Source organism: Microtus oregoni, unplaced genomic scaffold (genome assembly GCF_018167655.1).
Source record: "Microtus oregoni isolate MIOR12 unplaced genomic scaffold, Mior012 000022F_ref0000154, whole genome shotgun sequence".
NCBI classification, from domain to species: Eukaryota; Metazoa; Chordata; class Mammalia; order Rodentia; family Cricetidae; genus Microtus; species Microtus oregoni.
This window is the reverse complement of record NW_024543081.1, coordinates 12956891-13026083: the sequence shown is the minus strand read 5'-3', so window position 1 is coordinate 13026083 and position 69193 is coordinate 12956891. Positions and strand designations below refer to the sequence as shown.

Here is a 69193-nt window from a genome sequence, read left to right as displayed (position 1 = left end):
AGTCATTACTAAACCACCGAAAGTCAGGAGGGACAAGAGCCTTGACCATCCCTGCCTCAGTCGCTCTTGAAACATGTCCAGCTGCCTTAAGATAGCAGAGCTCATCCTCCCCTAAGGATGCTGTCTTTGCCTCCGTTTGGCAGCCATGCAGACCCAGGCTCTTCAAGCAGATGTGCACACCAGTTGGCTGTGTGGTGGAGGCCGGGTCAAAGGACAGACCTCAGGCCTAGGAGCCATAGCCTTTCTGCTGCACACATGGCCTTGTCTGGAAACTCCCTCAGGCCTTCGCTCCTGCCTTCAGTGTGGCCACTGAAGGACCAACCAGCCTCCACACACATTTGTCTGCCATCCCTGCGACAGTCTGGCTGGCATCTGCTAGTGAGACTACTTGAGCGGATGTGGTCAGGGTAGCCAGTAGGCAGGGTGGGGTGGAGGCTGTTGGCTTCATCCTACCAGCTGAGGCACTTTGCCACATGGCTAGATTGTGGCAATACTAGAAAGCCTCCAAGTATTGGCTTCTGCCCACAGCAGCCAGCACAGGTGCATTTCCTGGGGCTCTGCCCACTCCCACAGGTCCAAAAGCCTTTCCAGAAACCCTGGGGTGGGGCTGAGGCAGGACTCCACCTGCCACTGCTAACCCTGGAGCAATGTGTGCTCTTGGCTGCAGCTGGGAGCAAAGTAGAGCAGGTGACAAAGCTGGAGAGCAGGCCCAGGTGGCTAGAAAATCTGCAGTCTTGATGACCACCTCCTCCTCTGCTGGTCCAGTCTCAGGCTCACAGGACAGTTCTGAGGACTCAAGGCAGGGGGGAGGGGAGGCTGCAGGCAGCAGACCCAGCAGTGTGCCAGGGTAGATGGCTTCTCCACCTGCCCTGGGAGTAGAGGCCATAGAGGGTGCCTTAGGGCAGCAGAAGCCTCTCCATCACTCTTGGCTTCTGCTAAAAGATAAGCAGCCTGCATTGTGGTTACTAAAGAATTAACTGCTGGCTCTGGCTAGTGTCCCATAAGTGGAAGTGTGGCTTTGAGGTCTGGGAAGTCCCGCTGGCTTGGTGTGGTGATGGAGTTCATCTTTTAAGAGACAGAGGAGATGCTTCCCAGGGTCACCATGCTAAGACAAATGCAGACCTCCAGGGGTGCCCCTTGTCCCCCACTCGCTGAGAGTGCCATGCTGGGCTCCAGTCTCTCTAGTTCCTACCAGATTTTGATAGGCCATTATCAGGCATGGGACTGCTCAAGAGCTGTGCACTAGATAACTAGGCCAAGGTCAGAGGTAGCGTGGGGCCAGGAAATGAAGGGATACCCCTACGACAGCCTGGGCTCTCGGGCCTATAGATCCCTCGAAGGGGCCTCTACCTTGTGACCCTTTTGCACAAGGAACCTAGAAGGGAGAACAAGCCAGTGAGTGACTTTGGAACCAGCACGCCAATTTCCAGTCCTATGACCTCATGCTAACCCTCACCCATCCAGGGTCATCTAACAAGATTATAATGGACACGACTCTGAGGCCCTTTGCAGAAAGGACAGGTACTAGGACAGGCCATCAGCTGAGTCACGCACTGGAGTCTGGTCGGAAGAGGCTCAGAGGGGCTGGTGCCTCCTGTCATTTTGCTGTACGGTCTGCCCCAGACGCCTTCACTGGGTATGTGCAACGTGGGCCTGCCAGGAGTTCCTCCCGTGGGACTCGGGGAGCTGTGTCACATGCAGAAGGTCTTCATAGGATCTATGGGAAGGGTTTTAGTAGCCAACTTCAGATTAGGAACTGGCAGATGAGACAAAGCGAAAGTGTTTTCTCACATGTGGGACTTCCTGGAGTCTGCAACAATCAGCTGCTCACAGGAGAGTGGGCTGCCTGCACCATGCAGGGGCTCTCTTCCTGCAGTTTCTGGGGCTCTACGTCAGCTCCTCACCGCACCCCACTGGCAGATTCTCCTAGCTGTGTGGCTTTAGCACCCTGCTTGGGTACAGCCCTTTATCACGCCAGCCAGGAGAGGTGAGGATAGCAGGGAGTGGGTGTAGTGCGGGGCTCCTGGATTAGGCCGAACGCATCTGTTGTTGGGGTCCTGCTTCCCAGAGCAGCACCTGGGGCTGCAAGAGTCTAGCAAGAGAATCTGCAGCGGGAGGAAGTGAGCAGCCAGGGCTTCCCTGCAGCTTCTGCAGCAGCTGAACCTCCTAGTGGCCTCCTCATTTCCAGCTGGGACAGCTCTGGGTCACCACAGACCAAAGCTTCCTGAGCGACTAGGCAACCACAGGCCCCCGGCAGGACCTCTTCTGGGGCAGAGCTAAGGGGCTAGGACGGGTGGGAGATGGGGATAAGACTTTAGGGCAGTCCTTAGGCCCCCAACTCCTGGACTTTCCCTGCCTCCCTCAATCTCACAGGGGTGACAAGAACGGCTACTCCAGGAAAAGTTCATTTTATTCATAAATACTCCCACTGTCACCCATACTGACCCTACTTTTGACCACAGATGGTTGGGCAGAGGTGAGGTGCTCACAGGAGACCCCAGCACTGATAAATGAAGCATGGAACTCTGGGAGCTCCATGGCTCTCCGGGGGGACATGTCCTCTGGCTTTGCTTTTCATTGCCATTGCCCCATAGGAGGCCCGAGAGCAAAAGGAGACCTCCAGAGGGACTGGGAGCTGAGTGGAGCTCCTTCAGCTCTGTGACCACAGGGCCATTCCAAAAGAAAAGCAAAGAGCCAAACCACACACCGAGTGCAAACAGCTAGGGCATGGGCAACACCCCCAGTCACTGGGTTCCCACAGAGGCGGCCTGGGCTGGTCCCAGCTCCAGCATGGCCTCCAAGTTATGGCTGGGCCTTTCCATAAGGCATAAAAGACAGGTGGGAAAGACCCCACCTCAGGCTGGGGTCAGGGCTGGGCCTAATGGCCATGCTTCTTCCCTCACTCCCGAGAGTCCTTCTAGGGCACAGAGGCCCTCCCTGTCCCAGGCTCCCACTGGTGATGGGGGTCCCTGCAGCTATGGCAAGCCCAGGCCCAGCCTCCTGTCGGGCTGGGCTCAGCAGGAGAAGAGGCCTAGGGAGAAGGAAGAGTCACTGGGGGCCACAGGAAGGAGAGAAGCACCAGGCTGAACAGGAATAGGTCCTGCTGCCTCTCCTCTCTCCAGGCCCCCTGTCCTAGAGGCTCCCCCAGGTTTCTGGTGGGGGGAACTGATCCACATCGCCCATCTCATTGTAGGTCTGGTCGCCCATGGTGAAGATGAGCTTGTAGCGAAGGCGAACCTTCTCCTGGGCATAAATGGCAGAAGTACAAGGGTTAGAACAGGAAAAAGAGGTCAGTACCACCCTGGGGCACTGCCCTGTCAAGGCTGGGCCCTCACCTTCTGGGGGTTAGCAAGGAGCAGGACCTGGGTGATGGCTGAGGGGTGGACGATGGGGTTAAATGCTGGCAGCTCTGTGCCGGAAGGTGGCTGCAGCCTCACCTTCATGATCTGGGGGCAGGAAGTGTACAGCTGGTCAGGCTGCCGCTGCTGAGCAACCAGCTCCCCTGCCAGGGATCTCCCCTATGGCTTCCCACCACCCTTCCCCCAGCTCCCCAGTGAGGGAGATCCTGTCCCCCACCATGCTCAGCCATCTGGCTGCCCACCAAGTCTCAGGTCACCCTGCCTGCCTGGTCTGCCTTGTCACCTTAGGGACAGCTGACTGGAAAACAATGTTGCGGATGGGTTGGGGAGCGGTGCTCAGCATGGAGACCACCACCACCAGCACGTCAGAGCGCCCTGGCAGGGGGTCCCGAGCAAAGTGGAAGAGGACGCGGAAGCCATGCTGGTCATAAACGGTCACTGGCAAGATGCTGCCTGTTGGGAGAAAGGTTGGAGGGTGATGAATGGGTGGAGCCTATCTGCCCCCACCCAGGGTTTGGCCTCCACTGGAGGTGAAGGCGCACTGGGATCAGACAATGGAGGCAGGATGCCCCACCCCGGAGCCAAGTCAAGTCACAGCAGGTTCCCTCCCAGGCTGGGGTCAAGAGCTCCTGTCACAGTCTGGGTCATACACTCTTTGGGCCCCAGGCCAGTTCTACAGGTAAGGAGGATAGAGAAGGTGTGATGCCCTTGGTCACAGCTTCTGAGAATGTCAAGGCAGCCTGGCTAGTTGTCAACTCAGGCCAAGTGTCAGCCAGTGCTACCACCTGTTCCTGGGTGAGAAATGCCTGGGGCTTAGGCCTGGATGTTCCTTTGAGGTTCTGTTTCATAATCTTAAAGGAACCTTCTAGTTCTGGCCCCTGCCTTCTCTAGGAAGGAAGGGTCAGGGTTCAACTCTAAGGAGTCCCCTCCTCTGTGACCCAGAGATTAGAAAGTAGCCTTGCATCACTCTAGGAAGGGGAGGCCTAGTACAGGGCTGCACGGAGTCAGCAGTGGCAAGCCCTGGGCACAAGAGCTGACCTAGCCCAGCCCTCCCGCCCCACCTATCCCCACTCACTGGGTTTGATGGACTCCAGGGGCACAGTGATGTTGGCTAAAGAGAGCTCGGTGGGTGCTGGCTGTGGTGGAGGCCCAGGGGGCTCCGGGGATGTGTTGTGGAGAAGGCTGGTGGTTCCTAGACTGGGAGAGCTGCAGTTGCTCTTACTCTGCAGGTCACGGAGGGTGAGCCGGGGGGCTGGCTGCTGCTTCTCCCTTGATGGGAACAATGCATTAGCGAGTGACGTTCTGGTGCTCTTGGTAGGGGCCCTGGGGACCGAGCTGCAGCTCTGTGGCTGCAGGTCAGTGTCTCTCGCCTTGGGCGTCCTCACCTGTAGTGAGAGCACCTTTGCCTCCCCATCCTCTCATGCTGACTGACCCCCCTTTTATCTTTCTCTAGGGGGCATGTTGGCGGGCACAGTGCCCCATTCTCATCAACTCTTTGGCATGAAACCCTTGTCACAGTGGGTGATCCAACATGCTGGGATCCCAGGAACTAGGGTGATGGAGGATTTCCTGCTGGCTTGTGGAGAAAGGGAGAGCACTGGCAATAGCAACCCTCACCACCGCACTTGCTGGGCCTCTGGGGGCAGTGCCTGTTGTAGGAGGGTTTTCCCCAAGAGGTCCAGGTCGTCCAAGCCGCTGCTTGTTGGTGGGGGTGCCTGAGCCGGAGGTCGGCAGTCCATGCTGGGGGCCTGGGCTGGAGGAGGGACTGAGGGCTCCACGCCATCTGATGACTGGGGGAGGAGACAGGGTAAGACCCTCTCAAGTGTCTCATTTACCACCTGGGCCCTGATGCCCTCCCCTCCCTGCAGGTGACAGTTGAGAAAGCTGTAGCAGACCACTGAACCTGGCTGGAGCTCCACCCTGTGACCCAGAGTCACCTTTAAGGGAAGAAGAGCCCCCAGTTTAATCTTGAAGGCTGGGCTGTGGTCTTGTCAGGGACCAGAGACTGAGGCCTAGGCACCTCTACTGGAGGTTAGAAGAGACTGCTAGGCTCTTCCCTAGGGTGGAACTTCCCTGCCCCAGGGAGCCTTGCCTGGTACCCACCTGGCTGTTTGTCACCCCTCAGGCTACTGGCTCCAGCCCTCTACCCCTGGGTGTCTCATAGGCTGAGCCAGCTTCAGCATTCTTACCTGGAAGCTGTTCCATCCCACACTATCTGAGCTGGGGCCTGAAGGTGGAGTGGGGTCACTTAGGCCTGCGGAGAAAACAAGACAGGGGGTTGGACTGGCGAGCTAAAGACTAACAATGTCTGATCCCTCCCTTTCTTAGAGGCTCAGAAGTAAAACCCACGCTTTCAGAGGGAACTAGTGGCAGAGCAAAAATAGAAACCATTGTCCCAACAGCCATCTTGCAGCCCACACTTGCTTCCTCTCTTCCTGGCAAGGCCTCACAGAAGCCAGCTTATGGGAAGAAGTTGGAACTTTAACCTCTGTCCCTCAGCAGCTAGGAGCGGGAGCTGAAGTAGTGAGGAGGGCAAGAGTCTCTGAGCTCACAGGTCCAGGAGACCATCTATGGGCAAGTGCTATCCTGGGAGAGCCCATGTCCACGTGGGCAATGGCACGGCAGATCAGGTAGACTCTGAAGTCTCTGGCATAGGTCAACAAGGCCAATTAACTGGTGCTGGAGGCCCTGGGGACTATCCCTCGACTGGCAGGAAAGCCAGCATGAGCCCTGTCTATCCTGAACACCTCAGCCATGCTTGCCCTGTATTTGACTTAGAAGCTCTGTTTTTAGCAAACCGTCTCCAGCAACTGGCAGGTCTTCCCTGTGGCATTCCTTTAAGACCACAGAGAAGGGTTTGTGGTGGCAGAGGCAGACAGATCTTTGAGTTGGAGGCCAGCCTGGTCTACAGAATGAGTTCTAGGACAGCCAGGGCTACACAGAAACTGTGTCTCAAAAGTGGAGCTTACTGTTCTTCCTGTCTGGAGAACCTGCTCACTTCCCCAGGACAGCTCCACTCAGAAATCACCCTCCTCTGCCAGGCAGCCAGAGCTGGCCAGCCTTGCCTTCTGCCAGGCTGACCTTGTTCTTAGTCTCCGTGAGCCTCGGCTTTACCCCGTACAGGGAAGGCACGTTGATTGCCCCATGGCCTCCACCAGCCTCCCAGTGGAGAGCAGAGCTGGCGCCCACAGGCTGCTCCTGTACTGCCCTCTTCCTTACCCAGAGACATGAGTTCATCATCAAGCAGAGACACTGAGGCACTGGGCTGCTCTGGACTGCTCTGGTTGCCAGGGTGGGTGGGCGTGGCTGGGTATGTGGTGCCCGAGGGAGGGAGGTCCAGGCCTGAGAGGTCCAGCAGGGCCGAGGTACTCCCTGAGTGGAAAGGAGAGCCGGGCAAGTCCTGGGCGCCACTCAGCACAGCAGGAGTGGGGACAGCTGTCTTCATTCTCTACTCCTTACACAGGCCTCCTGGGCCCTTGTGGCCACTCCAGCTCCATTCAAATGGCCTGCCAAGCCCTTTCTTTATCAGATGGCACTTGTGTTTAGAATGCAATCAGCTAGGCTGAAGGTCATGGATGTGCCCCAAATGTGGCATCAGCATGAATGCAGTGATACCAACTGAGGCACACACAGCCTTAGATCGCTGCTGCTCTCATACCCGAAGGCTCCACTCATGCTTGACTGCCTCTGGAAGGTCCTCCCACCCTCCAAGGGCCACTCACCACTAGCATCTCCTGTGCCCCACCCTCATATACCACGCTGCCATTTCCCGAGTGGTCCGCATGTCTATGTCTAAAGCTCTTTCCTTTTCTACAATCAGGCCTAGGGTATGATTCAGCCCCACACAGCTGGCAGCGGATATATCAAAGAAAACCTTCCTTCTGCTCCATGACAGCTTTGGGCTTCCTTCCCCAACAGCTTTAGGCTTGCCACAGAATGCCTCAGCTCCCTTCCTGGCACCTTCACGGTCTTAAGGGGCCAGAGTCACACTGAAGGTCATGCCACCCTGCACTCTGGGCCCCCGCAGCACTCCTCCTCTCTTCTCACCAGGAATGGAGCTGGCTGTGGCATCGCCATTGACCTCCTCTCCCCTGACCAGCTGCTTGTACAGGTTGATCACCTGGGTGAGATTGTCGTTAGCCTGCAGGATCTCAGCTGGAATAGGAATGGAGGGGAGAGGTCAGGCTGGGGAAGTGGTGGGGCCTCTGGAGAAGCAAGAGGAGCCTCCCACACCCACCCCAAAGGGTATGTGAGGGGGAAGAGCCATGCAATCCACTGCATCTATGGGGTCCAGAGAGCGGAGCTGGTGTTGAGACTTGCATGTGGAAATGTACCCAGAATGTGCAGGGGACAGTCAGGCAGGGAGGAGAGTGAAACAGCAAGGTAACAGAGGGCCTGAGAGGCTGGGGGGGGGGGGGGATGAGCTGACACACTGGTGCTCTGAGACCTGAGCTAGCCATTTTGTTTGTTGAACCCCAGCTGGGAAATGGGGAGAGCTCCCCCTCCTGGGCAGGAGATGAAATGCCTGCTCAGGACCTTGTTCATGGAGTCCGCTAGAGCAGTCTCTGCTGTTTGCGGCCTTTTCAAGTCAGTCCTGGAGAAAGGGGGCCCCCTCGTGGTGGCTCTTTCCAACTGCGGGTGTCTAGCAGGGCCTGAAGTGGGAGGAGGTAAAGGGACAGGGCTGGATCTGCTCTCAGTGACCTGGGGACTCACCTAAGGCCTCATCATTGTCTTCTGTGTCACTGGCCAATCGGAAGAGTGTGGGCCGCATGCGCTCACAGCGCTGATACAGTTCCTGGGGGAACAGGGTGAGTGGATGAGGGCACTCAGGGGGCTCGGGAGCAGGTTGGGAGGGGGCTGGAGCAGGCCCACCTTCATGAGGTCCTCACTGCTGCTGGATGCGGCACCCTGGCTGTGGCTCATCACCATCTCGGTCAGCAGCTTCACGTTGTTGTTGACCTCCTCGATGGCATTCACCCGCTTTGAGATTTTCTCCATCCGCTTCTGGTCCTGTGGAGCAGCAAATGGTCAGAGGCTGTTTCAGGCCTGCCACTGGCCCCAGAGATGGGATGTGAGTGCGGGAGGAGAGCTGCATGGGCAGGATTTCAGCTCTGTGTGGCCAAGTCCTGCTAAGACCTGTCCAAGAAGCTGTCTACCACTATTGTGCCACTTTCTACTCTTCTGCCAGAGTCTCCAATCCAGGGGTGGCCCTAGATCACCTCAACAGTTTCCAGACTCATGCCTGTGGTCCTGGGCTGTTCTTGCCCTCCCTATGTCTGTCTCTTGAAGACCACATTCCCATACTTGACAGTGAAAGCAAAGGGTCCTGGTCAGCACTCACAACCTAGAAACAAGTACGGTGTCCTTCCTTGTGTCTGTAGGTGCCTGGCAAGTGTAGAGGACACACAGCCTTTAAAGGCAGCTATAGGAGGCCACCTCACTCTCTCCAGCCCAATCTAGGTCTCTCCGCTTCAGGGGTGAGTACATTCAGGGTGGTCTCACATGGCCTGCCCCTTTATCACAACCTGAACATAAGCCATCCAGGACTATGACACCCTCTCCTGCTGCAGGGGACCAAAGAGTAGCCCCTGACAGTCAATCTGGGGCCCAGGCTTAGCCTGATTAACTTGCACGACTAGATCTTGCCTCTGAGGAAGAGTGAACTAGCAATTTCTGTGAAATTTTCTATGCTGCTATCATTAGTGATCTGGGAGACCTGAGGTAGAAGTCTGCATTTTCTTTTTTGTTTTTGTTTTTTAAGACAGGGTTTTTCTGTGTAACAGCCCTAGAACTCACTCTGTAGACCAGGCTGGGCCCAAACTCACAGAGATCTGCCTGCCTCTGCCTCCTGAGTGCTGGGATTAAAGGCCTGTGCTACTATGCCTGGCTTGAAGTCTACATTTTCATAGAAAAAAATCACCCCATGATCTAGATGCACAGGGCTGCAGGTGAGTAGTCATCTTAGGTACATGATGGGCTGTCTCTGCCTCAGAGGTATCTGCCTTGAGGCCTTCAGCCTTTATTTCCCAGCTGCCAATCCTTAGCCTAGAGAATTGTGTTACATTTGGCCTCTTCTGTTTGTGCTACTAAGTGCTAATCTGAAATCTTTAGTTTGGTTTGTGACAAAGTTTCATTCTGTAGATCAGGCTGGCCTGGAATTCAAGTCAAGGCTATCTTCTTGTCTTGACCTTCCCAGTCAAGAGGTCACACTAGAGGTGTGAGTCACTTTGACCATCCTAAATACTTTTTAAATTTTTTTTTCTGTTTTGAGAGTCTCGTCTCTCTCTATATAGCCCTGTCTTGGAACTATATAGACCTTGAACTCACATAAATCCACCTGCCTCTGCCCGCCAAGTGCTAGGATTAAAGGTGTGCACCAGCACACCCAGTCTTGAACATCTTTTTGGATGATCTGGCCTTATTAAGTTTCAGTGTACACTTCCAAAATATATAATTTACACATTAATCATATTAACATCTGTGTTTTGCTCTGTGTATGCACATCTATATACATACATACATACATATTTACATATATATTTAATAAATACTTTATGATTCAATTTGTTTGGGGGTATATGCTGAGGATGGACACCAGGACCTCATCCAAGTTAGAAAGGAGTTCTACTACTAAGCTATAGGCCCAATATGTCCCCAAAGTACTTCTTCAAATGTGTGTATTTACTTACTTATGTGTGTATGTGGGAGTACATGTGCCCTAGTGCACGTGGAAGTAAGGACAACTTGTGGGAGTTGCTTCTTTCTTTGTACCGTGTGTATCCTCAGGTATCCAGCTCAGGTTGACGGCAGATACCTATATCTACTGTGCCATCTTGCTGGCTCTCAAATTTCTTTTTCTTTTCTTTTTTTTTTTCTGAGACAGGGTCTTGCTACATGGCCCAGATTAGCCTCAACCTCATGATCCTCCTGCCTCAGCCTCTGGAGTTCCAGGACTATATACAGGTGCATGCTACCAATTCTTGGCCTCATTACTAACAAATACTAGCCCCCAGGAGCTCATGCATAGCAGGTTCACTTAGACTACTGGGCAGTTCTTCCCACTAAACATCAGCCTCTTAGCACCTGATGGTTCTTTGCTGTGGCAACTGTCCTGCTGGGCCACTGTGGGGCCTCATATGTACACATACACAGCTCCTCCTGCTTGGTGGCCGAGCTCCACACCCATCCCTTCTTCCCTGGTACCCCAGGCCAGCCATCACCTCCTGCACCATCTCCTTAATAAGCTTATTGGCAGCCCGGAGATCCTCAGGGTGTGAGCTCTTCAGCAGGCGAGCCAGCATCTGCAGAGACAAACAAGTGACTGAGGGCGGTACCGGGCCAGAATCTACAACCCCCACCAGACCCTTCAGTGACTGTATGTGGGACCTGGGCAAGATACTAAAGCTCTGGGTAAAATAGTGACATCTGATGGGTGTCCATGCAGATAAGTGAGATACTGCACACACTCCCCACAGAGCACTGAAGAATGTCCTCAGCACACGGCCCTCCCTAGAGCACTGTGGCTTTGGAAACCTCCAGGCGGACACACCAGAAACCACAGTGGTAGCTTTGGGGGCTGGGTAGGGAAGGGCTGAAATCCTTATTTCAACAGCTCCCCTCCAAACAAATGCTTCTTTAGCTAAAAGCTAGTCAACTGGTATAGAAAGACAGAAAGCATTGCAGCTCCTCAACCAACCCTGGATCATAAACTGTGCTTACTGAATGCAGATGCTTGCATGGGTCAATGTATTCAGCAGGCACTAAGTGCTGCTTCCTCCCACAGTCACCTCCACGGGGATCACATTTGGCATGAGCCTCTACTCTAGAGGGCAGAAGCCTTGACACGCAGGCTGCCACTCTGCCTTACCTTGGACTTCTCCTCATCTTCAAAGATCACATTCTTGGGCCGTGGAGGGGGAACAGGAAAGATGGCATCCTCTGGAAGCTTGGGGTCAGACTTCACAATGCCTGGGGAAGACAGGGTTAGGAAGGCTGTCAGTAGGTGTCAGGACCAGGGATAGTAGGAGGGGGATATGAGAATAGAGTGGCTAGGTAAAAGGTGTAACAAAGGGAGTCTGAGTCACGGCACCAAATGTAAGCATTACAGCTTGCATGGAAAGGTATCCTGGCAGCCAGGAGCCAAGGAATATCACAAAGTCACATGGAACAACAAACCTCACACAAGAGATTTACTGGGAGGGAAAGAACCAGGTGGGTGGCTGCCTCTGCTCAGGTGAGAAACAGCAGCAAACTGAACAGGAATCAGGACTTATATAGAGTTTCTTGGGAAGCAGGTGGAACTTTGCAGGGTGGAGCTTTCCAGGGTGGAGATTGGTGGGGTTTAGTGTTCAGAGATTAGGCTTTTTACTCTGTAGGGTGGGGACAGGGTCCAGTAGTGAGGGCAGTTAGAGGTCCTTGTGGGAGGGACCTGGCCATTCGTGACTCCAGGGGCTTACAGAAGGGAGGTTAATCTTTCATTGGCTTACCAGCTCTGGACTTTTATAGACAGGACTACCTTTTTTTAATTTTTTTTATTTTTGTTTTTTTTTTAATAAAGTTTGTTTTTAGATTTATTTATTTATTTATTTATTTATTTATTTATTTATTATGTATACAACATTCCTTCCATGTATGCTTGCATGCCAGAAGAGGGCACCAGATCTCATTCTAGATGGCTGTGAGCCACCATGTGGTTGCTGGGAATTGAACTCAGGACCTCTGGAAGAGCAGTCAGTGCTCTTAACCTCTGACTCTCCAGTCCCCCTTATTTTTGGTTTTCTTTTTCAAGACAAGGTTTCTCTGTGTGGCCCTGTAGCCCTCCATGTAACTTGCTCTGTAAACTAAGCTGGCCTTGAACTCAAAGAGGTCCACCTTCCTCTGCCATCTGAGTGCTGGATTAAAGGTGTACACCACCACCACTTGGCAATGGGACTACCTCTGACCTGCACAGTGAACTCCATCAGAGATGGTTTGGGTCCAATATATATTAATATATATGTAATTTATACAAATATAATTTAAATAATAGTTCCTTTTTAGTTTTCAAAGATTTATTTTTAATTATGTATGATGTGATCGATGTCTGTGTCTCCATGTGGGTATGGGCATGTGGAGTACAAAAGCGTCAACTCCCTTAGGGCTGGAGTTACAAGTGCTTGTGAGCCACTTTAGGAGTACAGGAAACTGAACTTGGGTCCTCTGGAAGAGCAGCAAGTGCTCTGAACTGCTGAACCATCTCCCAGCCCTATACATACTTTTTGTGAAAGGCTATCATGTAATCCTTCAGAACTCACTATGCAGCCAGGGTGGTCTTTGGACCTCGGGTCCCCCTGCCCTCTTCCTAAGTGCTGGGATAACAGCTGTGCACCACTGCACCTGGAGTATTTGGTGCTGCAGATGGAACCCAGAGCTTCATATATGCTAGGCAAGCATTCTACCAGTTGAACTACATCCCTGGCTCCTGGGCACCCATGTTTTGAGGACACCCTCTGAAGGTAAGCTTGACCCCATACCACTTTTTCATTCAAGTTGGCTTTGGACATAGCCACAGAGAAGCCCCACTGGTTGCTGGTTGTGTGTTGGAGACATTAAGGGAAGCCCCGTGACCTTGCTGACAGAGCCCGAGACTACAGGTATGGCATGTTTCTGGTTCCTGATAGCTTGGGGTGGGGGTACGCTCACCCTGCTTCTTCAGCATCTGGTAGGCTTCTGCAATCTTCACCTCCTCAGGCAGGCTGACTGTCCAGCTGTACAGCAGCTCCAAGATCTTATTTTTCACCTTCTCTGATGTTCGGGAGCCCAAGTACTTCAGAGACATACAAAAGGGGAACTGTCTGAGACCGCTCAGCCCCACTCACTCGAGCCCCAAGCCTCCCACCAACGCCTTCAAATGCCCTGCAACCAGCCTGGTGTAAACTGAGATCAGTTCTTAGCCGAACCACCACTGGCTGTGTCAGCTGTCTGTGACTCAGGTTCCTCATTGTGGGCATGTGGATCTTGAAGGCCCAGAGCAGGAAATCCTGCTCAGAGCACAAAGACCTGAACCTTGTGACCCCAGCAAGGGGCCTGGGGCTCCAGGTGTGGAGGGAAAGCTCATGTGTAGCCATGAGCCCCCACACAGCATTTCCAGCAGCAAACTAGGCCAAGAGACTTTCACTGCACAGTTCTCTACTGGGAGACATGGGGCTGCCCGGCCCACTTGGAGCTCTGTTGAGAAGATGGGCAAAGGGGGTGGGTATCAAATATGCACTCAACCTATGAGAGGATTTCTCAGGCCAAAGGCCAGTAGCCAGGGTGTGGCCCATTTGCTAACATAACTGACTCAGGTTTGTGGCTTCAGATGCTGAGGCTCAAGGAAACCACATCTAGGTGATGGGGACAAAGAGAAATGTCAAACACCTAAGAAACCTGGGCTGGGCACACCCAATGACAGCATGTGTAAGCCCTGGAATTGGCTCTCCTTCTGTACTGAGTTGTTCCTCAGCAGCCAGGCTGTCCTGACTCAGCCAGGTCCCTAACAGGGAAGGCCCCAGGGGCCCTTTCTCTGCAGCCTCCATCAGACCCAGCACTTCAAGCATTGGCTAGGACGCACCTTGGGAGACACGACCTTGATGAGTTCATTCAAGAAGCGGAACTTGCCCACCTCGTCATGAAACCGCTTGCCGCAGCTCTTCATGCATGTTTCCAGAACCTGGGAATGGAGGAGTGAGGGAGTTCCTGACCTGGTCAGTGCCCAGAGTAAGGGAAGGACCCTTGAGGGCTCAGGTGCAGAGGCTCAGAGGTCTCTGCGCTTGCTCATCACTCCCTAGAGTATGGAGTCAGAAGTCCCCACCGACAAGCTCTGTTCAAGCTGCAGGATGACCACAGGCTCCTCCATGTCGTGGGCCATGTATCACTTGTACATGGCCTTTTTACTGTTTTTCTTCTTCTGAAACAGGGTTTTCTCTGTAGCCCTGGCTGTCCTGGAACTCATTCTGTAGATCAGGCTGGCCTCGAACTCACAGAGATCCACCTGTCTCTGCCTCCCAAGTGCTGGCCTTAAATGTGTGTGTCACCACTGCCTGGCTATTTTTTCTTCTTTTACAAAACAATTTAGCACTACTCTGGCCTTTCCCAAATCTGTGAAATCACAAGATCCTCGCATACTTGACGAAGAAACCTCAAACAAAAACTAACATGTTGGAACATGTATAGTTATTCAGAGCAATTTTCACCTGGCCTCAGACAAGCTCATTCTAAGGTAGCTGGTATGTGGGCTCTGCAGGGAGTCACAGACAGCAGACCCCTTTTTTTTGTTCCTGGTATAGCTATGAAATCTCAATCCTGAGCCTTGCTCTCACTGAAAAGGATGATATTGCCCAGGATCTGCAGATCCTGTGTGGCCTGGGTGACCCTTGCAGAGAACCCGGGAACTTTACAAACACAGACCCAAAACCATGCATGCTGCGGGCCCTGACTGTATTTAACATGTATCCTGGGGAGAGGTCCACTGGGCAGCTGAAGTGGAGAATCCCTGCCACCACCATTAGAGGCCCAGTTGTGACAGGAGGCTAGCCTAGTGTCTGCTGCTAGGAACCCTGAGGGCCGGCCCAGACCTATATCCTGGATCACCTGGTCACAATTCCCCTAGGCTCATGGAACCCCAGGATCTTTTCTTACCGTCAAGGCCTGGATGGCCTCCCACTCCTGCGGGGACTGGATCTTGTGGGCCAGCAAGCGGGTGGCAAGCGGAGGTCTGGATGGAAGGAACAGAGTCGTGACTGATATGGTACCTGATTCACTCAAAGGGACAGTCACATGTCAGTCTGCAGCACTTCAGCCCTCTGTTGTTGGGGATCGTGGGCCACCAGACCCTGAGTTTCAGCTTGCAGCTGCTCCGAGCAGAGACCCTGATGGCAGGGGAGTGGGTTCGGATGAGTCTGCAGCTGAAAGATCCCGAGAGCTGGGGCGTCGCCAGAGCACAGTCAAGTGGACATTCTTGCTTCAAGGATGTCCCCGTGGCCCCATCTATTGTCTGTCTTTGTCTGTGTGTGTGTATGATTTTAAATTCTCAGCCTCATTCCCGTAGCGCGTGGCGACTGGAGCGTGGACCGGACCGTGTAGTCTTAAACTCTACTGGCCCTGTGAAGCACAAAGGCCCATCTCTCTCCAGATCAAACAGGACCTGGGATGGTGACAGCCAGTGCCAGGCAACCAGTGTAGGCAGGGACCTTTAAGAGGTATAAACTTAGCCTGTTTTGGTTTTAAGAGCTATAACATGGGACTGGAGATGTTGCTTATTGATGGAGCACCTGCCCAGCATAGGTGAGTGAGACTCTGAGCTCAAATTTATCACCAAAAGCAAAAGCAGCTATGTCCTTGGCCTGCAGAAGGGAAGGGAAGAACAGGGGGCCGCAGGCTGAGTGCTAAGGCCATGCAAGGGGGCTCACAAGCACGTCCGCTCCTTGCTTTCCTCAGTGGCAGGAAACCCTAGTAACCCCTGCATATGCAGTACTGCCAGTGCCAGGCCCAGTGCCAGCTGAGGAGAGCGAGGCTCAGAGTGGTAAATGACCTCCCCAGGACTAATCAGAGGTGGGGCTCATTTGCCCCAGTGCCCATGAACCCCAAACCAAGGGCTGCTAGAGAGAGCAGTGCACTGTGACTCTGTCGCTGTGACCCAGCAGCACCAGGGAACCTAGGCATGTCCAATCCAAGTCCTCAAGGAGGTCACATGTGCATTTCTAGTTCTTTCTTACATGAAGGGCCTGCTAGGGACGGTGTAGCCTGCCTCTGAAAGGCCCCAATAAATCATCAGTCATATTAGGCTTAGATTTGACCAAGCTTAGGACGGCCAATGTCCTGGTGAGAGTCAAGAGCAAACAGCTTAGCCTTTCTTCATTTATAAAACAGGTCCAGGAAGGTTTCCTCAAGAGGGAGGCACATATGTAGCCTCCAGCAAAAAGTGCCACTGTCCTTGTTAACTGTGACTGCATATAGAATATGAACTGGATTTCTAGCCTGCCCAAGACCAGGTTCTGGAGTCTGCCTGACAGGGACACAGTGTGCTGTGTTGAGAGTGTAAGCCAAGTGGAGCCGAGCCACCTACCCCTCAAAGTCTTCGTTGAGCTGCTCGCAGAAACCGTTGATGCTTGCCCAGTTCAGCTCCTTGTTCAGGGGATTTGTGGCTCTATCTGCAGGAGCAGAGGGAGCTAGTGAGGCCAATGGCATTTCTGTCTCCCCTCACTCTTCCCTGCAACTGGCATGGGTCAGGAAGAATTTGAGCACATGGGAAAGGCTTCCCTCCACTTCCTGCTGGACAGCCCCAAGCCCGAGCACCGACAGTCCAGTGGAATCAATGGGCAGAAGAACATGTTACTGCCGCTCACTGTGCCTTTCCACCCAAGGGCCCCATCTTCAGAGACTACATTCAGGTACCACCTTCCATGGTTGTATCCCAGCATGCTGACTTTACCATCTCTGATTCCGTTATCAAGAAAGCATCCTGAGTCTCCTGGAATCTGCACTCAGGAGATTTAGGGCTAAGGAAAAAGGTCAGGGTTCTGGTCCTTGAGGAACTGTAGGGCTGGGGAGTGCACCAAGAAAAGCCAGGCTCTCAAGAAAAGGAGAGTGGCCAAGAAACCATAGAAACCCAGGGTAAGAAACTTGGGTCAGCCTTGGGTCAGGGCAACTGCCAAGAGGAGGTAACAATTCAGCTAAGTCTGGAAGGAGCCAACCAGGCTGAGGGCTCATCTGCTCAGCTAAGGGCACGGACATGGGAAAGACTGTACCCTGGACCTCATGCCTCAGTCTGCCAGACCTTGTCCCTGGGGAGTGGCTCAGGAATATCTCGTTTGATGATCCTCTCTAGTCCTTCGCTTCTGCCCAGGGTGGCAGCGACTATGCCCTGACTGTTCTTTACTGTGGGCCCAAGTGGACTATTCTACAGTGTTACTGTGCACTCCTGCCACTGTGTGAGAGAATGAATGGACGGATGAGGGATCAGTGGCAGTTAGGGCGAGGCTGGGAAAGTCGGAGTGCAGGAACAAGGAATAGCAAAGAAAAGCGGGGTCAGTAATACCAGATAATCCCCTTCTTGAGCACCCAACACTGGCTGGGTGAAGATCTCTGAACTCCCACTGTCCCACCTGTAGAATACAGGTTGGATGACAAATGCTTCATTCCCAGACACTTCTGCTCAAGCTGGCGGTGCAGAGGGTCACAGCCCAAGAGCCGGAGCTGTGAATGATCTGCAGACAGGAGGAGGCCAGGGCCCCAGTATGTGGCACCTGCCCAGCTGGGGACCTAGACACTTGAGTGCCTGGCAGCCAATCACCTGATCCATATTTATTTTTAAAAAATACAGTGGTAGACAAAAGCCCTGCTCTCCTGAAGCTCACTGGCCTAAACAAAGCAGCGCTGACTACTCAGATTAGTGATCACACAAGGGCTATAAAGAAAGGCAGGGCAGGCAGAAAGGATGGAAGGTACTGGGGTAGGCTGTTCTCTCCTAGGCGCTCAGAGGCAATACGGCTGGGCAGAGGATGGAGAAGCATTATCTTGGTACAAATCTATCCCCTTTGTGGGGGCCCTACCTAGTCCTTGAGAGGAACAGAAGTCACAGTGAGCCTCCAGCGACACCAGGAATACCCCCTGCTTCTTTGGCGAAGGCTGCACATTTACTCCCAGCCTCCCACAATGGCCAAGGACTGAACACTGAAAGAGACTCCAGTCTGGAGTCAGGGAGACTATACAGGCTACTGGCCTCTCAATGACAGCTGGGAAAAGGGCTAAAACAGGAAGTCCTTCGAAGTGTCAAAGGCACGTGAGCTCCAGCGAGGGTGGAGCTAGTCAATCTGAAGTCAGGAGGCAGGGGGGAGAAAAATCTGACTGCCCAGACCAGCATCTCCCCAGCATTCAGCAAACTGACTATCTTGGAGCTGGAGGAGACAGGCCCCCTCCCCTTCCCCCGGCCTCCACCTAGGGGAGCATCTCCCTGGCAGGTGGCAGGGGAGTACTTGAGGAGCAGAGAGGTGTTTCACAACTGGGAGTGACTCTTCTGATGGTGAAAACATCTATGGTCCTCCCTAGAAGCTACCATTGACCTCTGACCTCCTGAGACCTGTGCAGTAGTGGCCTCTTAAGTTTTCTTCCAGCCCCATCCCTCCCCACTGGCAGGCTAACTCTCCTACATTCCCCTAGACGGTGTGGTTTGGAATCAACCTCCCGGTCCAACTCTGTTCAAAACTGGCTTCAAAGGTGCTGCCCTGACTTCCCACAATAACCTGCACAGATCTGTGTGTGCCTGACGCCAAGAGGTTCAGCTAAGGACAGCCTCATTCAGAAAGGCCACGAGAGAGACCTGTCACTAGATGGACCAGAAGAGGCGGCCTGCAGCTCCCAGGGGCAGAGTCTAGGAATGGGGGTTGCAAAGCCAAGGATCTTCAGCAGGGTGGGACAGGGAGAGCAGAGGGAGGGGCTGGGGGCTTGGAAGCCAGAGCTGTAGGAAGCTGTTTCTGAGGAGACAGGAAACAAGGGCCCAGAGGCCTTGGGAGGAAGCTCAGGAGGGGCTAGGGAAGCAATCTGGGATGTAGAGACTGGGTTGGGTGCAGTGACAGGGGACTTGGATTTCTTTATGGAGTCTGAGACGGGACCCTTCGAAGCTCAAGCACTGGGAGTTTCTCCCAGCATGGCCAGAGCTGGATCAGTTGGCCAGGAGTCCACCCCTTCCAGGACCGGGGAATGAGCAGATCTGAGAAGAGCTGAGGGCAGAGTGAAAACTCAGGCCCTGAGCTGGGGGGGGAACTCTCAAAGGGGGCTGCTCTTCAGTGCAGCAGTTAGGGCCTTCAGGGTTTCGGGGTGCTCTCGGCAACCGGGTCACCGGGTGGGTGGGCGGCGCCCGGTCACAGCCAGGCTGCGCAGCTGCCAGGGTCCGAGCGGCGGACTGGGGCGCCGCCCCTCCCGGGTCGGGGGCGGGGCGTGAGGAGGGGGCGCGCGGACCCCGCCCCCGTCGGGAAAGGGGCCAACTTCGCGCCCCCGGTTCCGGTTCCGGTCCGGCCCGCGCCCCTCCCGGACACTCACTGATTCGCGCCTCCAGAGTCTCCGGCTCCATCGCGGGCTCCATCCGCCACGGGCCCCCGCCTCGGCACCGCCCCCCGCCCCCCGCCGCTCTCGCGGGAACTCGCCGGCTCCGCCCTCGGCCGGTTAAAGGGGCCGTGTCCGCCTGGAGAAGTCGGAACGGGGAGCTGGAGCTCTGGGCACCATCGAGATGCAGGCGCGCTCGCCCAGAGCGTCAGCTCCTTGCCAACCCCTCCCCTTGGCGGCTGGCTGCTTCGCGGGTGGGACCCGCCGTCGGCCTCACAGCTCCGGCTTAGGCGGGAAAGGAAGCGGAGAGCCTGGGGGTTGCGGGCGGCACCATAGAAACACCACGGGACGCTCTGAGTCGGTCAGCGTGACGCAGATACCCGTGACCGCTTCCGGAACAACGCTCCGGGGCCATGTTTCTGAGGGGCTCTGAAGTCACTTCCGGAGCTCTCGGGGGTACTTCCGCTTAAGTGGGACAGTGGAGATGGCCCTTAAAAGGGCGACTGGGCACAGTGGTCCCCGCGAAAATGATCAAGTTGAGCTAACGTTTGTTTAGCGCTTAGTGCTTCAGGCATGGGTCCAAGCACTTTTTTTCCCTTTTGAGACAAGGTTTCACTATGTTGTCCTGGCTGTCCTGGAATTCGCTCTGTAGACCAGGCCTTCATGGAACTCATGAGATCTGTCTGCCTCAGCCTCCCAAGTGCTGAGATTAAAGGAGCGCTCCACTATTTCCAGCAGGGGTCTAAGTGCCCCCCCCCCCCCCCCCCCCCCCGTGAATCCATTACTCAAACCCGGGAGCCAGGTAATGAGTTTGCTTGCGGTCACCCAGGGGTCAGAGCGCTTGCACAGGGTACTTTCTTCTGCAATTAGCTTACAAAACCGTGAAGAGGCTCATTGTATTATGTGTGACCATCACTGAAGAGAAAGGCAGGCCAGATAAATATCCCACAAGGTGATGAGGAGCTGGGCGTGTTCTCACACGTCATAACGCCAGCAATGTGGAATATCGTATCTCAAAACGCACGACACACACAAGGGAAGCCCGAAGAGTGGTAAAAAAAATGAGAGGGGCTCTTTCCCCAAACTGGGATAGTGACGAAGTCTGGCTCTTGCTTTGGGGCAGTTCAGGTGGCTACAAGGCGAGATACTCCGTTCTTTCCTCAGCTTTTTTCAGCCTCTGCAGGTCGCCTTGGGTAGGTCTCAGGAAGACCCAGTCAGATGCTGTCTGTCGCCCCTGGTGGCCAGACTGGGAAGTGACCATGGGTGCCTTCTCCAGCGAGCCCGTGCCAGGGAGAGTTAAAAGGGAGACCAAGGAACCGGCGAATCCAGTTCCGCGAGCCTGTGGCCTTAGGGGAGGGATCTAGCTTCACCTTGCAGAACCACGGTGACCTCATTTCGGGAGGTTTTCTCCTGAACCCATCGTTCACTGCGACATTTAATTCTCTGCCGCAACCCAGAAGACACAAGAGGGGATATGTGTGTTTATAGTCCCTCGACGAAAGCCAGTACGAGATAGGCTTGGTTTCCTTTTATTAAAATTGTTGATGGAATAAAGCCCAAACTGCGTTTGTCAAATTGATTTAGAGTCAGATTTGGAGTCACAGGCACATTTTGGGGGCGACGGAGGCAGGGTCTCATGTAGCCTTGAACTTCTGTGATCCTCTTCCTCCGCCTTCAGAGAGTCCCACCACACCTGCAAGGGATAGGGCTTTTTGTTTTGTTTTGGTTTTTATATTTTATTTGTTATGTATACAGTGTTCTGTCTGCATGTTGTATGCCTGCAGGCCAGAAGAGGGCACCAGATCTCATTACACATGGCTGTGAGCTATGGCTCCAAGGAATGGAACTCAGGACCTTTGAAAGAGCAGGCCTTGCTCTTAACCACTGAGCCATTTCTCCAGCGCTGGGAGTGTGTGTGGGAGGGTTACGGCTTTTTGCAAGCTAAGCAAATCCTGCACCATTTGAGCCACATCTCTAGCCCCTCAGTCTCTACTTCTCTTCAGAGTCTTATAGCCCAGCCTGGAGATTTATATGGCGCTGGGGATTGACCCAAACATTTAGGCAGACACTTTACCAACCCCCACCTCACCCGCTATTTATTTCTTTGCACACTTATGGTTTGTGTCTCTCCCCGCCCAGAACATTAACTGTCTAGAAAGCATCTTCCCTAGGGAACTGATCTGGTGAATTCCTGTTTGAGTTTCTTTGCCCATTGCTGTGCTAAACTACTCTGGCAGAAGCAATTTGAAGGAGACAAGCTCTTCTCTGGCCTGCAGTTCAAGGGCACCCTCCATCCTAGTGGAGAAAGCAAGCTGGCAGGAAGGAGCCTGAAGCAGCTGACCCCATCATGCCTGCACCTGGGAAACAGTGAGAGCTCTGAACGCATGGTGCTGCTCACTCCCTTTCTCCACTCACAGTTCAGGATCCCAGTAGGGGACGGTGGCACCCACAGTGGGTGATCTTCCCACCCCAGTCAACTCCTCCCGAAGCATGCTCAGCAGCTCATCACCGAAGTGATTTAGATCTGTCCAGTTGACAGTACTACTTATCATAATCTCCTGAGACCCACAGCAGCTGCTGGTGTCCAGAAGGAGCTGGTGTTATGGCAAAAGTAAAACGGCTTTCTCCCAAGTGGTCCATAGGCCATGAGGGTCAGTGGGTCCTAGGCAGGGAGCTGCATGGCGGGTGAGAGCCATGGGTGAGAGGCAGAGACCTATTAGGCACGCCATGCAGAGAAAGTGGGTAATTATTTAGTGGGTTATGGAGGGGAAAGGTAGAAGTGGAGAAGGGAGAAAGGGGTAAGGGGAGAAGAGGGGAGAAGGGAGAGGGGCAGAAGCTGACTCTTCAGGAGAGAGAGGGAAAGGAAGGGACTCAGGCTGGAAGCAGAAGGAAGATCTGCTTGCCTCAGCAGATGGGGGAGGGGTGGGCAGGGCTTGTCTCTTTAAGAGACAGGACAGACCATTACATTCCCATCTCTTTTTTATAATAAAAAGGCTGGAGGTTAGGCACAACAGGTTAAAAGAATTGGGATGGCAGATTCTCAAGACTGCTTCCTGCTTTTTTGTGGGCATCTTTGGGGGTGGGGAAGCTGAGAAAGCTGGGTGCTGGTTACATCCTGGCGTAGCTGATCTCTTTGCTCTTGTCCAGTGTTTGTGGTATGGAACTGTCTGGTGTCTCTTACACCTGTTTAAGGTATTGGCAGAACAGAGGACAATGTTAAGTTTACAGAAAAAAAAATTTAGGACCAGGGAATTGAGAAGGATGTATCTGACCTGTTTAAGGTGGATCCTTCTATTCAGCTCTCTGGAACTTACAAGAATCTTTTGGGTTTATGAAAACATAAGTTTTAAACAGCAGCATATTTGTATCAGAATGACTGTAATGAAAAGTATCTTTAAGACTACGAAAGGCAAAAAAAAAAAGACTACAAAAGCAGTGTGAAAGAGACTATCTTATTGAAATTTATTTGGTGAGGTTGTCTTTTTAAAACTGACAAAACCTCTCAGTTGTCAAACTGCATCAGAGATCTTTGAGAAGGATAAAATTTTACTTGAGTTATTGATTTAAAAACGACAGAGAACTTCCTTGGTTGGCATCTAGAGCTATTCCTCACAGTCCTCCATGGTCTCTGAGGGTTGTTTTTGTTTTATTGTTTAGCACAGGGCCTACCAGGCCCCAGAAGATCCTGTGAGCTAAGAAATCTGTAGGAAGACAAGCCTACCTTGATCTGAGCAGCTAGGCTGTCGATTCCAGCGATTCTGTCCATGTCTGGTGATCTTCAGTTTAGGTAAAAGGCAGTTTTTCCCAGTGGTCAGTGCTTGGCAGTTGAAACGAATTGTGGATGGACATTGTTCTGTGCCCATTTATCTTCTGTCTTCTTTGGAGGAAATAGAGTGCTGCTGCTAGGAGCCAACCTGTCTCTTTTTGTTATGAAAAGTTTTTAAATAACTAAACACTTAAATGCATATTCCCCAGATCTCTAAGCAGTTGAGGGCTGTTTACAGGGTAAAGATAAGTTATAGAATCTGCCTGGAGAGCTGGGTCTGAGCTTGACTATACTGGCTTTCAACTTAACAGGTAAAGCAGGGTTGGATTAAAAGACTTAAAAGTACATATCAGTTTAAAACATGAGTGTTATTGCTTTGTAGTCTGGAATGAGATACGATGAACAGACAATTATAACATTTAACAGCAAACATAGGTGCATTTATGTTACATGTATGAACACACACACAACCACAGAGTGAACAGGAATTGGGTGAAGTGGATGCTCTTGGTGGGCCCTACCAAAGGCATGCCACTGAGCAAAACAAACATGCAGCAGACTCAGCAAAAGGAATTTAGAGACAAAAACAAAGTAAACCGGGGGACAGGCAGGGTATACCTCAGTAAATATGGCGGGACTTGGTCATCTGACCTGGCCATCAGTTAAGATGGCAGTGAAATTACCTGGCCTCAGTCAAGAGGGTGGTGGTTATGTGTAGTATGGAAACGTCATGTTTTTTGAGCCGCGGGAGTTTTAAACATAATAACAAGAGAGACCTATGGGCATGATCCGCCCTGTTGCTGAGCCGCCGCACCACAAGCCACGGCAGGGAGCAAAGGCTGAAACTGAAAACAGCTGCCTCGTGGAACTGACTAATCTTGTCATTTCTGCAGGACAAGTGGAAGTGGTGGCAGGGATAGTGTGAGGAAAAGCGGAGCCTGTGGGACACCAGCAGGGCATCCACAGCCGGGTGGCTGATAGTTTGAGGGCTTATACCATAGCTGAAAACATGAAAACCTATGAAAACAGCAAACAAACACCACAAGGCCTATAGAAGGACGTCTCCTCTCAACAGGTAGGGTGTTAAAGCCTGACTTGCTCTGGTCTGGGAGACTAGGAAGCCAGAGGCCCAAAGGAAAAGAAAAAGAAAGGAGAAAGAAAAATCCGAGGGACCCTGGGCCACAAATCAAATGCACCACACAGCATGTGCAGTGCTAGGCACGGGAGGACCAACCCTGGGTTGTCTGATCACGCTTTTAGCTATGGGAAGCAACCACAGATGAATGTCAGCGAAGGGATCAACTGCAGCCATGAAGGCTGTGGTTGGGGGCTGGAAGAGGAAAACTCACCACCGAAGCTGCTGGTATGCGCAGAGGTCGGTGTTTAGGCAGAGCTGCTGTAAAGAAACCTGGTTCCAGAGCCCAGGGTTCCACGTGTCCTCAGCCAGCCCGAAGGAACGTGGAGAGAGCCTGGCCGAGTCACGAGCACCAAATGTTATGGTAAAAGTAAAATGCTGTGGGTCCCCAAATGGTGGCAGTGGGCCACTGCGGGTGGTTTAGGGGAGCAGTGGGTAAGAGACCATGGCGGGCCACGAGGGCAGCCAGTTCCACCACCTGAGGCCTCTGTGGATCCCAGGCAGGTGGGAGGTGGCAGGTGAGAGACCAGTACATGTTATGGTAAAATGCCCAGGTCCCCAAGTGGCAGCAGTGGGCAGCGGACATGAGACCATGGCAGACCACAAAGGCAGTTGGTCCCAGGCAGGAAGCTGCATGGCAGATGAGAGACAGAGACCAATTAGGCACGCCATGCAGAGAAAGTGGGTATTTATTTAGTGGGTTATGGAGGGGAAAGAGGGAAGGGGAGAAGGGAGAAGAACAGAGAGAGGAGGGGGAAGGGGGAGAGTAAGGAGAAGGGAGAGAGGTCCTCTTTGAGAGAGAGATGGAAAGGATCTTTTTTTAAAAAATGTGCGTGTTTTGTCTGCACACACATCTGTACATCACATGTCTGCCTAGTGCCCGAGGAATCCAGGAGAGAAAGGTCGGATTCCCTGAACTGGAGTTATAGATGGTTGTGAACCCCTATGAGGATGGGGAGACATGAATCCAGGCTCTCCGGAAGGGAAGAGCAGGCAGTACTCTTGAATATTGAGCTATCCAGCTCCTGAAAGGATCACCTTTGTCCATGAAAGGGAGGGAGTGGTCAGGGCTTGTCTCTTAAAGAGACAGGACAGACCATTACAGCTGGATAGCATCTCAAACCGTGGCACCTGTCCACGCGGTGTCGGGATGGAAGGCATCCAGACACCAAATTCTAAGCACAGAGGAGATTTTATTTACCTGGGCGGGGACAAGTAGGGGTGCTACCTCTGGGTCAGGCGAAGACAGCAGCAGCAAGTGTCTCTGCAGGAGAAGAGGAGGAGGTCTGTTAGGGTGAGTTTGCTACGGCCTGACTGAACATGTTAGTGTAGCCCAGTGATGAATTTTGATTGCCAGGCCTTGGTGTCAGCCTCAGGAATGAGTAAGGCATAAAGAAGTGGCCAAATAAGAGAAGAGACCTTGGCGGCTAGCTTTAGGAATGTAATCTAATGGTTTAGCAAGGGAGAGGGAAGTGGGGAGGGGAAGACCTGCTGGTGCCATGTTTGCCATGCTTGGGCCTGTTAGAAAGCTCTTGACACATTGCATTTGGATCTGAAGAGAACTGGAAGGAGGCCTACTCGCCTCCCACCATCCTTTCTCCTTCTTTTTTTCCCCTCCAGGCAGGCCATAGAAACTAGAATTCTTCACACCCAACCAAGGCAAGTCATAGAGACTAGCAACCCTTTCCAGAATCTCTTCACTCACCTGGCCCTCCACAAACTCCCCAACCTTCTGGGGGCAGAACTCAGCCAGAAGGATGTGGTCTCACCTACCTGCGTCCAGCTAATAGTAGGCTATGAGACCTTCATCTCAGAGGGGGCCTGCTTCCCACCCTGGAAGAAGAAGGGCAGCTGGGCCTTATGGGTCTCCCCCATCACATTTTCTCCGTCAGCCCACACTTGTCCGCTTGTATTCTGCATGGCTGTTTCTGCTTCGTCAAACTGGAACATGAAAATGGAGCGTTAATCCCAGCACTGAGGAAGGCAGAGGCAGGAGGATTTCTGTGTTCGAGGCCAGCCTGGTCTACAGAGTGAGTTCCAGGAAAGCCAGAGATACACAGAGAAACCCTGTCTCAAAACAAAAACAAACAAAAAAAGAAAGAAAACGAGCGCTCACTCAGGGTCTTTGGGCCTTCCTTCTGAAGTGCCCTGTCATAGAGAACTGATTAAATAAATTTGTTACACTTTTCCCTCAGTTTTATTTCAGGCCTAGCCAGGAACTCCAGGAAGGCTGAGGAAGCTTCTCCTCCCCTGCCGTCCTCCCCTGCCGTGTTCGATAAATATGCACCGAAAAAACAATGCCAGTGCCCAGCACTCTGCAGTGATCTTCCGTGGGGGTGATCCTCTCTGGAACCAGAGATTAAGACAGCTGTGAGCTACCATGTGGATGCTGGGAATTGAACCTAAGTCCTCAGTAAGAGCAGCCAGTGGTCTTAACCACTGAGCCATCGCTTCAGCAGCCCCCCCCCCCCTTTTTTTTGATTTTTCGAGACAGGGTTTCTCTGTGTAGCTTTGGATTCTGTCCTGGAACTAGCTCTGTAGACCAGGCTGCCTCTGCCTCCTGAGTGCTGGGATTAAAGGCATATACCACCACTGCCCGAGTAGGCCTCCCTTTTTAAATCTGAAAAAATGTATTACAGGTTGGATCTGGAGAGATGACTCAGCCCTTAAGTGCAGTTCCTGGTACTCACATTTGCTGGCTCCAGTTACTCCAGGCCCAGGAGGATCTGACACCTTCGGCCTTTTGCACTCTTGTGTACACACACACACACACACACACACACACACACACACAGAGAGAGAGAGAGATTACACACACACACACACACACAGAGCTTACACACATAGATCATACACACACAGATTACACACACACAGATCTTACACACACACACAGATCACACACACACACACAACACACACACACAATTAAAATGAAATCTTCATAGTGGTGCTCACCTTTAATCCCAGCACTCAGGAGGCAGAGGCAGGTGGAGCTCTGTGAGTTCAAGGCCAGCCTGGTCTTTATTATAGCGAGTTCTAGGATAACCAAGACTATATTGATGCTGCCTCAAACAAAACAAATCTTTTAAACATCATTACGTGTTTATTTACATGTGTATGTACACAACAGGCCCCATGTGTGGAGGGCAGAGGACAACTTTCAGGAGGGGAGCCTTCCACCTTACCAGGGGTTCCAGCTCAGGTACTCCTCTTGGTGGCTGGTGCCATTAATCACAGAGCCATCCTGCTGGCTCCACACCAGGCTTTCTGTGGCTCTGGCTGCTAAACCTAGGGCTTTGTGCATGCTAGACAAATCCTCTATCTAGTGAGCTACATCCCCAATCTGGCATTTAATCATGAAAGACAGCTGCAGAGGGAAGCAAGCTCAGCATTTGACCCGCCCCTTTCTCTTCTCTCCCCCAAGGCACCCACCTTCACCTCCCTCGCTTGCCAGACCTGCACACTAGCACTTTGTCTCCCTGCCACCTTGTCGGACAAGGGTCCCAAGGACGGCAGGAAACACTTGGAGAAGGGCCAAGGAAGGCCTTCCTTGTCGCTCTGTCACAGTCACAGCTGCCGGGGGCCAGGGGGATGGACGGTCGCCGCAGATGTAGAGAATCTCCGAGTTGGCAGAAATCTCTGGCCTCATCTGAGTGTCCATCTGAGCTTCTGGATCATTTTAAAAACCAGATATCCAGGGTGATCAATTTGCTTACAAGATGAGGTGATCTCAAGGTTTTTTTCAGGGCCTGAACTTTATAAGCAATTTAGGGACAGCTTAAAAAAAGAAATTGAGGCCAACCTGGTCTAGATAAGAGAGCTCCAGGTCAGCCAGGACTCCAAAGGGAGCACCTCTTCTGTCAGTCACTCTCCCGTGCACACAAAGATGCCGCCAAGCTCAGCATTCTGGAGGCAGAGGCAGGTGGATCTCTGAGTTCTAGGCCTGTCAGGGATATACAGTGAATCATGTCTCTAAATAAATAAGTAAATAATAAGAGAAAGAAAACAGGGCTGGAGAAATGGCTCATCAGTTAAAGTGCCTATTGCTCTTCCGGAGGACCTCAGTTTGATTCTCAGCACCCATGTCAGGTGGCCCACAGTGACCTGTAGTTGCAACTCTGGGGGATCTGACATCTCACCTGCATTCACCATAGGCTTACACACACCCATAAGAAAAATACGCCCTGTGGTGGTGGTGCATGCCTTTAATCCCAGCATTCAGGAGGCAGAGACAGGGGATTCTCTGTGAGTTCCAGACCAGCCTGGTCTATAGAGCAAGTTCCAGGGCAGTCAGGGTTACACAGAGAAACCTTGTCTCGATGATAATAATAATAATAGCAACAATAACAAAAAAATTTTAAATTAAAATTAAAAAATATAAAAATATATTTTTTAAAGATTTATTTATTGTGTATACAGTGTTGCATGTATGCCTACTCACCAGAAGAGGGCACCAGATCTCATTATAGATGATTGTGAGTCACCCTGTGGTTGCTGAAAATTGAACTCAGGACCTCTGGAAGAGCAGACATTGCTCTTAACCTCTGAGTCATTTCTCCAGCGCCCCCACAAATAATTTTGAGTGCAAACTTATAGACTTATTTGTAATGAAAAATAAATTCTGATAAATATGAGCTTTGAAGATGGATGTGGAGGTGCGCATGGTGATTTCAGCACTTGGAAACTGAGGCAGGAGGATCACTATGAGTTTGAGGGTAGCCTGAGCTTCATAGTGATTTCCAGGACAGCTTGAGCTACAGAGTAAAATCTTATCTCAAATCAGCAAACAAGACAAAACATAGAACCCAAGGCCAAACCCAGGCTAACCTATAAATGTGTGTGGGATTTTGTTGCTGTTTATTTGGGTTTTGGTTTGTTTGTTTATTTGCTTGTTTGTTTGTTTTCTTTTCTTTTTGAGACCGAGTCTCTGTAGCTAGTCTCTACTTCTCTATCTACTGGTCTATCTTAGTCTCCCAAACTCCAGGGTTACAGGCTTATGTAGCCTATTTTATTATAATTAGAACAAGTCTATTATAATCAGAACATTTAATCAGAACATGATTTTTTTTTCTCTACCTCCCTGCCATGCTGCTAATTCTTTTGTGCATTTTTTGTGTGACACGCTTGTCATGAAGCAAGGATTTCATTGTATTTCCCACAAAGAAAAAGATCAGTCAGCCTTTGTGGACAGTTGATCAAAAAGGTTTTGGGCTGGTGAATTAGCCGTGAAGATGCTTGCTTCTAAGGCTGACAGCCTGAGTCCCACGCCCGGGTCCCACATGGTGGAAGGAGAGACCTGGCTCTGTCGAGTTGTCCTCTGATCTCCACATATGACATTCAAGCTCCACCCTCCATCATCATAATAAATACATTACAAGTGGCCACTCCAGAATTGCTGTGTTCCTTCCTTCTGCCCCACGGGACACTTGAAGTTGCCTGTCACTGCCGGGCTGGACTCTGGGTTGTGTGAGAGCTCTGTCTGTCTGCTTCCTATAGCACTCCTAGGCTGGGCTCCCAGCAGAGGCTTCAAGGAACGACCGGAAACAACTGGCCCAAATCTGGTTCACACCCTTGACTTTCTCCTCACTCTCTTAGATCTCAACCCATAATCCTTTTAGGCCGAGGAACTACGTACAGCCTTGGTAAAGGGTCGAACAAACTGTACTCTTCAGATCAGCCAAACCCAGAAATTCAGTCCCTTTTGATCTGGCAAAGTCCTCCCCCTAGTGTAGGTCATGTCTTTTTCTGATGTACACAGAAGTGCTGGTGGCCTGCCCAGGTAAGGGAGCTAACCTCTCTGAGTGTCAGTTTGTCCATCTGTAGAATGGAGACAGTAGCACATACTTCAGAAAATGCTGTAAGTCTCCAGGTCTGATAGCACGGGTCTGTCATCTCAGCAACTCAGGACATCCCCCTTGGATTAGAGTGGGTTCAAGGCCAGCCTGGTGACATAGTTAAATCTTGTCTAAATAAAAACATAGGAAAAATGCTGGGGGTATAACGTAGCAGTAGGACCCCTGCCTAGCAAGTGTGAGGTCCTGGGTTTGATCTCCAGTAATTGGTGGATGCTCTTGCCAGAAATCACTGTCCAAAGTGCAGCATTCAAGAATCACCATGCAGCTTTGTCTAAGCTCGGGATTAGAAACAACCCAAGTGGGTGGGAGAGATGGCTCAGCAGGAAAAGGTGCTTGCGGCCAAGACTGAGGGTCTGAGCTTGATCTCTAGGAGACACATAACGGAAAGAGAGGACAGACGTCTGAAAGTAGTCCTCTGGCCTCCAGTTGTAGTGTGACACACACACACACACACACACACACGCACACTAATGAAAGAAAGTAAGAAAAAAAACACCAATCTAGGCACCCACTAGTGGAGACTGGCTCAAACAGCCCAGGGAGGAGCTGGAGAGATGGCTCTGTGGTTAAGAGCACTCATGTCAGCTGACAAAGTCCGTAACTCTGGTTTCTCTTCTGGTCTCCGTAAGCACCACACACACACATATGCACACATACACACGCAGGCACAATCCTCACGCACATACCATAAAATTAAAAAACAAAACCAAACCAAAATGGTCCAGGGTAGATGCAGAACAGCTTTCAGGGTATGTTGTTCTGACGTCTTTGTGTATTGCTTCACAATACACAATGTACACAATGTAGGGTCTCAGGCGCCTAGGCTGGTCTAGAACCTGTCATGGACCTAAGACTGATCTGCCTGACCTGTCTCTACCTCCTGAGTTCTGGGATTACAGGCAGGCACCACCACATCAGATTAAAAAGGAAAAGAACCCAGAGGCAGCATAGCACGTGTTTGCCCTTTTCTGTGTGGCTGTTAAATGTTCCTGCAAGGAAACACGAGATGGTTTCTGGGCTTCTGGGACCTGGAGGCTGAGGTAGAACCTGTTTCTCCTTTTAAACTGGGTGTGGTGGTTTGAATGAGAATGGGCCCTATAGGCTCACACATTTGCATGCTCGGCCCCCAGTTAGTAGAACTGTTTGGAGGGATTAGGAAGCATGGCCTTGTTGGAGGAGGTGCGTCACAGGGCACGGGGTGGGCTTTGAGGTTTCAAAAACCTAGGCCAGGTCCAATATCTCTTTCTCTCCCTGCCTGCAGACCAGAGTGTAAAGGTGTCAGCCACTGCTCCAGGGCCATAACTGTCTGCTTTCTGCCATGATGGTCATGGGCTAACCCTCTGAAACGGTAAGCATGTCCCCAGGTAAATGCTTTTCTTTCATAAGGGTTATGGTGTCTCTTCAAGAACAAGACAGGCCGTGTGAGGCCTATTTCCCCTTTGTAAAAGCAAATTGTTTTTATCACCTTTTATGTATATTTGCATGCATGTGTGGGTGCCCATGGAGGCCAGAAGAGGGCGTCAGATCATCTGGTTCGGAGTCACCTGGTACAGACACTGGAGATCAAACCCCGGTCCTCTGCCTGCAAAAGCAGCAAGCTCACTTAACTGCTGAGCCATGTCTCCAGCCCCCAAGTATTTCGCTTTTAATCCCATGGGTGTCTTGATTTATTTTTTATTTTATTTTTTGTTTTGAGGTCAACATTCCCTAATTTATAAGCTGTTTTGCCTCCTGGATTATTCTCTTAGTGGCCACCAGGAGGCAGCAAACACTTTGTCTCTCCTGATTCCTCCATGTAGCCTGAAGAGGTAGTGGCTCAGCCCTGCCGCAGGACTGCAGACTTCAGAAGTTGATGCCTGTGTAGACCAGTGGTGGAGCCCTTGCCCAGCATGTTCAGGGCCCCAGAGCTGATCTGCCTCTAACACCATAAGAAAAAGGCCCAGAGGTGCAAGCAGAAGCTGGCACTGTGAACTTCAGCCCCTGCTCAGACTTGTAGAACCGCTTCACTGATATATTCACGTGCTATACAGCTTGCCCAATTAATGTACAAAATATTCTTTTCAAATATTACATAATTTAAAAAAGGATTTATTTATTTATTTTATGTATATGAGTGCTCTATCTGCATGTATGCCTTTATGCCAGAGAAGGGCATCAGATTCCACTATAGGTGGTTGGGAGTACTGTGTGGGTCCTGGGAATTGAACTCAGGACCTCTGGAAGAACAGCCACTGCTCTTAACTGCTGAACCATCCTTATGGTCCCCATCACTAATTTTTTTAAGTGATAGTAAAAATATTTAAACCATTGTTATTGTTATTTTTTTCTTTTTAAAACAAAGTCTCATTCTTTAGCACAGGCTAGAGTGGAATTGATTTTGTAGCCCAGGCTGGCCTCAAACTCTCGGTACCTGTATCACTCAGTGTCCTCTAGAGGAACAGAACCAACAGGGTGAATATATATTTAAATGGATTTATTATACTGGCTTACACAACAGGTTGGGTGAGATCGGGTGCATTCAGGGAGGTAGGGCCTATGGTCATAGACAGGACACAGGTTATGGAGTCCAACAATGGCGGTCTACGTGCTGGAGAGCCGGAGAAGCCCAGAGCTGCTCCATGGGGCTGGGTGACTCCACGGTCCCGATTTGGTGCTGGAGGCCTGGAGGATTTCACCTTGGAAGTCTGAAGAAGCTGACGTCAGAGCGGAGGACTCACACTGAGACACCAGGGCAGGGAAGCGCAGTAGAGGCGTTTCCCTCTGACCTTCTCCAGGAGCGCCTGCACTGAAAGGGGCAGCCATGCTTAGGGTGGATCTTCCTGCTTTAAATAACAGGGTCAAGTTCTCACACAGGTATGCCCAGCGACTTAGTTCATAACTGAAACTCCAGATCCAGTCAAGCTGACAGCCAGGATGGACCATGACAGCTGTCCCCTAGTCTCAGCCTCCTGCAGGCTGGCATCAGTCACAAGTCACCATAGCCGGCTTCCACTCTAATCCATTAAAGTGCACAATTCAGGAGCGCTGTTTACAGCTACACTGTGGACAGTTGTCCCCATTATCTATTTCCAAGCAGAAACGAAACCACTAAGCAATGACTTCCCACTCTCCCTTCCTCCCAAGACCCTGGGAATGTCTAATCCACTTCCTGGCTCCATGAATCGCCTATTGTAAATATTCCATAGCAGAATCAAACAATGGGAGTTCTTCTACATCTTCCTGCTTTCACTGGCTGTGTTTTCAAGGCTCCTCCATGTCGCAGCAGGTGCCCATACTCAGTGCTTTTTCATGGTTGAATAATGTTCTCCTGTGTGGATAAGTTTCATGTTTTTCTCTTCATTTGTAGACAGATGCTGGAGTGTTTCAACCTGCTGCCCCCTGTGAATAATCTTGTTATGAACATTGTGTTGCTGGTGTGGCTGCTAATGTCTATGGTCTTAGCACCTGGGAGGCTAAGGCAGGAGGATCAGGAAATTCAAGGCCAGCCTTAGCCACCTAAAGAGTTCCAGGCAAGCCAGGCACGGTGGAGCATGCCTTTAATCCCAATAATTGGGAGGCAGAGGCAGGAGCTCTCTGTGAGGTTGAGGCCAGCCTGGTCTACAGAGTGAGTTCTGGGACAGCCAGGTCTGTCTCAAAAGCAAACAAACAAAACAAAGCAGATGTTCATTATCCGCCAGGAACTGTGCTGAGATAATCTAGCGGGGAAGCCTCTTCCTTTTGGCTGTGTTGAGAGCACACAGTGAAGGAGAGGGAGGGGCTGGAAGATTCTGCAGGGACAAGGGCAGGCCAGGTGAAACTCCAGCCTGTGAGATTTGTAGTACTACAGGGGCTGGTGACAGAGGGGAAACGGAAACCCCCAGAGCCTCTGGACGCTGTCAGGTGATTGTATCCAGCCGCTCCCTTTGCAGCTGAGGAGATCGAGGGTTAGATTGCATGCCTCCATGGAGAATGCCCAGTGCCACCTCCAGCAGGCTGGAGGGATTCCTGACAGTGATATTCTACTGATACAGTGACAGGCTCATGACCATCTAGCCAGTGCCAGCAAGTTAGCCAGGAACCACAGCATAACAGCACCTACTATGTGCTAGATTCGGAATGCCAAACTTACTACGTATGTTCTCTCCTTCAGTCTTGTGACAACTCTGTGAAAAATCTTTCGGCTGAGGAATTTGTTCCATCGGCTCTGCTGGGCACAGCTACTAAGAAGCAGAGTCCAAATCATGACCACTGTCATGCCACCCCACCCCAAAGCAGGCCTCTTCCAGCATAGCGTTGGCATCTGGGGACTCCTCGGGGCCTCTGAGAGATGGGGGAGCTTCATTACTGCTCCGGTTGCTGGGTCTCTGGGGTTGTGAACCTGACATGCAGGATTATTAGGGAAGCTGGCAAGAGGACTCAGTGGGTCAAAGTGCTTGCTGCCAAGGCTATGACCTGAATTTTATTCCCAGGATTCACACATTGGAAGGAGAGGATCAACTCCTGAACATTGTTCTCGACCTCCACACGTGCCCATAAATCAATGCCATAAAAATTTAAAACATAACTGAGCATGGCGGCTCACTACTTTAATCTCAGCACTTGAGAAGCAGAGGCAGGGGTGAGTTTGAGGCCAGCCTGGTCTACTGAGTGAATTCCAGGACAGCCAGGGCTACACAGAGAAACCCTGATGTGGGATTCCCCTCTGTATGCTGTGAATACCATTGGTTAATAAAGAAACTGTCTTGGGCCTGCGCAGGAAATAGAGGTAGGCAGTAAAAATAGAGGTAGAAAACTACTGAATGCTGGGAGAAAAGAATAGCGGAGTCAGAGAGAAGCCATGTAGCCCGGCCTGAGCCAGATACCAGAACTTTACCAGGGAAGCCACAGCCACATGGCAATACACAGATAAATAGAAATAGGTTAAATTAAGATGTAAGAGTTAGCCAATTGCCAGGTGATGCTGGCATATGCCTTTAATCCCAGCACTTGGGAGACAGAGGCAGGTGGATCTCTGTGAGTTCGAGACCAGCCTTGTCTACAAGAGCTAGTTCCAGGACAGGCTCCAAAGCTACAGAGAAACTCTGTCTCAAAAAAACAAAACAAAACAAAAAGCAACTTGAGGATGGAAGGGGTTGTATTGGCTCACTGAGGGGATAATCTCCATCATGGCAGCAGTTGTCACACATGGGGAACATGAGGTAGCTGGTCACACTGAAGTCGGGAAGCAGAGATGAATGCTGGAACTCAGCTGGCTCCTCCTTCTCCCTGTTTCTATGCATTAGAGACTCCAGTCCATGAGATGGTACTTCCCGCATTCAGGATGCACCTTCCCTCCCCAGCCAAACTTCTCTGGAATCTCCCTCAGCTACTACCAGTAGTGCCTCTCTCGGGCCATTCAAATTAATGCTGAAGATTAGCTATCCCGCTGTAAGGGCAGCTCTGACGGTGAATGCTGATTGTCAACTGGATGGGCTGTGGAGTCTACTTAGAGATCTGCCTCAGGCTGGTCCTATGAGAGTATTTCCAGGGAAGATTAATGGAGAGAGAAGACCCTCACTCCGAGTGGGTGGCAGAAGTGGCAACATCTTTGCCTTTGCCTGCCCAGTTCTTCTCCTCCTCCTTCCTTCTTCTCTCTCCCAATACAAGACAGGTTTTCTTTGAGTAGCTTTGTAGCTCTGTAGACCAGGCTAGCCTTGAACTCACAGAACTCACAGAGATCCTTCTGCCTCTGCTTCTGAGTGTTGGGATTAAAGGCGTGCGCCACCACTGTTCGGCCCAGCTCTACTTCTTGCTGGTGTGCCCATCTTGTCGTTGCTACCACCCTCCAGTGTAGACTTTGCAATCCATTGTCTTTGGCGTTTGGACTTGGGCTGAAGACCGGTAGCTCTCCAGGAGTGTTCCAGGCCTTCAGCACCAGGTGAGGACTCTGAGGGATTCAGCCTTGTGGACTGAGAAACTACAGGGCTCTCAAGCTCTCCAGTGTGCTAGCCATTACTGGACCACCCAGTCCCTCGCTTGTAAGCCAATCTAATAATTCCCTTGTTTGTGGGTTCTGTTCCCCTCGAGGACCCTGACTAACTTGGCACCTGTGGGTTCTGTGTGGGACAGCCATTCCCAAGGCCAATTATGAGCCCCAGGAACAGCTCTCAATAGGAGAGGGAGTTTGCTAGTGGCCTTGGGTGCTGGAAGTGGACCACAGGCCTTGGCTGGGGGGAGCCTCCTGTGACTAGGGCCATGCTGGGCTGGTCACCTCTGCTTGTCATGTGAGGGAGGCAGGTGACTGCCCCTCTCCTGTTGATTCAGAAAGATACTTTGCTGTTCCAGAGTTTGCCTAGGCTTGGGGTGGGCATGTGGGTCAGGCTGTAATCTAGACACTATCTCCGATGCCCCCACATATCCACTTTCTCTTTCAGCCGTGATGGGACACTAAGGAATAGAGGGCTCCATTGTCCACAGGAAGATTAGGTAGCCTAGGTCAGAGAAGAGGAGCCAGGCTCAGGGCTAAGACTCCAGTCCCAGAGGAGAGCTACTCTTACTCAAGAGGCTTCATCTCTTTTTCTCTCCCTTCCATGTGTGTGTATGTGTGTGTGTGGATGTATGCAAATAGGTGCATGCATGGGGTCTCCATGTGTACATGTGTGTGAAGGCCAGAGGTTAATCTCGGGTGCCATCCACGATGGATTTTTTTTGGAGTTTGGTTTGAGACATTATCAATAAAATGCTGATGAGCCACTGACCTAACTCTGGCAGAGGGCTACCACTGCTGCAAGGTCAAGATTTTCAATTCTCTTTGGCCGTTTTCTAAAGATACTTTTCATGGTGCAAATACATCTGTGACAGACATTCTGGCATAAATATGCTGCTGTTTACATAATGTATGTGTCTAAAACTTACATTTTCTCAAACTCAAAGAATTCGTTTGAGTTCCAGAGAGTCGACTTGAAAGACCCACCTTAAATAGGTCAGATACACCCCTCTCAATTCCCTGGTCCTGAAAATTTTTTTCTTCCTAAACTTTTTTTTTTAAGATCTATTATTTATTTATTTATTTATTTATTTATTATGTATACAGTGTTCTGCTTTCATGTATGCCCACACACCAGAAGAGGGTGCCAGATCTCATTACAGATGGTTCTGAGCCACCATGTGGTTGCTGGGAATTGAACTCAGGACCTCTGGAAGAGCAGCTAGTGCTCTTAACCACGGAGCTATCTCTCCAGTCCTTTCTTCCTAAACTTAACTTTGTCCTCAGCTCTATCAACACCTTGCCAGGCCCAAGAGACACTAGACAGTTCCACACCATAAATCCTGGGCAGGAGTAAAGCTAACCAGCTCCCAGGATGTGACCAGCACCCAGCTTTCTCAGGCCTCCCCTAAGAAAGACTTTGATGCCCACAAATAAACAGGAGGCAGTTTTAAGAACCGGACATCCCAATCTCTTCAACCTGCCTTGCATAGCTCCCCGCCTTTTTATTATAAGAGAAAGGCGGGAATGTTGTAAAAGTAAATCTGCTAGCCTGGCCTGTCACCTGCACACTCTGTCCTTTTAAGAGACAAGGCCTGCCCACTCCCAATCTCCCTCTTCCCTCCAAGGCATCTCCCCCAACCTCTGGGGAGTCAACTTCCTACACAGGCGCTTTGGAGGAAAAACTCAACCAAACCACAGCAAAGACCCCAGACAACCTGGGAACCACCACTCATAGCAAACACCTGCTCAGCAGGCACGAGGGTTGGTCCCAAGTTTAGCCCTCACACATCTCCCTGGAAACCCACATCCACGCTGAGAGGAGACTGACTTACAGACTGAGGTTCAGAGAGACTGAGTGATTTGCCCAGGGTCGTACACTGTAGAAGGCTTCCTAGGTCCGGAGGCTAATGCCTGAAAGAGACACAGTAGTTGTAGAAGAGTTGTACATATGCATGGAGTCTGGCACCTACAGGGCATGAGCCCTAGTGCTGCTGAAGGTGCCTGGCCCACTGGCATGAGCCACTGGTCTCCTGCACCCATGACCAGATGTGGTGACAGTCACATATGTCAGCCACTGGTATTTTTCTCCTTCCCCATGCTCTGGGCCACGAGCTCACTGAGCATACCCATCCTCCTGAGGGGGAAGAGCACTGATGAGTTAGAGCCCGCATTGCTGGGTTTGTGGTAGATTCACTCCCATTGTCTTGCTAGACACATGGCCTTCTCCTCTCAGGAGAACCTAGGCCATGGGGGTATCCCCCACACCAAGGAAGGCTGGCTTAATTTTTATCTTTTGGAGATTAAAGTCTCATAAAGCCCATGACTGCCTTAACCTGACTGTGCAGCCAAGGATAATAACCTTGCATTTATGTTTCTCCCATCTTCTCCCAAGTGCTGGGATTTCACAAGGTTGCACCATGCCTAGTTCGTGCATGCTTAGAAAGCATCCTAACCAATTAAGCTACACCCCTCGCCTGACATTTACTTTTGGAGGTGGAGTGGTAAAAGTATGAAGTTCAATGTAGCTTTGAGCTCATAGCAATCCTGCTTCCACATCCTGAGTGCTGAGATTACAGGTTCATTGCCACACTCAGCTGTGATGACTAATTTTCTCTTTTCTCTCTCTTTCCCTCTTTCTTCCTTCCTTCTCTCCTTCCTTCCTTCCTTCCTTCCTTCCTTCCTTCCTTTCTTGTTTTTTGTTTTCCCAGACAAGGTTTCTCTGTAGCTTTGGAGCCTATACTGGAACTAGCTCTGTAGACCAAGATCACGAACTCAAAGAGTTTCATTGGCCTCTTCCTCCCAAGTACTGGGATTAAAGGTGTGTGCCACCACTGCCTGGAGACTAATCTTTTTTTGTTTGTTTGTTTGATTTGAGACAAGGTCTTACTAGCTCTGGCTGTCCAGGAACTCACTCTGTAGACCAGGCTGGCCTTGAACTCACAGAGATCCACCTGCTTCTGTCAGTGCAGGGATTAAAAGTGTGCATCACTATGCCTAGCTTTGTGAGGATTAATTTTGGCAATCTACTTAGCTGGATTGAGAACTGTCTAGAGATGAGTAAAGAGTACCCCTGAGTGTATCGGTGGTAGAGCGCACAGGGGGTTAGATCCTGAAGACGTCATCATGATCAGTGGGTTAGCACCCTGCTGGATTCATGATGTAACAGCATCACTGAGAACGGGAGGAAGAGATCCTGCTTGGAGAAAGTAGGTCACTGCGAGTATGGCCCAGGGAGCCTGAACTGGTTCTGGGCCATCTTCCTGTACTCTGCTTTAGAGGGTAAGACGCTTCTCCTACCACACACCCTGCCCCATGTGGTGATGTCTTGCCCAAGTACACGGAACCAGGCAATCATGAGCCGAGCCCTTTGAAACCATGAGCCCAAACCAACCCCCCTTCTTGTACTAGTTACTCATCTTGTTGCTGCAGTAAAATACCTTGAGAAAAATAGCTTGAGGAAGGAAGGATGATTAAGGCTGAGAGTTCGAGGCTATAGCCCACTATGGTGGGGAGGACCTGGTGGCAGGAGCTCAGACAGCTGGTCACACTGCGTCTGAAGTCAGGATGCAGAGAGAGAGAATGCCGGGGCTCTGCACCAATTCTATTTAATAATAAAAACCTGGAGTCAGCTATCAGGTGAACACTGAAAGATCAGAGAAGCAGAGCAGCTAGTCACTGGTTCTTATCTCTACCTCAGACCAAAAGGGCGATCCTGTCTCTATGAATCCTCAGACTACATTGAGCTCCCGTCTCCTCCCGCCTTATATTCCTCTCTCTGCCCAGCCATATCACTCCTGTCTCCACCTCCCTAGTGCTGGGGTTAAAGGCGTGGGATCCCAAGTGCTGGGATGATCTTTGTGTGAGCTCTGTTTCTCTTTTAGACAGATTCAACCTCACGTAGCCCAGGGTGGTCTTGAACTCACAGAGATCTGACTGCCTCTGTCTCCTGAGTGGTGGGATTAAAGGTGTGTGTCATCATTGCCTGGCCTCTATGGCTAACTAGTGGCTTAGCTCTGCACTCTGATCGTCAGGCAAGCTTTATTTGTTAGATCACAAACAAAATATCACTACAGTGCTCAGCTCGATTCTCCTTTTTATGCAGCTCAAGACCCAAGCCCAGGGGATGGTGTGCCAGTTTTAAGATGGGTCCCCTCACCACTTCCCTTTGCCTGGTTACGATAGCTCCTCACAGGTGTGCCTAGTGGCCTGTCTCCTGGATGATTCCGGAGCCCGAAAACTGACAGTCAGTATTAACCACCACACTCCATGAAGCTGGTCTTGAAGGTATTTTGGCCATAGCAATCCCAAAAGTAACAAATATGCTTTTAAAAATTAAAATTTAGCTGGGTGTGTTGTGTATCCCTTTAGTCCCAGCACTCGGGAGACAGAGGTAAGCAGATCTCTGTGAGTTCAAGGACAGCCAGAGCTGTTACACAAGAAACCCTGTCTCAAACAAGCAAACAAACAACCCCCCAACAATTAAAAATTTAAATTTAAAAATTTCTCACAACCATTTGGGCAGTGGTGTCACATGCCTTTAATCCCAGCACTCAGGGCAAGTGGATCTCTGTGAGTTCGTGGCAAGCCTAGTCTACAGAGTGAATTCCAAGACAGAAAAACAAACAACAAAACAAAACAAATCTCACAGCCAGCCTAAGAAGAATTTTTTTTTTCAAGACAAAATCTCGGCCGGGCGATGGTGGTGCAGAGGCAGGCGGATCTCTGTGAGTTCGAGACCAGCCTGGTGTACAGAGCTAGTTCCAGGACAGGCTTTAAAGCCACAGAGAAACTCTGTCTCAAAAAACCAAAATAAATAAATAAATAAATAAATAAATAAATAAAAAGACAAAATCTTTCTATATGACTTAGGCGGACCTGAAATTTACTATGTAAGGGAGGCTGGTCTAGAACTCATAGTGAGCCTCCTGCCTCACTATGAATATTGCAATCAAAGCAGTGAACCACCATAGTCCTCAGGATGCTCTGAGCTCCACTTCCCAGATGAAGAAACTGAAAAGTCTACGTGTCCTTCCACGGTCACTCAGTTTGCAGGTGACAGAGCTGGGACTTGACAATGGCCCTGATGCCCAAACTGTTCTGTTCCCCACCCCCGCCCCCCTGCCAGCTTGTCCTGTTTTCTTCTGTCCCTCTAAGGAAGCCATTGCTGCAGGGTGGACTGGGAGGGAACAGCCTCGTGTCAAAAAGAATCTGTTTGTTTTCTGGGAGGACTGGGGAGGAGAGGAGATAGGCAGGGTCCTTGGCTATCTCAAGACCAAAGTCCCCCAACAGCAGGTGGCCTGTGGGAAAAGATACCAGAAGCCAAAAGACTAAGTGCCACCTCTGGGCTCAGCAGGCATGATACCCTGGGCCTCTAACCCCTAAATGCTTCAAGTGCTTTAATTCAAAGAAATATTTTATGTGTGGGGTCAGATCCGAGATCACACGTGTGGCTGGAGACAAGAGTTTTTTGGCACACAGACCTTTACCTTGGGATCCTTACAGCAAGCTACAATGCAGGTACCAGAAAACAGAGCGGGAGAGCTGTGTTAATCCGTTTCTGCTGCTATATCACAATACCGTAGACTAAACAAAACATTAACGAGAGAGGTTTACTGTCTGTGTCCCGGAGGCTAGGAAGCCATGAGCATGCCATGCACTGGGCTAGGGTACTTGTGCTATCACAGCAGGGCAGGAAACGAGAACATACGGCAGGCAGAGAGGCGTTGGACCCAGCCCATTGATTTATTAGAAGCCCATTCTGGCATTTATCTGCCAGGTGATTAGGTGGCCTAATCACCTCTTCGAGGTCTAGCCTCGTAATTTTACCCAATGGCCTTTTTTTTTGAGATGAAGTCTCTAGTAGCCCAGGTTGCCCTCTATCTCCTTATATAGCCAAGGATGACTGTGAACTCTTGATCCTCCTGCCTCCACTTCCCAAGTCCTAGAATGATAGGCCTGCACCACGATGCCCAGCTGGTGTTAATGAATTCACCACGAGTTTGGGGGAGCACATTCAACCCCCAGCACTAACCTTGACGGTGTCACCTATCAACGCTGCTGTTTCTTGTAACTGTTTCGGTGACAGCCGATGCTGCTGTAGTCTGTAATAACCGTCTCAGTCCAGTGACAGCCTACGCTGCTGTAGTCTGTAATAACTGTCTCAGTCCGGTGACAGCCGATGCTGCTGTAGGCTATTTATAACTGTTTTAGTTAGAAGCTAATCATCAATCCAGCGATGTGAAAGCAGCTGATCTCACAAAAGCATGCCTGTAGGGCCTGGAGCCCTCTGGGGAGATGGCTCAATGGGAAAGAGCACTTGTTCTGAAACCATGAGGACCTGAGTTCAAATCCCTAGCATCTATATGACTGTGTATGCCATTTCCCATATCTGGAAGGTGGAGACGGGGGGCGGGGGTGATGAGAGCTTGCTGGTCAACCAGCTTGTCCAAAAGGGGAGAGCATGTGGTCCAGTGAGATCCTATGTCTTCTGTCTCCAGGCATAAGACAGAGAGGAGTAAAAGGAGATCCTTGATATCTTCCAAATGCACGTGCATCTGCACACACGCAGGCATGTGCCGCACAGATTCACACCATACATGCACACACACACACGTGAGCACATATATATACGAATCTTTCATTGCCATAAAATGTACACGCAAGCTTGGCTTCATGGTACACAGTTGTTATCCCAGCACCTGCGTTCCTAAGGCAGGAGGATCAGTGTAAATCCCAGGCCAGCCTGAGCTAACTAGTGAGGTCTAGGCCAGCCTGGGTTATACAGTGAGACGCTGTATGAAAACAAACAGACAAACAATGTAATGTATATTCATAAAGGCCCAGAGCTGTAAGGACGGTTATGTCCTCCGGCTTCAAAAATTCTCTTCAAAACACGAACTTTATGTGCTCTTTCCACAGCTTCTGTGGCGAGAGAGAGTGAATGCTGTCATTAGAAGGCCATCAGCCCCGCTTTCTTATCTCACTTGGCTCCTGAGAGACAGGCCCAGAAGAAATTCATTTCCTTGTGGGTAAAATAAGGAAATCAACCACTCCCCTCTTGGCCTGGCACAGAAGGTGTTGTCCCATGGGAGCACTGGGCAGTGAGCCACCCACCAGCTCCTGGCACGACAGGGGCCGCAACAGGGCTGGCCTCCCAATGCCCTGCCCAGTGCAGTCACTGCCAACTGGGATGGAAGCCTCCGTGGGTTGCCAACCCAGAGAGCTGGCAAGGTTCTTTTTCTGGGAATGTGCACAGCGGAGGTTGTTGGGTGCAGCCATACTTTGCGTGGGAGAGAATGGAGCTGATTTTTATTTTTATTTTATTTTATTTTTTTTTTTGTAGTTTTCCCAAGACAGGATTTCTCTGTGTAACCCTGGCTGTCTTGGAGCTCACTTTTTAGATCAGGCTGGCCTTGAACTCACAAAGATCTGCCTGCCCCTGCCTCTGAAGTGCTGGGATTAAAGGCATGCACCACCACCGCCCCACCCCACACGGAGCTACATTTTTAACAGGGAACAGGATGAATGTCGGTGCTCAGAGGCAGGAGACTGGTCCCACAAACTAAGCCTTGGAGAGTTGGAGGATTTCTCAGCCAGGGACACATGGTTCAGAAATGCAGATCTGTAGGTCTCGGGGTTCCCAATGAAGCAGGATAAACAATCATACAGACTGCCTATGGTATAAATCCACCAACACCACTGGAAGGACAGAAGGAGGGCAGGTCCTCTCCTGGCAGCGGCACTATGTCGGAATGCCTTTCTTTATCTAACGGTGTAGATCGAGCCCGACCATCACAAAATTCACAGAAAACAATGGGCGAAGCATGTAAACTCTCAGCACCCCGAGCCCTTGGGCTCCTTCTGCACGTTCTGTCTGTGTCCCAGCAGAACACACTGTTTTGTGCATGGTGCCAGGGGTGGAAGCTACAGGGTGTTCATGCTGAGTGCACGCTCCACCACTGAACCACCCAGCCCTTACAGAATGGTCCGCTTTTGCTTCCTCTTCCTTCTGCTTCCTTTAGTAATGGCTGAGGCTGAGGCTGGATTCCAGGGACCTGGGCTTGCTAAGGAGAGTGTTTCAACACTCAGCCATGCTCCAAGGCCTTTTAAAAATACTCTTTTGACAGGAATAGATATTTATAGATGCTTTTAAACATTTAAATTATACTTATTTGTGTGTGTGTGTGTACATGTGCGGAGGTCAGAGGGACAATTTGTAAGAATTGGTTCTTTCCTTCCATCATGTGAGCTTTGGGAATCAAACTTGGCTGGTCAGGCTTGGCAGCAAGTCCCCTTATCTGCTGAGCCATCTCACCGGCCCTAGATGTTTCTTTGGCTCTACCATGTTTCCCTTTTGAAATGGACATGCATGCAGCTGGATGTGGGGCTTCTGCCTGGAATCCCAGCACTTGGGCACAGAAGTGGGAGGACAATAGAGCGTTCAAGGCCAGCCTGGGCAAAATGGGCAGACTCTGTTTCACAAGAAGAAAAAGAAGAAACGAGTTATATGTGTAATCAGAAAAAAGAATGGATGAGAGAAGGAAAAAAAATGTCTTTGCATGATTCATGACATCATTGAAAATTAGAAGCCTGGACATTTTTACAGCCTTAGCCTGTCTTTTTGTGGTTGTAGGAGCTGGGCTCAGCAGGGGGATTGGGTGGCCTGCCAAGCTTTGGGTGTCTGTGGTTTGTGTGGGGGTGGTACTAGGGCCTCCTCCCCTGGGCTCTGTGGAGTACTGACCATGGAGGCTGGTAGGAATTGCAGGGAGACCAGGAGGATGCTCAGAACTGGGAGGCGGGGTGAGGATCTGTCTTCCTGTTTGTTGAGTATTTGCAAATTCAGGCCAGGAGATATTAGGGAATAATAAGGTCAAAGTCCTTATTTATGGCCTTGGGGTAGTTAATGTGTAATATTCTGGGATATAAACCTGACCAAGAGGTGATACCTTGCACACAAGCCTCTGGGAGTGACTGGGAGAGCTGTGGCTGGGAGCTGTCACCATGTCGGTGAGGATGCTGGTCCTTGGGGCCCACTTCCCTCCACTCGCTTGTCTTTGCTTGAATGTGTAGGTTAGGGTAGGGTATTTGGGGGTCCTCTACTGCTGCCCTTCTCTTTGTCTCAGTTTCTCCATGAGCATAAAAAAAAAGCTGGGATTAAAGGTGGCAGCGCACACCTTTAACCCCAGCACTTGGGAGGCAGAGACAGGTGGATCTCTTAAATTCAAGGCCAGCCTGGTCTACATAGTGAGTTCCAGGATAGCCAGAGCTACACAGAGAGACCCTATCTCAAAAAGAAAAAAAAAAAAGAAAGTTGGGTGATGGTCTCTAAACCCCTTAGCGTTGAAGCCGCTCATCTCTCTGCCTCCACCAGGCTCAGGGCCAGGACCTCTTTGTGAGAATAGTGATGGTAATATTAATTATGACTGATAACCACTACTGAGTTTCACAAAGACGAGAAATTGAGGTTCAGGGGCTGGGAAAAGGTTCCATATCAATGAGAGAGTGTGTATTTAGTATGTTCAAGGCCCTGGGTTTGATCTTCAGCACCAGTAAAGGAATCACATGGGTAGAGTGCTTGCCCAGCATGTACGAGGCCCTGGGTTTGATCTCCAGCACCACACAAACTGTATGTGGGAATGCAGCTTGCAAGGGCCAGAGGCAAAAGGAGCTCTGAGTTTGAGGCCAGCCTGGTCTACACAGTAAGTTCCTGGCCAGCCAAAGGTACATACGGAGTCCCTGTCTCAAAAGAGAAAAATAGGCTGGGCATGGTAGCACATGCCTTTAATCCCGGCACTCGGGAGGCAGAGACAGGCAGATCTCAGTGAGCTCGAGGTCAAGCATGGTCTACAAAGTGAGTTCCAGGACAGTCAGGGCTGTTACATAGAGAAAACCTGTCTTGATAAACCAGAGGGAAACAAGAGGGAGAGAGGGAGGGATGGAGGGAAGGAGGGAAGGACAGAGAGAGCGAGAGAGCGAGAGCGAGAGCGCGAGAGAGAGAGAGAGAGAGAGACCGAGGCTCAAGATGACATTACAGGCCACCATTTACAATTCGAAAAGGTGTTTCGCTCTCTGAAGATTGCTGAGCCTTTGTTCCAATCTGGCTCAGCTGTGACTTTAGACAAGTGGATGCCTCTCTCCCGGGACCTTGGTCTCCCCTGACGTGTATGGGATGGGACTGCATGGCATTCTCTGGGGTTTAGATGGTGGGTTCATTTCCTAGAATTGTTGAGACAAGCCACTTTGAAATAAGGGGCTGACCACCACAGAGACTTCTCTCTTCGTCCTATGTCTGGAATCCAGGGTGGGCAGGGCCTGGCATTCCCTGAAGGCTCTGGGGAGGAGCTTTACGTACGTATTCCAGTTTCCTGTGGATGTGGGCACCCATAGGTCCTATCTCCAGATGCCCCGTTACAGGGCTTGCCCCTCTGCATATGACCTTCCCTTTGGGGGGTGGTGTTTCTGTACCCAGTTCCCTTCCCTTTCAGTTTTTTTAAAAAATATTTATTCTGCATTTTTTCCTGTGTATGTGTATGTGCACATGTGTGTCTATATCATGTGTATTCTTGGTACCCACAGAGGCTAGATGAAGGCATTGGATCCCCTGGAACTAGAATTAAGGATGGTTGTGAGCCACCCCGTGGGTGCTGGGAGACAAAGCTGGGTCGTCTACAAGAGCAGCTCTTAACCACTGAGCCACCCCTCTGGTCCCATTTCCCTTCCTTTTTCATCTAGCTCCAGCGCATTGAGGGCCTATCCTAGACCAATCTGGTCCCGTATTAGGTTGTACCAAGACCCTATTTTCAAGGTCACAGTAGCAGGTGCCAGGTGGGGCGAATAGGACGCATGTGTGTGTTTGGCGAATGACATCATCCAAGCCAGTGTAGGTAGTATGTAGGATGTCCGTGTGACCGGGTATCAGTGCTGGAAAGGACAGTGATATTCTCGCCCCTGTCCCTCAGGGAGACCCTTGGTGGCCCAGACACACCCTTGGCCTTCTCGATTTCAGTCACCTTATCACTCCACTCTTTTACTTTCTCTCTCCTCCCCGATAATCCCCTCATAGCACCAATAGGGAACCCGGGCCCAGAGTGGTGAGGCTGCCCTCAAGTCACTTGACCAGAGGAAGAGCTGGGGAGTCAGTGTAGGAGGATCACCAGTTCAAAGGCAGCCTGGGCTACATAGCAAATGGGGGTGTTTGGGCAGGGTGTCAAGCCTCCCTTGTGTTCGAATCAGCCATCCCCCATCCTTCCCACAACTTCCTTCACACAGCTGTGCTCTTGACCTCATCCCCAAGCCCCACCCAGACAGGGGACTTGATTCAGGAATCCTTGGTGACGCTTGTCAACAAAATACAGGCAAGGGACTGGAGATGTGACTCAGTGGTTTAGAGCATTGGCTGCCCTTCCAGAGGATCTGGGTTTGGGTTTGATTCTCAGCACCCTCATGGCAACTCACAGCTGTTTGTAACTCCAATTCCAGGGACAGCCAATGCCTTCTTCTGGCCTCTGTAAGCACCAGGCATGTATATGATGCACAGACATCCATGCAGGTCATACATACAATACTACTACTACTACTACTACTACTAATAGTAGGCTAGAGAGATGGCTTGGCGGTTAAGAGCACTAATTGCTCTTCCAGAGGTCCTGAGTTCAGTTCCCAGCAACCACATGTGGCTCACAACCATCTGTAATAGGATCTAGTGCCCCCTTCTGGCCTGCAGAGCACTCATACATAAAATAAAAGAAAATAAGATTTAAAAAAATAGTAATACAAGGCAAGAAGGAATCAGATAGATTCATGTCGATAAATGAAGCCCACAGTGCAGAAATGCTGTTCATAGGAGCTGCTCAGCTCAGCTATCACCCTCTGGTCACAAGCGTGAAGGATGGGCATTTCAAAGCAGTGGGCTTTGGAAACTCAGCCTGGACACTTTCCCTTTCCCCAGTCAGGGGCTAAAGAGCTGGCTCAGAGCTTAAGAGCACTGGCTGCTCTTCCAGAGGACCCAGGTTCAACTCCCAGCACCCATATGGCAGCTCACAGCTGTCTGTAACTCCAGTTCCAGGGGATCTGACACCCTCACCCAGTCATACATGCAGGCAAAACACCAAAGCACATAAAAACAAAAATAAATAAATCATAAAAAATAAATTCATTAAGAAAAAATAGAGGAGTCAGCTGCCAAGAAACTGGGGTACTACTGAGAAACTGGGGTACTACTGATGCCCTGGTTAGAGGCGAGGGCAGAGGAATACTAGATGCAGAATACAGAAATGTAGGGGTGGCCACCCCCATTTCTGCCATCTGGGTCAGGCCCTATGCTTGGGCCTCGCAAACAGGATGCTGAACTTCCTGCAACCGGCTTGAAAGTGGGTGCTATTGGTCTTGGAGCCTCCCTCAACATCTGTCGCAGTGGGTACTCAGCAACTGCTTCTGACTTTTTTTTAAGGGGTGGGTTTGGAATTCTGGGACTTTCTGCATGCTAGGTAAGTGCTCTACCACTTAGCTCCATCCCAGCCTGGATTGATTGACAAGTTTTGTTATTTGACAACTTTATACTCACACATCATGTATTCTGACCATTCTCTCACACCCCCGTTAGTGTATGTGTATGGCTGCACTCACGTGTGTGTGTGTGTGTGTGCAACCTTAGCCATCACCCCAAAAATGCTTCCTTTGAGACAAGGTCTCTCAGTCTGGACTGCCTGACCACGGAGCCCCAGGGATCTTCCTGATTCTGCCCCCCAGACTTGGATTGCAAGCATGGATCACCACGTCTTATTGCTTTGGGCTTTTGCTTGTTTGTTTGTTTGTTTTTTGAGACAGGGTTTCACCATGTAGCTCTGGCTGGCTGGAAACCTGCCGTGTAGATCAGGCTGACCTCAAACTCACAAAAAGCTACCTGCCTCTGCCTCCCAAGAGCTAGGATTAAAGGTATATGCCACCATGCTCAGCCCGACGTGGTCATTTCTGCATTACACCAATGTTTTGGGTGTGCTAAAGGCAGCATGTTACTTGAACACTGGGAAATTGTAAGACCTGCAGAGGTCAGGCTGCCCGTTCCGTGACCTTCCAGCCCTAGGCATTCTCTTCTTGGGTTGTGGGGTGGAGGAGAGCGAAGCAGAGGCTAAGGGGGCTCTGGGAAACCCGAGTCACAATGCTGTGGTCTCCATGAGGGCAGAGAGGTAACAGAGACATCCAGAATGGCAGGATGGCAGGGTGGCATAGGATGGCAGCAGGGCAAAAGGTCCCTTTCATGATTCCCTGAAGCCTTCTGTTCTGTTGCTCCAGGAGAAATTTGAGATCACAAACTTGGACATGAAATCAGGGATGACCCTGAAAATTAAAGGCAAGATCCACAAGGATGTTAACAGGTGAGCAAGGTGTGGGTGGGGGTGAGGTCAAAGGAGCAGCGACTCTTTTTTTATATACTCCTTACCACATCCTTGCTGGCTCCTGTTAGGAGTCGCCCTTGCGTCCTTTGGATTAGGAACCCTCAGAATGTCAGGACAGACACTGCTCTCTGTTCCTGGTCTCGACTGTCAACAAAGGGGCAGGTGGAGAAGGGTGGCACTCTGCCTGACCCGGCAGGTCTGAAGCCTGTGCTGAAGCGTACACATCCTGCTCACCACCCTCTTAACCAGGCCCTGTGATTCTAACCAGAGGCTGTCACCAGGGGGCAGCAAAGGCCCCCTTTTCCTCTACCTGAGCCTGCTGCTGTTAACTCCCTGGCTGCTCAGCACCGCCAGCATTTCGTGAGATAAAACCTCTAGCTCCTGTGTTAGGAAGGAGGCAGAGACACAGACTAGGAGCTAAGAGAAAAAGGCTCCTCGCTTGCAGAAACATGCGGATATGCCTGGTCTGAGAATCCTCACTCATGACGGAACCCCACACCCCAAAGGTCCTACTTTCAGGGACTCTGACTCGCTAACCCAGGCTTCTCTAGTGATCCTGCCAAGCCATAAACCCCTGCCTGCATCCCTCTGGTGACAGTCCTTCAACTGTCTCCTCCAGGACAGACAACCTGCAGTTGTCACTCCTAATCACCCCGCTAACAGCCTGTGCCTACTCCAAACAGAAGGTGCCACCACTGTTCACAGCCTACTGGCTGCAAGTTACAGATCTCAATAGCAGCATCTTGACTCTCTCCTCCAGCTTGTGGTCAACCAAAGTCCCCTGTCCTAAGCTGTTCTCCTGCCACTCCTCCCTGTAGCTTCACCATTAACCTGGGCCAGGAGCAAGACAAGCTGAACCTGCATTTTAACCCTCGCTTCAACGAATCCACCATCGTCTTCAACTCTCGTGATGGTGGCACGTGGGGACAAGAGCAACGAGAAAGTAACAAGTGCTTCAGTCCAGGAGAGGACGTCAAGGTGAGGTCAAACGGGAACCCAAATGATGGCCCTCCTGCCTCTGGACATGGGAGCACCGTCAGGCACCGTGAGGACCCTTCCCAGGCTCTCCTGACTTTATTTCCTCTCCTTACAGATCACTGTGGCCTTCCATAATAATGAGTTCAAGGTGACATTACCTGACGGACACACGGTGACCTTCCCCAACAGGCTGGGTCAAAACCACCTGCGCTACCTAAGTATGGCCGGGCTCCAAATCTCCTCCTTCAAGCTTGAGTGAGCACGCAGCACCTCCTCAGAACAAGACCTCAGTCCCTAAACCCGTTTCGGCCCTCTCTGCGAGCCCTATTAGGACCGCGGTCTTTAGGTCCTGTAATTTCCCACGCTCCTTCTGACTAACCCCAGCCCCTAGGTCAAGAGCAAATAAAAGAATCCACATTTATTATTTCCACAGTGAGAAATGTTAGCGCTTCCCATTCGTGTTAATGCTCCCCCACCTTCGATGCAGGGTTGGAAACTGAGGCACAGAGTGTAGCGCTGCCAAGGGAAGAGGATGGGAGGTGTTCCCAAGCCACCCCGTGCCTGTAAACTTCCCTTCCTCCTGGTGACCTGAGCACCTGCCAAGCTGTCCCGCAGGATTATGGGGCAGATACTGGTTCCAGGCACCTGGGGCCAGGGTGTTCCAGGAACTGCAGATAAGGGTCCCACCTGGGCCTCTTATCGGTTAAGCATTCCAGGCTGGTTACTCATTACCTTGCCTGCCCCCCTTCTAGCTGGGGGGCCTGAAAGGGGGTCCTCAACTTTCCAAACTCCCAGGAGGGGAAAGGGCACCTCAGCAGGGGCTGCCTCCCTGGCATCTAAGGCAGTTAGCTTTTACGGTCAGGCACAGGAGGCGGATCTGGGGTTCACAGAAGACTCTACACCTGACCTCTCTCTGGGAACTGGAGAGGAGCCTGGAATAGGGCTATTGTGGCCTTCTGGGGCAGTCTAAATGAGCAGGAGCAGGCAGTCCCACAGAGACAATGGCCCTGTATGGTCCTTAGCCCAGCCCCATCCCACCCGGGAAGCATCCTGGGCACAAAGCCCACACTGTGAGGCCATGGGGTTGGCACAGGGTATGACTGAAGGGCTAGTGGGCCTAGAGGCAGCGGAGGGAGGTGGGTGAGAGCAGTAAGGACCCCCTTACCAATGTCTGCCTTCCATAGACCAGGAAGGATGTGGGGCTAACTCCAGTTGGGCAACTGTCCATGTCTTGTGGGCAGTGTAGTTGTTAGGTGATGGTGGGTGAGCTCAGCCCCTCTGCTTTCTGTGAGTCTTCAGGATGGCAGGACCTGGAGCCCATGCCCAGTCCCTCACACCTTGACTTCATCATCTTCCTCAGCGTCAGCAAATTCAAAGGAATTGACCTGCACCGTGCTGGGCACTGGGGTTCTGTCACTGGTCGAAGGTGCACTCCATTCTTCATTCAGGCTCTCCCAGGAGCCGTGGACTTGAGGTAGCACCCCTGCCAGCTCCCGCCGAGCATCCATCTCGGTGTAGTGCCGGCTGGCCCGGCTGGCACCCCAGCTGGCTCCGTGCCTGCCAAAGGCCATGTTGGGAAGCACCTGGGGATTCCCTCCCACCGGGCTGGGCTTTACCTCAGCCACAGCGCCCAGCACAGCAGTGACCCCATTGGGGAAATGTCCACGGGCTGGGGGGCTTGCTGCAGGAGCTGAGAGGCTTGCTACAGGGTCTGGGGTGGTTATGGCACGGGCTGGGGGTTTTGCAATAGGGGCAGCGGGGGTTGCTGAGGAGGCAGGGGGCTTGGCAGCAGGGGCTGTGGTCTCAGCTGCTGGGGCTTCTGAAAGGCTCATGACCCCTAGCATCTCGCTGAGGAGTGAGGGGCCTAGGTCAAGGTCAAAACGGAAAGACAAGAGGGAGTCAGAGCGTCGAAGCTCGGGCTCGGAGGGGAAAGAATTTTGCTCTTGGTCTTGAGCATGGTCGCGGTCACAGTCACGGTCTCGGTTGCTGTGCTTTTCTGCACGTGGCAGGCGTGAGATGGTGCAGAACCCAGAATCCAGGCCTAGCAGAGAAATGGAGCAGAGGTTAAGGATGGGGTTCCTAGTCCGTTCTTGGAGACAAAGAGCCAGGACAATCCTGATCTACCATGGGGCCCTTGGAAAGCTTTATCCCTTGCTGGCCTCTACACGGACCCTACAGCCTTCCACACGATCTGAAACTAATCCTGATGCCACTTTACAGAAGAGCAAGTGGAAGTTCAGCTTGAGATGGGCAGACCTTGCCCAATGCCAGTCTGTCGGGGTTGGAACTCTGCCTGCAGCTTGAATCTTGACACTCAGTCCTGATGTGGACTTGGCCATGGTTCCTGGTTCCCTCTATGAAACTGACTGATGGCTAGTTTATCTGTGGTCATACGAAGGAACAGAGAAATCATAGGTTCTCAGGACAGAGACATGCCCTCCAAAGGTTACCAGCCCAACCCTTACTTGCAGGACCACCAGATCTGATACAGTGGCACCAAGACTGTAATGTGAAGCACGACCATGAGGGGGCAGCAGTAACCCACGGTCCCCTGGAGAGTTGGCCTGCCAAGGTGGCATTCACACCTGAATCAATTTGCTAAGTTACAGAGCCTTTGTTCAAACAACAGCTGTCCTGAGCAACTGCTACAGAGCTGCCTAGGTCACGGCTGACTTTACTCAGTCTTTTCCTGTCTGGTGTTTTGAGACAGGGTCTCTCTATGTAGTCTAGGCTGTCCTGGAACTCACTGTGTAGAGTAGACTGGCCTCATCGCTTCGCTGAATCTTAGCACTGAGACTAAGGGACCCGTAGAGGTGAGGACTGGCGGGCAGTCCATGTGCTTACTAGGACTGGAAACCAGAGCAGGCTCAGAGAGCCTCACCGTGATACCCTCGGACACTGCGGTGGGGGCTGCTTCACGGAAGGAGACAGAAAGGGGTGGACTAGCCACAAAGCCCAGAGATGAGAGCGGGGTTATGAGGCCTAAGCAGGCCGGCACCCCAAGTCCCTAATGCCACCACCGCCCCCCTCATCCTCAGCCTAGGTTGGGGGCCAGACTCCAACAGTTCATAGACTTGAACAGCTATGGGAAAAGGTTGCTATGGAGGCCTGGCAGAACCCCACAATTTCTCTGGGTTTGAATCCCAGCAATGGAAAAGAGACTGTGAACCCAGGTCCTCACCGTAACCAGAGCGGCCATCCGTAGAGCCGGCAGGACTACTGTCAAAGCTGAGCTTGCCCACCACCAGGCTGTCATAGGTGGCCTGGTTGAGCTGGGGCAGGGAAATGGCATTCTTGATGATGGGGGAGATGGCAGGCGGGGCGGGTGACGCTGAAGCTGGGGAAGCCATCCTTCGAGGAGGCACCCCCACCCGGCGCACCTGCTGGAGCTTCCTGGCCAGAAAACTTCGGGGTGAGCGGTGGGTGTTCCCAGAGCGACCCCCATGGTTGCTGAGGAAGGAAGTGTCACCGAAGACGTCCCCACCACGGCCCACGTGCATGGTGTGGCGGAAGTCCCCAAGTGGGGGGCTGATCATGTCTGCTGTCAGTCGCCTCTTTCCGTGGGAACTGGACACCCATCCTACAGGAGACATCTTGCCCAAGCTCATGGTGGGGGCTCCTATGCCCCCCTGGGGGCCAGGCATCAGCTTTGGCTGCTCACAACTGCTGGTCCATGCCCAGCTAGGGCCAGGGGAGATGGCAGGCTGGGTTCAGGGACCCTTCTCAGCCTCTTTCTGTGGATGAGGATAGTGCAGCAGAAGCCAACCCTTGACTCTGTTCAGGCGCTGTCCCCAGTGCTGAGGCTGAGGGTGACTACTCCTTCTCTCTCCCAGAGGCCCTGTCCCTTGCCCCTGGTGAGGTTGAGGATCCGAGAAGACACCAGATGGGTGGTCCCTGTCCTGGGGTGGAGACCTGAAAGGGCAGAGAGACAGCATTGTGGCATGGCAGCAACAGAGGAAATCCAAGTCCAAACAGTAGCCACCCAAGAGAACAAATGCAGCCGCCCAGCCAGGCACAAAGGAGGACCCGCAGAGTCTGTGTGTAGGGGGTTCAGGAAGGATCTGGGGGGCGGTGGTGACAGAGTGGAGCCCGCTTACAGCACAAGCTGAAGGACCTTGAACTCAGCAACACCCATGACAAGGTCAAGCGTAATCCCAGTGTTGTGGGGTGGAACCAAAACAAAACCAAACCCACAAGTTTCAGGTTCAGTGAGTGGCTCCGCTTCCAGGAACTCAGAGAGACCGAGCAGGACTTCTGTATGTGAGCACGTGGACCTATGCACCCACACACACGTGCACGCCACGGCTGAGAACCGGCAGCGTGGATGGCAATCGCAGTCAGAAGTGTGGATGCCTCTGAGCGCCACTGCCTGGGCGAGGACAGAGACTCCATTCTGCTCTGAGTTCACAATGGGCATCAGTGAAGCGGAAAAATGATCGATCATGACATAAGACCTGCAGGTGAGGTGTCAATGGCTCTCCTGCCCACGTCAGGCGACTCAGACACTAGACTTGCCAGAGGCACTAGAGCAGGAATGAGAAATGGATTTGAAAGTGTAGTGACTTGCCCGTGACTTCTCTGGAAGAAACAGAGAGTTGGGTTCCCCATCCCAGCCACCTTGAGCCCGCTCCAGACACACGCCTCTTGCCGGCGTGTTTCAGTTCTCTGGGGGTTCAAATCTATTCCACCTGGAGAGGCCAAGAGAAAGGAGGCGCTGTGCCAAGGTCTTGTGAACTGCTGCGTACACAGCCTGCCACAAAGCCAGCACTGACGCTCCTCAGGGCCCTCGGCCTCCAAGGTGCTTCCTGGAAAAGGGATCCTGTGGTCAAAAGTGGCTTTTTCCAGCCAGCTCCAGTGTGCTGAGCATTCAATGATCTAAGAAGGCCTGCAGAAAGGGCTTCATCAGTTGGTCAGGTTGATGGAGGAGCCTTGTTGTTGGGGAACAAGTTTTAGGGAAAAAATAGTGCCATGGGTGCCAAAAGCTAGTCCCTACATACGGACGTCCCTCCTGATCCCTCACCTCCTTCCTCTGCTGTGTTACCCTTCTCAGAGGGCACCTCTGCATCTCCTTTTCTCTTTCCCTAGGTGGCTGAGCGACTTAGGGTCCTGAAGCCCATACTCTGTTTTTGTGTGACCCAGAGAGGGCCAAGTTTGCTTAAGGTCTCGCCAAAAAGCTAGTCCAAACTTGAACTCGGGGCCTCTGACTCACATAAGCCCTTGCCGGCTTTCAGGGCCCAGTCTTGTTTCCCTGAGCACTTTGAGGGTGGGGCAATGCCTGGATTTTCCTGCCTCTCTCCCTCCCAGCGCTTAGCACGTGGCCAAATCCATAGCCAGCCTAATCATTAGCTGAGATAACCTTCTGGTCAGAGGGACCACCCCCTGCCACCTTCTGAGAGGGTAGAGTAGATTGGGGACTCAGAGTCCTCACCCTGTGACCTTGGGCAAGTCACCACCACACACCTGCTCAACTGCTAAAGATCTAAACCTGAGTTTCAACTTTTTTTTTTTTAATTTTCTTAACCCTAACTGCCACCTCCAAGCTTAAGATTCTCAAGGCAGCCCTTCTATAGTGTTATTTGAAATTCAAAATAGGTTAACTAAAGAGATAAAACAAAGAACAGAACTGGACAAAGCTCGCTTTGTTTTGGGACTGCATTCTCTTCCGCCCCACCAGTGGATCCTCCTCCAGTCCTAGCTCCTCCCCTCCTGGGGGGGGGACTTCTGAATCAACCCTTTCCCTGGCACCCCCAGCGCAGAGAAGCCCTCCTGGAATGCTTGCTGAAGTTATAAAGCATTCTGCTTGTTGTTGGCTGACCAATGACATGACGTCATCAGATGATTCTTCAACACCCCCTGGAGGCTTGGAAGGCTGGCTCAGGCTACAAAGAGGGTTGACAGGCCCAGGGAACAGACTCATCCAAGGTCCCGTGGCAGGTAAACACTGGCCAGGTTTCCCAGCTCCGCGGAAACTAGTCTCTACACTTCAGAGTCTAAAGGAAGGAGCTGGGGAACCGGGTAGGGCTCACTTTGCAAAAATGGCACAGGGAGGGGTCAACTGTGTCTAAATTGTGACACTACCAAATTCTCAAACTTCTGAGCTTCTTCCAGGCTCCTACCCTATCCAACCCCCTGACCAACCTTGTGATGAAACCACCTCCCAAAGGCCTCTGGGCACCTGTAGATAGCATCCTCTATGTCTACACCCATCTACTGCAGCAGAGCGTCCTGGACCAACTTCAGCTACTCTCTCTGTCTTCCCATGGAGAAAGAGGAAAAGCCTTTCAGCCAGAGAAGGCAGGAGAGAGCAGAAGATGTAAGAGAAACTCAATTCTCCCACTCTGGAGCAGGGTAGGCATGGGTTCAAATCCAGAACTTCACAAATAAGGGACATCTTTCATTCTAGTGACCCTTCGATGCAATGGCTTAACACTGGGTGCCAGCCACAGACTACTGCTGGCCTTAGGGTCACGTCACCTGCACCGGGTTTGAGATACGAGGACCCTTTTCTCAAAGGCCCAGGAAACAGCCCCTGTAAATGCTCCATTCACCCATTTTCCACGGGAAAAACCGGGCTCTAGGTCACAGAACAAAGCGGAGTGTCCGGGTGCTTGCTTACGGTCTACCAACACTGGCAGAAGTGACAATGGCAGACGTTGGGAAGTCACCAGAAGGAGAAACAGGATTTTGGTTCTGCGGTTCAGTATCCACGACCCAGGCATGAGTTGTCACCTGTCACGGTGAGAGGCCAGTCTCTGGGGAGAGCTCTTAAATCAACTCACCAACGGTATGGACACGTGCTCAGAGCTCCTTTGGTAGTAGTGACCACAGGGACAAGTTTGGGGGGCTTTGGCAGGGCGAGGAAGTTGGGAAAGAAAAGCCACTCCGATGGTGGGGAAGGGTCAGAGGGTAGGGGCAGCCGCTCCTCAGAGTACCCTGATACTCCCTTAAGCAGGTGTGCAGTCCCCCACAATCCAGGCAGCCTGCTGTGGGGCGCGCGCGTGGGGGGGGGGTGTTCTTTGACATCAACACAAGACTGGGGGATTCTGTTGCTTCAGATTCCCCCCAACCTGTGACATTTGGGATTAGAAGTTAAGCCCTCCAGGGGCATCTTTTCTAAGTCCAGCACTTTGAGGTGGTGGAAGATAGGGAAACTGAGGCCAGGAATGGGGTAAGCTGTTGAACTTCCCGGCCAGTGGGGCTAGGAGGGAGCGCCTCAGGCCATTAGGGAGCAACTCGGAAAGCGGGAGGAAAAAAATGAGGTTTTGTTTGTTTACAAGGTCTCGCTACATAGCCCAGGCTCACCTCGAAATTGTGATCCTCGCGCCTCAGTTTCCCAAGTGTTGGGATTAACTTGTGTGCCACTACCGACTTACTAAGATGCATTCTTGCTCCAGTACCCAGAGTTAAAGCTAAGCCCCCTCCACTCTGCCGCTATGCTCTCTCAGTTTCCCAGTCTAGAAAATGGGCTTCAAACTTGGCGAGTCTGGCATAGTTGGGACAAGGACAGAATCAGCTGGAATGGGAAGTCCAGGAAAGACTTCAACTAGAAAACTTTCCCTTCTGGGGACCTTGGAGGGAAGACTTTGGAGAGTCTCGGTCCGGTCCGGCGCGGGCAGCGGCTGCCGTGGCCAGAAGGGAACCGGACGGGATGACCTCATCCGCTGCTCCAGTCTGGAATGCAGCTGGGGAGGGGGCAGGGTGCCCTGTCCCCGTCCCCCCCCCCCCAGTTTCCCGCTCCCGCTCTGGCGTCGCCGAGGGGCCCTGGGGTCTCTTCCCTTCCGCTGCCCGCGCAGGAATGCGCGCAGACTGCCCTAGGCTCGCCCTCTGCCCGCCTCCCGGTTTAGTGCTCTGTCCTCCGATCCTTGGTCCCCAGCGCCCTCCCGCAACGTGACAAAACAACCCTAGAAAGTCTGCGCGTCCCGGTCTTCTAAAGGTTGGCCCCGCGCGCCCAGGGTGGTGCGCACTCCCCCGGCCCGCGCTCGCGGTTACCTCGTGTCGTCGAGCCCGAGGGTCCAGGGGCTGGTGCGCTGGCGGGTCCCTGCGAAGCCCAAGAGTAGCTGGGCCGGTCTGTGCCGCCCTGGCCGCGAGCTTGGCGGCCGGATCCCCGGGCGGGGGCGGGCTGCGGGCTCCCTCCGCCCCTGCTCCGCCCGCGGCGGCCGCGCCCCCTCCAGTGCTAGCCACGCCGCGAGGACTGCAGGGGCGCGGCGGGGGTGCCAGGCCAGGCCCCATCCCGCCGACCCTAGGCGGGGCGACCTCGGGAATGTTCACCCTGTCCTGAGTTGGGAATGTCCAGAGGAGGGCACAGGGACTCTTTGCTGCCCACTGCTCCTCAGATGACCTCGGGGAGTCCAGGACTGACAACTTTGGCTTGGGCCTCCATCCTTTCTCTGTTGGAGCTGGGGGAACTGGACAGAAGACCTTGAATTTTTTTTTTTTTAAGTGTGGGCATTCACTCTTTCCCTTTCTCTCCAGTCTCCTCCTGCCCCAATACTAGCCCCGTTTGATACTAGCAGAACACTTAGCTACTCTGGGGAAGAGGTCATTGCTGCAGGCCACATGTAGAGAGAGAGGGGTGTTGTATAGCATGTGGTCATGTCGTGGACCCTAAAGCTGATATAGCCGTGGTTCCTTCCTTGCCTTTCAGTGCCTCAGTTTCCTCAGGAGGCTGGAGAGATGGCTCAGCTGTTAAGAGTGCTTCCTGCTCTTCCGGAGGAGGGAAGTTCTTTTCCCAGAATAAACACACACACACATGCACGCACACTTGCACACTCATGCACACACATGCATGCACGCATGCACACTCATGCACACACATCTATTAAAAGCAGAGTTATCAAAGCAGACATCAGACATTACATTATCTCCTGTTCGCTGCTATAGCAACTAGACGAGTTGTTGAACTAGTAAATGAGGTCACACCTTAGAAATCTTTGGTGAGGCCCCCTACTTCAAAGAAGGCACAGAGTTAGTCATGCTCAAGGAGAGCAGACACATCCTGGCCCCCTACATGGCATGTGCCCTCTTCTTCCCTCTGAGGACAGCGAGGAGTCGTAGAGGCTGCGTGTGGCACCCACGGACCCCTAAGGCAGTCTGGGAGTGGGATATTGAGCAAGGGTCCCTGGAAGAGAGAAAAGTCCGTGAAGACTTAAAGAAACAGAAAGAGTAGCAGAGAGCCTAGGAAGTTCACACTGGACAGACAGAGGGCAAAGGTTTTGAGTTGTGGTACCAGGAGTGAAGCTGGGCAGCACTGCCCCTGCAGGGGTGAAGGACCGACCATAAGGGCAGGTGGATGGAGGAGACAGGCTGTCTCAGAGTGATATGCCTCTAGAGTTGACTCTGTATTTTTGTGCTCTTCTCCTAGGGAAGGGGGCCATTTTTGCAGCTGGACAAATAAAGAAAATGAGGCACAGACCATACCAAGGGGCACGCTCAAGTGGCGTGCAAATAAGATTGGGATATAGGTGGTTCCCTAGGGCAGCTCAGAGAATTGAGAACAGTTTCCCCAGGACTCAGGGGCACTGCAAGGCGTGGATGAGGAGGCTGGAACACAGGTCAGAATGGAGCCGGGCTTGGGTATTTAACATGGCCAGGTGTCTGTGTGCGTAGATTCAATTAAAAATCTCCCAGCTTTTATTGAGCACCTAATGCATACCCTGCATAATCACATTTAATCTTTGTGAGCACCCTCTGGGAAAACTTGTGCCATCATGTCCCTTTTGGGGAAAAGTGAGGTGGCTTGTCCAGGGCCTCCTTCTTTGGTAGGAAGATGACATGTCCTGTTTGTCGAGAGCACCGGTGTCCCAGCTTGATTACCAATAGCACTTGCTCTTGCTCTCAAAGGTGCTCTGGTTGGTGGGAAAGCTACTCGTCCCTCCCGCCAGGGTTCCTGGAGCAACTCAGAAAGGAAGCCTTTGGCTAGGCGTCAAAGACCCAGAGTTCAAGGCTGTCTGTGCACACAGCGCAGGCTTCTCTTTAAAATGGGTCTAGCTCCGGGGCAGGCATTCACCATACCTGAAGGTGTGTTGCAAGCCCGGAGAGATGACCCAGAAAGCTGTCTTTGTTTATCGAGACAGCACCTCACTTTGTAGACCTACTTGGCCTGGGAACTCATGATATAGACGAGGCTGGCCTTGAACTCACTGACGCAGAATCTGTCTGCCTCTGCCCTAGGAGTAAAGACCTGCACTGCCCCACCCGGCTGAGAAAGCTGTTTGGGTGCAAGTGGTTACCTTCTGTCCACTCTTGCATCATCCTCTGTACCCTGGCTCAGTGGTTCAGAACCTCCCAACCTCTGGACCAGATTCCAAATACTCCATTTCTCCCAGCTAACTGTGTGGCAATCTAGGCAGACATTCTTGTCCCATTGTACAGATGGACGAACTGAGGCTGAGGGGGCCTTTGCTCACATTTGAGGTTGTCTCTAGAGAAGTCTATCTCCACATAGGCCGCAATCCCTGTTCCTGGCTCCACTTCTGATTTAAGGATCTGACTCGGTTTCCTCTGGGAAAATGGAAGAAAAAGAAGTGCACCCCTTCCGGAGTGGTGGTGGGGAGCGGATCTGAAGACATGGCTCAGCGGTTAAAGTTAAAAACACTGGCTGCTCTTCCAGAGGACCAAGGTTCAATTGCCAGCACCCACATGGCAGCTCACAACTGTCTGTAACTCCAAGATCTGACACCCTCACACACGACACCCGCAGACATGCATGCAGGCAAAATGCCAATGCACATAAAATAAAAATAAATTATTTGAAAAAAGAAAAAGAAAAAGAAAAAAGAAGGTCCCTGGAATCCAGGGGTGAGGGGTGGGCATCCCTTCTTTCTCATGTCTTTCTCTGCTGATTTTCCCAAGTCCCCTGCCTGCCTCCAAAGCTGTGCCAGGAATGCAGGGGTTAACCCCGCCAGAGCCTTAATTACCACGCAGGATGCAGAACAAATGGCTCCCAGCTGGGAAAGAGAAGGGAAGTTGCTGCTGACATGATTTGCCTGGGTTCTCCTGTGCTGAAGGCACCAAGCCCTCAGCCTGTGTCCTGTCAGGGCTCAGCTGCCCTGACTTCACCCTACAGACTGGGGGTGGGGAGGATGGGGCTAATGGGGCATAGGGATTTCTGACCAGGGAGCTTTCTATGGAGGTGTCAAGGACACAGGCTGAGATGGGGTCCTTTCCACTTGAGACAACCTACTGTGGAGTCTAAAGAGCTGAGGACCTTGGGCTGGGTGAGTTGGTTTCCTGGGCAGCATGCTTCCTTGAACTCCAAAGTCTGTCTGGATTGCTGGCCAGTTTATCCCTCTGCTCACTGGCCCTGTCTTCCCAGTCCCCATCTCTTACTGTACAAGGGTCTATCCAGCCATAGTTGCAAAGGCCCATTTATCCGGCTGCCTAGCTGCCTGTCCCCTCCCACCTACCTCCTCTCCTTCCACCCGTTCATTTACTCCCCTCACTTCCCCCCACTTCCACCCATCTGTTGATCCAAACCTATATCCATCCAACCATCTGACCACTTACCCACTCCTCTGCTGCTCCCCAGTAGCTCATCCACCCTCCACCCATCCATCCAGGACGCTTCTGCTCCCCAGGTATCCACTCTCTTTCCACCAGCATCCCTGACCACTGCTACCCTCTACCCATCCAGCTCACATCCACACAGTCAGCAACTCATTTTACTTTCCGCTGGTGACTCCCTTACACAGGCTCAATCTTGGCTTCTGCTGGTGACCACATCTTTGAGCCTGGGCGCGCGCGCTCGCGCGCGCACACACACACACACACACACACACACCCCGCCATGCCCACTGATGGGCCACTCGGGCCCTCCAGATACCATCTCTCGAGCTGGTTAGCCTATGGTCTGATCTCTGTGTGGACATCTATTTGCCAGGGAGCACTCAGTGAGATGCCTGCTTTGTACTCAGCGTGTTTGGGGAATGGTCAGGGCTGTTACAAGTCATGGGTCCTCATCCTTTTACCCGGCACAACCTCATGCAGGCAGGCCTCTTCTCCTTGGGGACTGGATTCCCACAGGGCTCAAACGTGCATAGACACCTCGGAGGGAGGTTTTTGGGGTCTCCAAGAATTTTGTGCTGTGAGATGTCATTATACCTAGAGATAAGGTGTGGGGCAAAGGAGTGGCTGCATCCCATGCTCCCATGTAAAATACAGGATTCTTTTTAAAAGGCAAGGTCTCATTATGCAGTGTTGGCTGGCCTGGAACTCACTACGTAGACCAGGCTGGCCTTGAACTCACACGTGCTGGGATTAAAGTTAAGTACTACCATGCCAAGCCCCAGGATACATTTTTCATTTCTTTCTTTCTTTCTTTCTTTCTTTCTTTCTTTTTATTTTTGAGATAATGTTTCTCTGTAGCTTCAGAGCCTGTCCTGGAATGTGCTCTGTAGACCAGGCTGACCTCGAACTCATAGAGATCCTCCTGCCTCTGCCTCCCAAGTGCTGGGATTAAAGTCGTGCGTGACCACTGCTCAGCTCTTTCTTCTCTCTCTCTCTCTCTCTCTTTAACTATTTGAGATTTTCTTATTTTATATGTATAGGTGTTTTGCCTCCCATATACAACCCATGTACATCTGTGCATCATGTGTGTGCTTGCTACCTGCTATGTCCAGAAGAGGAACTGAATCGCCTGGAACTGGAGTTACAGATGATTGTGAACCACTGTGTGGTACTGGGAATCAAACCTGGATCTTCTGGAAGAGCAGCCAGTGTCCCTAACTGCCCTGGAATACATTCCTAAGTCAGGTAAAGTTAGGTTCACGTCTCAGCATTGCCTGCCACTGGCAGTGTGACCTTAACACAGACCCTTTGCCTGGGATCAACTGGACAGTCTACGACAAAGCAGGGATGTCACAGCTGGTCCTGTGGTTGTGGCCAGGAAAAGGTGGCTGCTGTGGTTGCTGTGGTAATTTACTTTTCCCAGGGTTCAAATTCAACCTGTGTGTGCCAAGGAAAGAGCGGCTGGGAGCAGCGCGTGGACTCTCAAGGAAGGCTGGATAGTGCCTGTTTTCCCGAGGGGTAAGAGCCTAAAGAGGAAAACCAAGAGTCTAAAATCCTGGTCAAAGGAATCAGCAAAGCGTAACCCTGGCAGGGAGGCTTCTTAGAGAAGGTGGCATTTGAGCTGGGCCTATGTCTTGGAGGATATGGAATTGGGTTTGTGAAAGCAAGGAGGTAGAGGTGAGCTTGGGCACACCTAAGGATGCTTTGTGACCAGGTAGAAGATGAAGGATACTTTGTGACCAGGTAGAAGATGAACCGCTTACCTGCCTTACTATGGAGGATAGCGAGGAGAGACGCACCAAGGCATGCTGAGAGAAGTGCGTGGGGTGGGGGGCCCCATGTTTGACACAGGCCAGTGTGGATTGTGCACTTGGCCCTGGGATTACTCGGGTTCCTTTACTTATTTGCTTGCTTATTTATTTATTTATTTATTTATGTTTTTTTCAAGACAGGGTTTCTCTGTAGCTTTGGAGCCTGTCCTGGAACTAGCTCTTGTAGACCAGGCTGGACTCAAACTCACAGAGATCCACCTGCCTCTTCCTCCCGAGTGCTGGAATTAAAGGCCTGCGCCACCACCTCCTGGCCTCTGTTCCTTTATTGACTGCTGGTGTTTTTTATTCCATTGCTGACCTTGAAGGCTGGAGCTGTTCTGAGAGGTAGGAGACCTGGAACTTTCTGGAAGGGCTCTTTGACTGCTTCCTCTCTCCTATCCAAGAGCCCCAAGAATCAACTTGGTAGGGAGTATTAGGGCCCGCAGTAACCTACTGGGGACACTGAGGACAGAGGATGAGACCCACCAGGGCTGCATAGCAAGGTGAACTCCAGAGTGACTTTGAATGTGAGCTGTTTCTGCTTCCTTCAAAAGCAGCACGGCAGTAAGGACACAGGGAGCTGCCACAATTCTAGGAAGGCTTCCTGGAGGAGGAAGAGGCTCCACAGATGCAGTTACAGGAGGCTCTGCACACTAGCAGGCCTGAAAACCAGGATGGGCACACCATGCATATGTGTGACTTGTGGGCATGTGGCGACCACCATGAAGCATTATTCAAGGAGGACTGGCACCTCAGAGTTGGGGAGGGCCTGATGACCCCAGATGAGTGCCAGTCTGTCTCTCCTAGGTGCTTCTTAAGGCTGGGTGTGAAGCCACGGGGCTAAGACAGGAGGTAATCCTAAGGGTTTCATCGAGCATGGAGCTTCGAGGCCCAGGGAGCGGAGCCCAGAGACAGCTGTCAGGCCGGAAACGCCTCTGGAATTCCAGGCTCTGGGAAAAGGGCAAGAGTGGTGGATGAGTTTTCTCCCAAGGAGCTTTCTGGGCCGCTCAGCTCTGGTTCCTAGCTCCCTGGTCCACAGGGAAATGGGGGTGGAGAAGTCTCCCCCCACCCTACTAGCTCTCTTTCTCTAGGAGAACAAGACACAGGGTGGGGGCAGGGGGCTGAGGAAGGATGTGAGGCTGGTTTCTCGGCCCCACCCTGAGGAGGACAGATAGATGGATGGACACAGGGTAACGTGTCGGTGGGGGTGTCTGGGGCGCCTACAGTTGCAGAGGGTGGGAAGAACATCAGAAGGGGTCAGGGCCAGGTAACCCATTGTCTCCTGGGTGGTGGGACTGGATACTTCCAAGCTGGCCAGGCCTGGGATGGAAGGCTGGCGAGGGGTCCACATCCAGGAGACCTTTGTTCTTTACTTGAGGGGGTGGGTGAGTGGGGAGGGGCTGGGGGACAGGAAGCACGTTGAGAGCAGGACAAACAATAGCCTATTCTCCGTGGTCCAGTCTGGCTGGAGAGATAGGCCCTTGGGCTGTGGGCCAGACATGAGCCCAGATCATCACCAACATGGCCTTTCCAGCCTGGCCTAAGATATGCAAGGAGAGGCTTCTTCACCCTTCCTGTGGGCCCTTGCCTGTGGGTTTGACAGTTTCAAGTCTAGGAACAGAACCCAGTGGCACTCCTGGTCCAGCCCCTGGTTCAGCCAATGACATCCCTGCCCCTGCCTCCACCCCACTAGGCTTGCTGGCTCCTGGCTTCCTGTTCCCTTTGCTGATGATGGAAGGAGGATGGTCAGGGCTGGACCCTGCTGCACTGAGCTGGGCTGGGCTGGCTGGGTTCTTTCTTTTTCATCCTCACAGCCCATTGTCCAGTGAGGACCCCGGGGGAGGGGGGCACGCAGAGACTTCCTTCTGGGCAGTGTGAAAGCCGCCCTGGAAAATGGGTCTGCGGCCCCTCACAGCACGGTAAAGGCTCCAGCATCACACATGGTCCCTCTCCCTGCAGTCACTGAGTGTCTGAAGGCATCTACATGTGGTACCCACTTCCTCCAGGGCAGGAGCTGCTGAGCATGTCTGACGGACGACTGCTACACACATCCTTTGGGTGACAGGGAGCTCACCACTTTCCTGAGAGGGCAACTCCAACCCATCAAGACATCTCCCTAAAACAGCAGAGTCCAACTTCACCCATCTGTCTTCTGCTCCCCATCCACCCCTCCCTCCACCTCAATTGCCACACACAGAGATGGCCCTGAAAGCTCCTTTCAAGTATCAGAAGGCCTGGCTCCAGCTAGTCCCAGCTGGGACTCTTGGGCAAGCTTCTTACCCTCCCTTGCCTCAGTTTGTTTGTCTGTAAAATGGGAAGAATAAATGCCTACCATCAAAGCAGCCGCCTGGGAAAGCTGTTTTACAAATGCGGGCTGGGCTGTGCGTCATAGGAACCACAGCCACCCAGGCTCAGAGCTTTGTCATGGACTTCGCTGTCGCAGCCCAACAGACTCATTAAGGACCAGGTCGGGGGTGGGGGGGTGGGGTGGGGGACAGAGCAAAGCCATTGCCTTTGAAGTCCCTTTGTTAAATCACAGAGACTCCAGCATGGATGAGCCTCTCATGGGTGAGAAAAATGGCCCAGAAGGGGGCTGTGACTTGCCTGAGGTCCCACATCACCTCTCTGCTGGGGAATGGACCACTTAGTTGTCTACAGGCCCTCAAGGGTTAACCCTGTCGGCTGGAGCCCAGAGCAGGAGGGGGAGTCTTGGAGGGAGGGAGGGTGGGAGCAGGCTGTCCTTCCTTCTGGGTCTCCAATGCTGCTTTGGTGGGCAGTGTGAGCTCCAGCCGGCCTTGTGTTGACTCAGCGAGGTCTCCTGCCAAGGCTTGCTGGCCGGAGCCCCCAAGGGAGGCTCAGGCCACATTCTTGGACTGCCAGAGCCTGCGGGGTAGGGAGGAGGGAAGAGTGGCTGGCACCTCCTGGTAGAGACTGTGTGCTGGGGAGGCGCTGAGGGGTTTGTAGATGCTGGGGTGAAGGGTGGGCTGAGGCAGGAAATGTTTTTCAGGGAGCCAAGGCTGGCAGCACAGAGGGCCACCACAGGATGAGTGGGCCGGTCTGCGGTAGGCGGGTTAGTCTGAGGGCTGAGCCCTTCAGCTCACATGGCTGAGCATCGTCGAAGTAGGTAGTGTGGGCATGTCACCATCATTGCTCTGCCCCGGCTGCCTCAGTTTCCCACCTATCAGATGAGGATATAGTAATAAGCCCTCCTTGCCTTACCTCCCTTCTGGGAGGATCAAAGGCAAGAACAAGTTGGGTCAGAGCGAGCATGCCGTGTAGATCAAGGGAATATCACACATTGATGGGCCGGCCAGTCTGGCGTTCCTCATGCAGTGAATGAAGGAGAAGGGGCACAGGGCAGCCCAGAGAGGGTCCACATGTCTGTCTGACACTCAGCCTGCTCCAGCTTCTTCTAGGGACAGCCGGAATAATAACAGCTCCTTCCATGTCCTCTACGGAGACCTCTCCTGCCTCTTTCTGTCTCTGGACTTTTGCGCTCCCATTCCTTCTGCCTACAGTGCTGTTTGCCAACGTAACAGAAAGGTGCCCGGCTTACTCAGAGCCCTGTGAGACCTCAGATCTCAGTGACTCCCCGTGGCCCCCTCCACAGCCCATCACTAACCTTCGTTTCTGTCCCTGCTCTGCCCTCACAGACTATTGTACAATGAATGACCCTCTCCCCCCCAGCTCCACGAGGGAAGGGACTGTGACTGTCTTGTCCCTGCAGCATCTAGGAGTGACCACAGCCCTCCATGATGCCTCTTGTCCTCTCCTGTCACAGGGGAGCGACTGAAGTTCCAGAGAGGTCGAGTGACTTTCCCAAGGCCAAACAGTTGGAAAGGGCTGGAGCTAGGCCTGGGCTGGGCTTCTTGGATTCTAGTCAGAAGCTCCTTCCAGAGCTATTCCGCCATCCCAAAGCCACCTCCTCTATAGTAAGTATACCTCACTACTCTCTCCCCCACAGGGCCCACTTGTGCCTCCTTTTCTTCTCTTAGGAGATGCTGTGTCTCAGTTGGTTGAGTTAGATATGGGGGGACAGTTACTCACTCTGTAGCGGAGTATGCCACTAGAGTCATCGCACAATCCAGTTGCCACCCTAGTGGGCCCCTGTTCCTCCACTAAGGACAATGGTTAGTGCCTCGGGCCTGAAGTCTGGGCATTCCAGGGCTTCCTCAGCAGGGCAGCTGGCCTCAAAGCCCTCCCAGAATTGCCCAGCAGCTGCAGGGTGGCCGGATGCCCCGCCCGGCGCCTCTGGGCCAGAGCCCAGGCCACAGGCTCGCTGTGGCTGGCATTGCTCCTTAGGCTCAGGCAGGAACACCACAGGGATTTTAAAAATAAAGAGCCTTGAGACAGTGGCCTGGCTCAGGCTACCAGAGCTGGGGCGGGGCCAGACAGGGACAATGGGGGAATGCTGAGCCTTGGGGACCAGGCCATCAGCGCTGCCAGGCCACGGTGGTCCAGTGTCCAACCCTTCAATGGTATTGCTCTTCTGTGGGGGGACGTGGGAGCAGACTTTGGGCTTCTGACCAAGCTTTCCTGAATACCTACTATGTGCAGGAGTGTTCTGGATCTTTCAGGGTCTGGCTCTCCTCAGCTGTCATCCTTCCTCTCCCCCACCCCCTCCCCCTCTGACCATTTCCATCTCCTTCTCTCTAGCCTGGCTAACAGGAAGCACAGCCAGAGAGGTCAAGAGTCCTGGGCTTTCAGAGTCCAGTGTCGGCACAACATGGCGCTGTCTGTGAGGGGGGGAGCGGCGGTTTCCTGTTTACAGGAATCCCAAGGACCCTCAGGGGTGGTGCCTCAGACAGGCTTAGGGGCAGCCCCTCTGCTCTGACTGCCTGGGAGGGGCCTCCAGGACATCAGCCAGCAGGCTTGGACTGTACCCCTTATGGGATAGGAAGTGAGGAGCCTTTGAATAATGGCCGGCTGGAGGAGTTGAGTACCTAAGCATCTGGAGTAATATCCGGGGCCTCAGTCCCCTAGGCAGGGCTCCCCCAAGCATCCTCTTCCTGCTTCAGCCCTTGCAGTTTCTTTAGGGGAGAGTGGGGGGACCCTGGAAGGCGGCTAGATCCTTTCTGCCTGCGGGCACAGATTCTGTGGAGGCTAGGCTTGGGGACCCAAACTCCTCTCCTCAGGGTGGGTGAAGGGGTTCCTGGCTAGCTCAGACTCCCTCATACCCTGAAGAATGGCTGTCTAGGGGCCAGGACCTGCTGGGTGGGAGACAGTGGCCAGATGCACTTCATAATGAAGCTCCAGGGCCCAGTGGTGACAGACAACAGGGTAGAGATGGCCAAAGGCCACCCTGCAGAAGTAAACAACACAGCCCACCTCCCCTCCCCTGCAGGCCTTCACAGCCAGCTCTTCCTGTGGTTACCCAACCT

The 69193-nt window shown here is 52.0% G+C and overlaps 3 protein-coding genes across 3 annotated transcripts; 1 reads left to right on the top strand and 2 right to left on the bottom strand.

Annotated features, from left to right (window-relative positions):
- Positions 1-2392: 2392 nt before the first annotated feature.
- On the bottom strand, positions 2393-19829 carry Gga1 (golgi associated, gamma adaptin ear containing, ARF binding protein 1). Its single transcript, XM_041672438.1, has 17 exons — positions 19416-19829; positions 16444-16528; positions 15018-15093; positions 13951-14049; positions 13041-13164; positions 11227-11327; positions 10580-10660; positions 8232-8369; positions 8073-8154; positions 7407-7514; positions 6579-6731; positions 5549-5613; positions 4977-5149; positions 4435-4628; positions 3643-3812; positions 3336-3446; positions 2393-3243 (listed from the first exon to the last, which is right to left on the bottom strand). Exons 1-17 carry the CDS (start codon positions 19456-19458, stop codon positions 3133-3135), a joined length of 1914 nt encoding a protein of 637 aa, XP_041528372.1. The 5' UTR covers positions 19459-19829; the 3' UTR covers positions 2393-3132.
- Positions 19830-45071: 25242 nt separating this feature from the next.
- On the top strand, positions 45072-50912 carry Lgals2 (galectin 2). Its single transcript, XM_041672482.1, has 4 exons — positions 45072-45130; positions 49415-49497; positions 50337-50496; positions 50612-50912. The coding sequence occupies exons 1-4, from the start codon at positions 45125-45127 to the stop codon at positions 50753-50755; spliced, it is 393 nt and encodes a 130-aa protein (XP_041528416.1). The 5' UTR covers positions 45072-45124; the 3' UTR covers positions 50756-50912.
- Positions 50900-58605, bottom strand: Cdc42ep1 (CDC42 effector protein 1). Its single transcript, XM_041672481.1, has 3 exons — positions 58486-58605; positions 53678-54408; positions 50900-52537 (listed from the first exon to the last, which is right to left on the bottom strand). Exons 2-3 carry the CDS (start codon positions 54138-54140, stop codon positions 51828-51830), a joined length of 1173 nt encoding a protein of 390 aa, XP_041528415.1. The 5' UTR covers positions 54141-54408; positions 58486-58605; the 3' UTR covers positions 50900-51827.
- Between the last annotated feature and the right edge of the window lie 10588 nt (positions 58606-69193).

What these genes read in the sequence shown, in the direction of transcription:
- Gga1 (XM_041672438.1), bottom strand. Translation starts at nt 19,458, where the DNA reads ATGGAGCCCGCGATGGAGCCGGAGACTCTGGAGGCGCGAATCA. An exon ending in TTAAGGAGATGGTGCAGGAG is followed by an intron (nt 8,370 to 10,579) that starts GTGATGGCTGGC and finishes GCTGCTCCACAG; the next exon opens with GACCAGAAGCGGATGGAGAA. An exon ending in TGATGAACTCATGTCTCTGG is followed by an intron (nt 5,614 to 6,578) that starts GTAAGGAAGAGG and finishes TTTTCTCCGCAG; the next exon opens with GCCTAAGTGACCCCACTCCA.
- Lgals2 (XM_041672482.1), top strand. An exon ending in ATCCACAAGGATGTTAACAG is followed by an intron (nt 49,498 to 50,336) that starts GTGAGCAAGGTG and finishes TCCTCCCTGTAG; the next exon opens with CTTCACCATTAACCTGGGCC. An exon ending in GTCCAGGAGAGGACGTCAAG is followed by an intron (nt 50,497 to 50,611) that starts GTGAGGTCAAAC and finishes CTCTCCTTACAG; the next exon opens with ATCACTGTGGCCTTCCATAA.
- Cdc42ep1 (XM_041672481.1), bottom strand. Translation starts at nt 54,140, where the DNA reads ATGCCTGGCCCCCAGGGGGGCATAGGAGCCCCCACCATGAGCTTGGGC. An exon ending in GGATGGCCGCTCTGGTTACG is followed by an intron (nt 52,538 to 53,677) that starts GTGAGGACCTGG and finishes TTTCTCTGCTAG; the next exon opens with GCCTGGATTCTGGGTTCTGC.